The 72,089-nt window shown below is 39.3% G+C and overlaps 1 long non-coding RNA gene across 1 annotated transcript; it reads left to right on the top strand.

Moving 5' to 3' along the window:
- The first annotated feature begins 24,579 nt into the window (after positions 1–24,579).
- On the top strand, positions 24,580–65,824 carry LOC136874957 (uncharacterized). The gene is made up of 4 exons (XR_011018321.1): positions 24,580–24,611; positions 34,102–34,217; positions 37,656–37,743; positions 65,620–65,824. It is a non-coding gene; the product is annotated as an uncharacterized lncRNA (long non-coding RNA).
- Positions 65,825–72,089: the final 6,265 nt, after the last annotated feature.

Here is a 72,089-nt window from a genome sequence, read left to right as displayed (position 1 = left end):
AAAGAATTATTGTCGTTAAGATAGGCACCAAACCAATGCCCTCCACAATAGTGCAGGTCTATATGCCTACTAGCTCAGTGGATGATGAGGAAATCGAAATAGTATATGAAGAGATAGAAGATTTAGTACAATACGTAAAAGTTGACGAAAATCTAATTGTGATGGGAGACAGGAATGCAGTGGTAGGCCAAGGAAGAGAAGGTAATACAGTAGGAGAATTCGGAATGGAACAAAGGAACGGAAGAGGAAGTCGGCTGGTGGAATTCTGCACTGATCATAATTTTGTCCTTGCCAATGCTTTGTTCAAACACCAGAAACAACGGCTTTATACGTGGATGAGACCTGGAAACACTGGAAGGTATCAAATAGACTTCATTATTATCAGGCATAGATTCAGAAACCAGGCGTTGGATTGTAAAAATTTCCCAGGAGCAGACGTAGACTCTGACCACAAATGTTTGGTCATGAAATGCCATCTCAAGCAAAAGAAATTGAAGAAAGGAATGAATGCAAAAAGATGGGATCCAGACAAGTTGAAAGAAAAGAGTGTGAGGGATTGTTTCAAGGAACGAAATGAAAAGGCTGAAGGAAACACAATGGATGAAGAGTGGATAGTCATGAAAAATGAAGTCAGTGGGGCTGCTGAAGAAACGTTAGGAAGGAAGAAAAGATCAAGTAAGAATCAGTGGATAACTCAGGAGATACTAGACCTAATTAATGAACGACGAAAATACAAGAAAACTACAAAAGAATTTGACAGAAAATAATACAGGCGACTAAATAATGAAGTGGATAGAAAATGCATGGTAGCTAAGGAAGACTGGCTGAAGGAGAAGTGCAAGGATGTCGAAGGTTGTATGGTCCTGGGAAAGGTAAATGCTGCATACAGGAAGATCAAGGAAACCTTTGAAGAAAGAAAATGTAGGTGTGTGAATATTAAGAGCTCAGATGGAAAGCCACTTCTAGGGAAAGAATATAAAGCACAAATATGGCAGGAACCTATCCGACAGTTGTATCAAGGTAAGGATGTAGATAATTTGGTTCTGGATCAAGAAGAGGCTGTTGATGCTGATGAAATGGGAGACCAAATTTTGAGGTCAGAGTTTGACAGAGCTGTGAGCGGCCTAAACAGGAACAAGGCACCAAGAATTCATGGCATTCCCTCTGAATTACTGACTGCCTTAGGGTGAAACCAGCATGGCAAGGCTATTCCATTTAGTGTGAGAAGTCCAATCCGAATTTCGTCACAATGTTGTTTTACCTATTCCCGAGATAGCCGGTGTTGACGGGTGTAAAAACTACCACACCATTAGTTTAGTATCTCATGCCTGCAAAATTATAACACGTACTATTTACAGAAGAATGGAAAACAGAAGTTGAAGCTGAGTTGGGAGAAGATAAATTTGGCTTCAGAAGAATTGTTGGAACACGCGAAGCAATCCTGACTTTACGTCTGATCTTAGAGAATCGATCGAGAAGGACAAGCCCACGTAAATGGCATTCGTAGATCTAGAAAAGGCTTCCGATAATGTTGATTGGACCAAACTATTTAAGATTCTGAAGGTGATTGGGATCAGATACCGAGATCGGAGAATTATCTACGATCTGTATAAAAATCAGTCTGCAGTGATAAGAATCGACGGCTTTGAACAAGAAGCAGCAATCCAAAAAGGAGTGGAGCAAGGCTGCAGTTTGTCCCCCTCCTTTTCAGTGTTTACTTAGAACAGGCAGTAAAGGAGATCAAAGAGGAATTTGTAAAGGGAATCACAATCCAAGGAGAGGAAATCAAAACCTTGAGATTTGCCGATGGTATTGTTATTTTATCTGAGACTGCAGAAGATCTTGAGAAGCTGCTGAATGGTACGGACGAATTCTTGGGTAAGGAGTACAAGATGAAAATAAATAAGTCCAAAACAAAAGTAATGGAGTGCAGTCGAACGAAGGAGGGTGATGCAGGAAATATTGAATTAGGCCATTTAAAGGAAGTAGATGAATATTGTCACTTGGGTAGTAAAATAACTAGCGATGGCAGAAATAAGGAGGCCATAAAATGCAGATTAACACAAGCAAGGATGAGATTTCTTAAGAAAAGGAATTTGCTCACTTCAAACATTGATATAGGAATTAGGAAGATGTAATTGAAGACTTTCGTGTGGAGCGTGGCATTGTATGAGTAGTATAAGGGGATGGTTCGATCACCTCCACCTCCACCGGCCCTCCGCCGAAGAGTCCTCCGCCTCCACATCCACAGGCTCTCGGGAGAGGCCTGCCGCGCCTCCGTCATCGCAGGTCCCTCCACAGAGGCCTCCGACTCATTGACGGCCTAACCTCACATCCGCCATCTTGGAGGGGCTTATCCTAACTTTTAACCCGTAAGAGAGCTAGCCTAAAATCAAGGAGGGGACTAACCTCAGTTTTACTGCTAGATGCCCTTACTGACGCATACTAGAGTGAGCTTATCCTTATATTCGCTACCTTAGAGGGGCTTAACCTAACTTTTGACGCACAAGACAGCAAGCCTAACCTCATGAAAGGGCCTAACCTCAGTTTTACAGCCGGATAACCATCCCGACGCCAATTGCAAAAAATGGCGGCTATACACGGCTCCTTATGAGATGCCTTAAGGGCAAGATGGCGGTCGCAAGATGGCTGCTATACATAGGCACTTCGGAGACAACCTAGGGAAGCTTGCGCAAGATGACGGCCACAAGATGGCGGCTATACATGGTTCTTTATAAGACGCCTTAAGGGTGCTTGTGCAAGATGGCGTTTGCAAGATGGCTGCTTTACGTAAGCTATTATGTGCCTCGCTAGGGATGCTTGCGCAAAATGGCCTACACAAGATGGCGGCTATACATGGCTCCTTACGAGACGCCTTAAGGGTGCTTGCGCAAGATGGTGGTCGCAAGATGCCTGCTAGATATAAGCTCTCATGAGACTACCTAGGGACGCTTGCGCAAGGTGGCGGCTATCTAATTCTACAAGATAGCGACTATACACAGCTTCTTATGAGATGGCCTTGGATTGCTCGCACAAGACGGCTGCTGCTCTTATGAGACGCCCTAGGGACTCTTGCGCAATATAGCGGCTATACATGGGCTCTTATGAAGAAAGCTAGCTTAGAGGCTACTGCCCAATATGGCGGCTGCTGTTATGCATGTGGTGGAGGGCATTTTGAAATTCCACGTGCCCTTTTGACAGCGGTCATCTTTAATCAACATAGAATCGTGCTGCCACCTTTAGCTACTACCTTTAAAATGTAGTGGCGAAATCAACAGAGCATCGTGCTGCCATATTTAGCTACTACCTTTGAAATGTGACGGCGGGCAATTCGAAAAATTCTATGTGTTCTTGCTTGAAAACAAACCTACGTGGTTTTTGACAGCTGACAAGCTGACAACGGCCATCTTTAATCAAGGGAGCACCATGCTGCCATCTTTATAGCACTTGACATGTGGTGGCGGTCAATTTGAAAAATTACATATGCTCTTTTTTGGAAGCAAACCCACGTGCTTTTTGACAGCTGACAAGCAGACAGTGGCCATCTTTATTCAACAAAGCACCGTGCTGCTATATTTACGGATACTACGATAAGCACGTGGTAGCGGGCAATTTGAAAAATTCCGTTAGGTATCAACATTAAACAGTAAAACTTTAGAGCATTCGCGAACCGAACCTCTCATTTAACAACTTGAATGGGACTATCCTTAGTTTACGATAAGATGCCCTTCCCAACGCTAATTACAGCGGATAGCGTTTAGAGGCTACTACACAAGATGTCGGCGGCTGTTATTATGGCCTCCTCCTCCGTTAATGCATAGCTTTGTCGAACAAGGTTAAACATGCATCGCGAAAGCAGGAGTGTACACGTGTTGTAGCGATAACATCATTGTGCATGTCTAGACTTGCAGATCACAAAGGAAGTGATTGAAACATAACAAGACTAGAATCGAACACTGTAATCGAAGTCGATAACTTCAACCTGTGATCAGAACATTGATTGATGTGTTCAGAACACTAAATAGGTAATTTAAACATAACAGGACTAGAATAGAACACTGTACTCGATACAACATGTGTTTAGAAAATGTTCAGGGATACCTTTGTTCTAAGAAGATAAGATTACAAAACAAGTGATTGAAACATAACAACACCAGAATCGAACACTGTACTCGATGTTACTAAGTTCAACGTGTGATCAGAACATTGATTGATGTGTTCAGAACACTAAATAAGTGATTAAAACATAACAAGACTAGAATAGAACACGATACAACATGTGTTCAGAACATGTCAGGGGATACCTTTGTTCTAAGAGAAAAAATAAATAACACTAGATTTCTGAACATCTTGTCCAATATTGCAGCTGTTGTAACCTCCTTCTTCTTTACATGCTCTGTCAAGGCATAGCTTTATATCTCTATGGAACATGCAACGCGATCTTATGCATAGGGCAATGCAAATATCGCGTAGCTAACTCGCTCAGTAAACGAAAATATGAATAAAGCAAAAGTACAATTTCAATGATTTGCCTAGTGTGACAATAAAACCTAAGGAAACACACTGTGCACATATCGCGTAGCTAAATCGCTTAGTTTTTTTTGCTATGGGCTTTACGTCGCACCGACACAGAAAGGTCTTATGGCGACGATGGGATAGGAAAGGCCTAGGAGTTGGAAGGAAGCGGCCGTGGCCTTAATTAAGGTACAGCCCCAGCATTTGCCTGGTGTGAAAATGGGAAACCACGGAAAACCATTTTCAGGACTGCCGATAGTGGGATTCGAACCTACTATCTCCCGGATGCAAGCTCACAGCCGCGCGCCTCTACGCGCACGGCCAACTCGCCCGGTAAATCGCTTAGTAAACGGTAATATGAATACAGCAAAAGTACAACTTCAATGATTTGCCTAGTACGAGAATCAGAAACTCTGGAAACACGTTTTTCACACATCGCGTAGCTAACTCGCTCTGTAAACAACAATATGTATACAGCAAAAGTACAACTTTAATGATTTGCTTAGTGCGAAAATCAAAAAGTAGAAAACCATACTGTGTAGCCAACATGCTCGGTCACACAAACCGCACAGCTAACGCGCTTAGTTATTGCAAATACATCACAACATGGGTAATCGACCAGAACACCGATATACGCATACACGTCATACGACAATCCAAAACCATACTGCGTTGCCAACTCGCTCGGTCACACAGCTAACACGCTCAGTAATTGCAAATACATCACAGCACGGTTTATCGTCCAGAACACTGATATATGCATACACGTCACTCTTTCTCACAATAAACGGAACACACTGACAAGTATGTTGCGAGATACTAAACCTAAGATACTTACATGTAAAAAAGGGAGGAGGAAAAATAATAAATCATAATTTTTTAATGCATGTTGTCTCTTCCAAGTTGCAAGACCAAATGGGAGCAGTACTATGAGTTTCTGCTACCGTTCGCGAAAACGTGAACGGAAGTGACAAGTTATCTCAGCAAAAAATACACGTTACCCTGTTCCTGCATACACAAGTCAGACACATTTAGTTTGAAAAAAAACGATGGATACTGCGATTCAAATCCCGGTAGCTTAACGTCCATATACCTTTGGTGTCATGAAGGGTCACCCGACCATAAAACAGATCCTTATGTTTCTTGTAATTACATGTTGTCAAGAAGACAGACGATCGCGCAGGAAAGGGTTAGGAGCGGGAAGGAAGCGGCCAGCCGCCCCCTAGCATTTGCTATCTTCAGGGCTGGCGACAGTAGGAATTCAAATCCGCTATCTCCCGAATACTAGCCGCACTAGAATGTAACGCATAACGCTGTTGACGGTGATTCATCCGTCGGATCGGGACGTTAACGCTCTGACACGGTTCGAGTCCCGTTGATCGAAACATCAGAACGTAAACCTACAAGTTAGGGAAGGTGGTGGTATACAATTTCTAATGACTACAGTGTGTGCCAAGAGCCTGCTTTAAATTCCAAAAATTGAGGGCATGTAATGCAGTTGTTGCTGTTTTATCTGTCGGATGGGGACGTTAAGCCTTGTGCAGGCTCCTTGGCACTCTTCTACAGGCGTAGCCTATGTGTCGGCACCGAGTTTAACCTCTCCCTACAGTCGTATATTACATCCTTGGGGAGGTGGTAGTATACAATTTCGAATATCTAGATTGCATGCGAATAGCCTGCATTAAATTCCAAAAGAGTGAGAGCATATAACAGTAGTAGTGTAAGTGGACAATTCGGTGGCCGCCTCCGTCTCCGGCTCTCGGAAGAGGCCTCCAACTCCCGGGGGAAATCTGAATTTTGACGGGAGATTTTAATTTTGGCGCTAGATTTGAATTTGTAAATAAAGCCACGTGCTGTTTGACAGCTGTCATCCTCCATCTTGCATCGCAAACCTCAGCGCTGCACACTTTAGCTACTACCTTTGAAATGTGGTTGTAACAATTTGAATCCGTCAGCTGTCATCCGCCATCTTGCATCGCTTACCTCAGTGCTACTATCTTTACGGTACTAAACCTTATCGTGGTGGTGGTGGTAGGAAATTTAAAATCTACATGCATTTTTGTTAGCTGTCAACCGCCATCTTTAATCACGAGAGCACCGTGCTGCTATCTTTACGCCACTGCGTGTAATTTAAAAATATTCCTTCAGCTGTCATCCACCATCTTTAATCAACAAAGCATCGTGCTGCTATTTTTAGCTACCAAACATTTACTTTCCCTAGTCATTCCATGTCTTATTTAATTCATATATATCCCGAGCCTAGCGCTCGGTATCATGCTTTGTTCTTACTGCAATGCTCTGCCCCTTAACCAATGAGAGGTCCCGGTCTTGTTTGCTCTGTCTTCCTCATCTAGCGGGCTTGTGCCGCCATGACGTTTTTGTCATGATGACCTACATAGGAAAACCTCGAAAACAGAGGGCAGACATATCCAACAAGCAGCAAAAGGCTGCAGTACAAAGTGAATCGCTAAACGAGCCGTGTCGACCAGGGCAGCTTCAATAACGGATGATTAAAAATAGAACATCAATTAGGAACAAGCAAGTAGAAATTTGAATTTATAAACAACGGACGCAAGGCAATCACAATAAATCATAGTAATTGGAGTTTTAAACACATAATTTAAATACAACACTCAAATACCTTCGTGAAAACACGATCAAGTGGGATCGAGCCGGTTATTCCACAATCCGAGATCCTGGCGAAACTTAACGCCGAGAGCGTTCGCGCCAGGGAAGTTTTCCGAATCAATAACGCGTCCGGGCCGTCTTTCATGGTGCTGTTGCTGGTCCCCACCATCGTAGATCTTGATAGAATTTCTGTTCGCAGGTGTTTCAGTATATCGCCAGCAGCACCGGGTGGAGGCATCAAAGCCCTCCGTATCCTCTACGCTGTGAACGGTGTTTAGAGTACAACGTCCATGAAACGTCAGACTGCAAATCACCCACACCTATCTGTAGACACTCTTCACAACAACATCCTATCCCAAAATGCCCCAGCACCACACAGACACCTCATTGCAACACGTGTGTTGAATCACATCCCACTTACTCCTGTCTCTCTAAGGCCCGCCATCCTCCTCGCGACAACCGAACCGAACTCATCACCCCCGTCAGAAACGTGCATCCACCTACAAATCTCACCCACTCTCAGTGCTCTTCTCCTACCATCGATGATATAATTCGCTTCACTACTCTTACCCTCCTCAATATATTCCCATACCACCGACCCTTAGTCCTCTCTCACCTTGAAACAGCGGTCAGACAGACTTCAAACCTCCATTTTGTCATCACCCGCTCAGGCCTACATTCCCACTTTCAATTCACCCGCTTGGAAAAACTTGTTTGATGGATTATCGACTCATGCTCTGTGGTGTTCTTGAAGACTCCCCACTAACAACCATATTCATCATGTTCGAAGTACATTTCCCTCAACCACCCATCTTCATTCATTTCAATTCGTGAACGAAACTGCAAACCTATCACCCATCCCCTCAAAACTACCGTGAACAACCTCCTACAACCTTAACTTGACTCCTTCTTATCCTGGTGTGACTAGCGGGATCTCCTCATAAACCCTCAAAACCCAAATAATTCTCATCCCTCGTACCCGCCGTCGCTTCTCTGTGACCCGAGATCCCAACCTTCACCGACTCACTATCTGCGACACCCCACTTAACACTCAACACTCCCTCAAGTACCTCGGTGTAACGATGGATGGATTCCTCACTTTCCGCCCGCATCTCCTGACCCTTCAAACCAAATCCTCCCGTCGAGCCTATTTGGTTCGTCGGCTTGCCGGGACCAACTGGGGTCTCAACTCCAATCATCTCCTACTCACCTACGCTGCCTACATCCGCTCCGCCATCGTCTATGATTTCACCACCTGGCTGGCTGTGGACGACTGCGTGGTTCATATCCAAGTAACACACCTTACTCCTAATGCTCTCCGTCTTCCTCCAGTCTTTCACACCTCTGACCTCTTCAACATCTTCCCAAATCCCAAACTAGATGCTTTCTTCTCCATTCCCGCTAATCGGTTTTTCCAACGTTGCCTTGACCGTAACAATTCCATAATCTCCCTCCTTCTACAATCCCCTCTTTATCCGCACCCTACTCCATATACTCAAATCCCTTTATCAGGCCCCTCCGTCCGGGCAGCACTTGGAGACTGTGCAGGGGCAATTTCACATATTCATTACAATCACTGTAATTACCAACATCCTTGTTATCACGCCACCCATTTTTTCTTCCACATAGTAGCCACTTTGTACATATATTCACCTATATTTTTGTATCAATTTATACATGGTGTAGTGATAATTAATACAGTAGATAGTCCCTTAATTTGTCTATATACAGTATAGGTCATATGTAAGTGCTTCACCTAAATCCACTTTTCTAATATAAAGTTTCTGTAATTTTACCTGAGGTGGCATGTTGGATCATTTGTACTTCACTTGTAATTGATATTACATACTCAATATCAAGGTAATTAATTGTATGGATGTCCTAATAATCTGTTCTGATAAGAAAATACATATATACCGTGTTAATAAATTTTTGTTACTCATCTAGTTCGTAATGCACCTATCCATGTCGTCTGTAAGGATAACAGCTCGATGAATGTCAGTATGTCAACCAAATGCCCTATATTATAAATTAACATGTACAAAATGAAACAAAAAATAAAAATAACAAAGTAAACATAAAATCCCGCCCCTCCTTTGCCTGCACTATCTAATAATTGTCCTCTAGACTCAAGACCACCCAGTCCTTCAACACATCCTCAAACCAATAATCCTTTTCTTCTCCATCTTCCTCTTTCTGCAACCCCTAAAAACCCCTTCCAATCCCCTGGGAAGGAAGAGGACGACACTCTCTAGGTGGAACACCCAACCTTTAGGGTGGAGAATGAAATATGGTTAACATAAAAAGAGCGGAAAGCCTCGCCGAGGCAGTTCAGACAGGCTTGCTCTGTCCAATGACTCACTAAAAACGCAATCCGAGGACGCCGACTTATTGTCCTTCAATTAGGAGACGGACAGGTGGACTGAGTTGCAGTCGTACCGAGTTTCACTCCAAGACTTAGTGCCTTCAATCTCTGGCATTTGAAGCATTTGTAGAAGTTTTGTCCAGAGAATGTATATTGGCTTTATTCGCTGTTGGTTCAAAGCTGATGATACCGTGACAGCCGATTGTTATTCTAGACTGAAAAAAGTTATGGTAAAATTTAATTCACAGAAAAGACACGTTCTTCATCCACTGACTCTCAAAATATCCCGATTGGTGCTCTCTTGCTACTTGCTGTGTTAGTCAGGAAAAATGGGAGCAGTAAAGAATTCAATTATTATGTTACGTACATATCTGCATGTACTCTTACGTATATGTTGTTAGGGGTGTTTGGTCATGGTACGGTAAGTACTAAACGTATTTACAATGGTGGAGAGCGGGTTTCTGTATGTTAGATGAGTGAATTTCACTGGTGTTGGCAGGAGCAATTTATGGAATATGCTGGTTAGGATCGGCAACCCGCCAAACTTGTCTTTTATGACAAGACTACGTTTTTTTTTTATTACTTTCACTAGCAAATGTACCCGTGCTTCGCTACGGTATTCTATATTGTATACGGATATCTAAGTAAATTACAGTACATGCAGTGAATAAGATCTTTTTAAAATTCCATATCTCTGAGCGTTATCCGAGAAACAGCATAGGAAGGTCCACATACGTTGTTTCTAATTTAAAGAGCGAGTTGCGGAGTTGTGACGATAACGGCAGGTCCACTTTCCTACTGCAATTCGCAATCGATATGGAAATTTTCATTATAATGGCAGGCCCCATTGTCTGCTGCGTGGTCATAGAATATTTGGGGGGTTTTCGTTGCAATAAGAGGCCCCATTTCCTACCTCCAGACACATAAAAATCGAGGAATTTATATTATAATGGCAGCACCTTCCCTACAGCCAGTGAAAATTGAGTTGTGCTGTTATCAATATATTGACAGGCCCATTTTCCTAATGCCAGTCAGCTTACTGCCACTCACACTGAGTTGGTGATTTTCCATTATAATAGCAGGCCACTATGCCTAACGTCAAGCACATTTTAGATAGGTAAATGTGTTTATAATTGCGAGCACCCTTGCCTACTACTCAACATAATCGGGTAAAGGAGTTTGGAAAAATATTGCATGTTCCCTAGCCTTCTGCCAGTCAAATCGAGAAGGAAAATATTCGTTATAATGGTACACAGGATTTGGAGAAAGACCCCATTCATACCGCCAGTTAAAGTCGATGTGGGGGGGGGGGGGCACTGATTACAATAGCAGACGCCCCCCTGCTGAGAGTCACAATAGACTCGTAAAGTATTAATTACGAAGGCACGCACACCCTTTCTGGATCGCTACAAATCGACTTCAGTGAATAAATATAGATCGACATACGAAAGTATGTGCATTTTTACCTTCATTTGAAGATTAACTGCTCTAAAATGTACATGATATTGACAAATGGACAACGATAAAGTCATGTATAACGGTCTAAATGGCTGGTCCTATGATGTGTTCTCGTATCTCATCTATTTATGGGTAACATTAAATTAGAAATGTTGAATACGGTGAAATTTTGGTAAGATTTTCTCACAGTGAATTACTTTTCGGACACATACGTGATAGCTACAAACATAGAATTTGGTACACATAAAACAACTCGTGGGTTAAGGATCACGTAGAAGTTGATGATCCTATCTTTCGGATAAGTGAATCAAACAACCAATTATAAGTGTAAAAAGTGCAAAAAATACGTACAATCCAGAAATAGAACCAAACTTAACGTATGAGGGATAGAGATACGACAAACATTCATAGGACCAAATTGTAGATCACTCCAAATTGATCCGAGAATGTGCCATCCGTTTTGTAGTACGACTTAGCGTTTAGGCACCAAATACCTCAAAAGGAAGGTCTACACCGTCTTTAAAATTGCCTCCATATATCGATATTTTTGGAGGGTAAAAAATAAACATTTTTAACATCTCGGTTACAGGCTAAAAGCTATAAATGTACTCAATTTCAATTTTATAGCTCGTCTGGCAGATTATGCCGCCATCTTGATATGGGGCAGAGGACTAAAATTAGGATTTTCAGGAAACATTTAAGCCAATGAAACCTATAGGTTATCGTTTAGGATAAATATATCGGACTGCGTTCTTATGCTGAACCCAGATTTGAGACTCCCAGCGAGGCCCCTCAAGGTATTTTGAAAATTTTCTATTTTTCTAGGGATTCTGACGCCATCAGCTCCTCTGATACCAAGTTTTAAGTTTCTAGGATGCCTGGGAATGCCTCATTAATTCACGTCTATTTTAATTTTTATACCTTAACTTATATATACAGCACAGTTTACTACGTAGGCCTATATAGATCGTTCCAAACCGACTTCCATTTATTAATAAAGGTTATATTTAACCCGCTTCCCTAGGGGTTCTAGGGCGTCTTGCCCCCACAGTATATTTTCCAGATAGTAGGTAATATTTGTACGCCTCCCACCCCAAAGCGGGCCAAACTTGTACTTTAAAAATAACCTGGGTGACACTATTCATCTCAGCGAACCCGAAAAATATGGATTCGACACTATTATCGATTATTTTCATATATCACTCTCCCACTCGACCCTCACCCCGATGTAATAGGAAATAGTGTCGAATCCATCCTTTTCGTGGTCGCTGAGATTAATAGTGACACTCCGGATTTTTTAAAAAGTCCAATTTCAGATCCATTTGGTGGGCGAGGGGGGGGGTGTATATATATCAAAATGACCGAAAATATGGTCGAATCCATCCTTTTCTGGGTCGCTGAGATGAGTAGTAACTCTCCGTATTTCTTTTGACACGCCGCGTGGGGGTAAGACACCCCTGTAAACATTGGCGAAGGGGGCGGGGGCGAGTGGGTGACATATAAAATATTCGAAAATAGTGTCAAATCCATGATTTTCGTGGTCGCTGAGATGAATAGTGACAATCGGAATATTTTTAAAGTCCATGTTCAGCTCCCTTGGGGGCGGGGGCGGGGGAGTGATATATATATATAAATTAATCGAAAATAGTGTCGAATACATAGTTTTCGGGATCGCCAAGGTGAATAGTGGCACTCCGGATTTTTTGTAAAGGAGAAAACCGCGTGGGTGTAAGGCAACCTGGGAACCATTAGGGGCGGGAGACGAAGGGGTGAGATATAAATATCATCGAATCCACACTTTTCGGGGTCGCTGAGATGAATAGTGACACTCCAGAACTTTTTAATGCTCAAGTTTAGCCCCCGTCGTGCTGGGGGTTCGATGGGTGTGATATATAAAAATAATCGAAAATAGTGTCGAATCCATAGTTTTCGGGGTCGCTGAGACGAATGGTGAGACTCCAGATTTTTTATAAGTCCAAATTCAGCTCCTTTTGGGTGGGGGCGAGTGGGGATTGATACATAAATATAGTCGAAAATAATGTTAAATCCACATTTTTCGGGGTCGCTGAGTTGAAGAGCGGCACTGCGGATTTTTAGTGTAATGAGACAAACCACGTGGGGTAAGACAATCCAGCTACACTTTAGGGGCGGTGGAGCGAGGTGGGTGAGAGATAAAAATCATGGAAAGCAGTATCGAATCCATACTTTTCGGTGTCGCTGAGATGAATATTGACACTCTAGAATGTTTTAAAGTCGAAGTATATCCCCCTTTGGGGTGGGGGCGAGGGGAGACTGATATATAACAATAAACGTAAATAGTGTCGAATCTACAGTTTTTGGGGTCGCTGAGATGAATAGCGGTACGGATTTTTAGTATTATGAGACAAATCACGCGAGAGTAAGACACCCCAGTCATCCTTAGGGGTGGTGGTGGAGAGGTGGTGAGATATAACAATCATCGAAAATATTGTCGAATCCATACTTTTCGGGGTCGCTGATATGAACAGTGACACTCCAGAATATTATAAACCAAGTTAAGCCCCCTTGGGGGGGGGGTGGACGAGGGAGGAGAGCTGTACAAAAATAATCGGAAATAGTGTTGAATCCACAGTGTTCGTGGTCGCTCAGAGTAGTGGCACTCCGGTTTTTTCAGTCCTAATTCGGGCCCCTTTATTGTGGGAGGTGAGCGGGTTTGAGATATAAAAATTAATCGAAAATAGTATCGAATCCATAGTTTTCGGGGTCGCTGAAGTGAATTGTGACACTCTGGATTTTTTAAAGTCCAAGTTCAGACCCCTTCGACATGGGGAAGTGGGGAGATATATATATATATAAATGTAATCTAAAATAGTGTCGAATCGGTAGTTTTCGGGCACTGAGATAATTCGTCTAACTCCGAATATTTTATAAGTCCAAGTTCTGTCACTTTGGGGCTGGGGGGGGGGTAAGGGATGTGCGTGGGGAAGTGATAAATAAAAATAAACGAAGATAGTGTCGAATCCATAATTTCGGGGCCCCTGCGATTAATGATGACACTCCGGATATTTTATAAATCCCATTTCACCCCCCCCCCTTGGCATATCGGGAGAATGGGTAAAACAGAAAATGTCAAAAATAACCGAAATAATGGATGTACCGTAGCCTATGTACGTTACAGCGTAGCTTTCAACCAAAATTGATACAACTCTGACTTACTATCTGGAGAAACTACTGTTTACGATAAGACACCCCTGGAACCTTTAGAGGAGGGGTGATTTATATACGTAACTAAAAGCGAACAATAATACTTTTCCGGACACTGGAGCGATTCAAACAAAACCTGGTACACTTATGAATTACTATCAGGAGATAATCTGCGTGGGGTTATGGCAAATTATCACCCTTAGGGGTAGGTGTTGGAAAGGATGAGATATAAAAATGATCGAAAATAGGGTCACATCAAAATTGTTTTCGGAGTCGCTGAAATGAATAGTGACACTCCGGTTGTCGTTTAAGTCCAAGTTGATCCCCAATTGGCAGGCGGATGAGAAGAAGTGAAGAAAAGAAAATATCAAAATGACCGGGATTAAGGAGGTTTGTGTGTACGTTCCAATATAATTGTCAGCTGAACTTGGTACAAATATTACCTACTATCTAGAAAAAAAATACTGTAGGATAAATACACTCCTAGAAGCCTTAGACAAGGTGACGAAATATAGCAGTATTAGTGTTGAATCCATATTTTTCGGGACTACGGGAGCGATTTCAAACAAACTTAATCACTTATGACTTATTATCAGGAGACAAAGTGCGTAGAGGTATGACAACGCTAGCACACCCACGAGGAGTGGAGATGTAGGAATAATCGAAAATAGTGTCGAATCCACTCTTTTCGGGGTCACTGAGATGAATAGTAACGCTCAGAATTCTTTTAGAAGTCCAATTTCTGCCTCCTTTCGCAAGGCGGGGAGAAGAAGTGAAAAACAAAATTTCCAAAATGACCGAGATGATGGATGTATATGTGTATGTTCCAGCATAACTCTCAACCAAAATTGGACCTACTGTCTGGAAAAAATAACTTTGGGGTAAGAGACCCCATGCTTCCAAAGTAGAGCTGATATGTAAACATTAACCGAAAACGACCGATATCTGTGTCTAATCCATAGTTTACAGGATCGCTGAGATGAACTGTGACACTCTGGATGCCGTTTAAGGTTAAGTTCAGTCCTAATCGGTAGGCGGGTTAGAACTGGTAAAGAAAAGAAAATATCTAAAGGGACAGAGTTTAAAGAAGTATGTGTGTATTTCTAGCATACCTCTCAACCAAACTTGGTATGCACATGACTTACTATATAGAAAGCATTACTGTGGGGGTCAGATACACCTAGCACCCTAGGGGCGAGGGTGAATTGTAACAAACACTGAAAGACGGGTGAAATATAAAAAATAATAGATAATCACAAATATTCATGTACAGTCCATAGTTTTCGAGGTCACTCAGGTGAATAATGACACTCCGGTTGTCATTGTTCACCCCCTATCGGCATTGATATTAGAAGGGGTGGAAAGGAAAATGTTCAAAATGAACGAAAATACGGATGTATGTGTTTTTCATTCAGCATAGCTCTCATATAAAATTGGTACACGTATGATTTAATATCTGAAAAAATTACTGTTGTTATAAAACACCCCTAGCAATCCTAGGAGAGACGGTGATGTATAAAAATAAACGAATTTTACTGATATTAATGTCGAATACATTCTTTACTAAGAAATAGGCCTACTTCAGCCGCAATCAGTATGGAGGTTGAGAGGGGGTGCAAATGAATGTAAATATAACGGATATTTTGGATGTACTGTATGTGGTTATGTTCCAGAATTTCTCTCAACGAAACTTGGTACACATACGACTTACCATCTTAGAAAAAATACTATGGAGATGAAAAATCACAGCCTCCGCTGATGGTGGGGAATGACAGGGGTTGACTTGCAAGAATGATGGAATAGAACCGATATTAATATCGAAATCAATTGTTTATGTGTCTCTGATATGAACTGTGACGCTCTTGATACCGTTTAAGTCCACGTTCAGTCTCCATTGAGACAGGATCTGAGAAGGGCTTAAAAGTATATAGTATAAAATGACCGAGATTAGTGTTGAATACACTGCTTTTGGGATCAGTAGGCTGATTGTGACAGTCTCAATGACAGCCGAAATCGTGTACATCATTATGTATAATGTGACTGGTAACTACATATAATTTTTACCTTTTTTTGGAAAGAATCATGTACTTCCCTGTCCATTCTAACTTCCACAAGGACAAGGTATTACTCGAAAATTAAATAATCTAAAACTTGAAATCAAATACATCTAAATAACTCTAAAACTATATAATAGGTCGCAATATCAACATCTCAAAAAGAATTCAATAAGCACGCACTTCACACTTAACTAACTGGTAGTACAAATACTAAAGGTAAACGTTCAAAAACTATCCGGGCAACGCTGGGTACTACAGCTAGTCTATTTTTATATATAGTACTCGCCTTAGCTCGTTGGGGGCTCCGCCCCCAAACCCCCAATTCCTCTACATTACAAGTGGTCACATGGAAATTTACTGTGACGAACTGAGCCGTATCCTGCCGGCCCATAAGAGATACTCCGATTATTATTTGACATAATATATAAATTTTATTCCTATAAATTTCAGTCACATATGGTGCTAGAATCAAGCATTTAGTTCACATGTGACCCACGAGCGTAGCAATGAGCCTGCCAAATTTCATGTTTCTATCGGTCTTATAAGTGTGTAAAACAGTAAAATTAATTACGGAAAATGTAAAAAAATTGACGTTAAATCTGAAAAATGCAGCTCTATCCAAGGCGTAAGGGATCAAGATACGACTAAAATTCCCGGGACCGAAGTTGTAGATCTCTTCATGATGGGATTCGAACGTCTTATCCATTTGGCGGCACGACTTACAGTTTAGCCACCAAAATCCTCGCACTATATTACTGTCTTAGGAATTTTCTCGTATCTTGTCTATTCATATCAAAGAAAAAGGTGAACGTTTCGTTCCATGTCAAATTTCGTCCGCTTTAAACAAGTTGAGAAAATGAATTTGCCAACTTAGCAGACAGATACAGTCTTGAAACTTGGCACGCTGGATGACAATGCAACGACCTACAATTTTGGTTATTTGAGGTTTTGCTGTAACTCCATGGTCCTCACCATAAATTGATTAAGAAACATACATTGTGCTGAAATTACGTTAGTAATTCTACATATTCCTTCAGTATCCCATACATTCAAGGCAGTAGAATAATTTTAATAATTTCGTGCAGCCCTTGTAAGGCAGACCCTCCGACGAGGATGGGCGGTATCTGCCATATGTAGGTAACTGCGTGTTATTGCGGTAGAGGATAGTATTAAGTGTGGTGAGTGAGTTGCAGAGATGTTGGGGACAGCACAAACACCTAGCCCCAGAGCCATTGGAATTAACCAATGATGGTTAAAATCTCCGACCCGGCCGGGAATCACACCCGGGTCCCTCTGAACCGAAGGCCAGTACGCTGACCATTCAGCCAGCGAGTCGGACAGTAGAATAATGAAAGTCGGTGTACATATGGCCAATTGTCGTGCCAGGGAGCGTGCTCAATTTAGTGCATCTATCTGTCTCATGAGTGTGTTAATCAGTAAAAAAAATACATGGAAATTTAACAAAATTGATCGAAACCTGGAAAATGAAGCTCAATCTAAGGTAGAAGGGTTAACGATACAACAAAAAGTCATAGCACCAAAGTTGAAGGACTCTTCATTTTAAGCAAGAAAATTCAATCCGTTCATTGATAGCAATTTCCATTCAGCCATAAGATTGCTCGAAACGAAAGTCTGCAACGTCATTAAATTTGGCATCATATTTCGATTTTTCAGTGGGTTAAATATTGAAAATTTGAACTTGTTGCAATTTCTTCGTCGGTTACAGGCTTGGATCTAGAGCATTGCCAAATATTAATTTTGTAGGGCACTGCATCATGGCGTCCGCCATTTTGTATTGGGGAGGGGGGCAAAAACATTGAAATTTTTGGAACTTTTACGTAGCTTATACACTAATAGCTATAACTTTGCCAAATTTAACTTTTCCACCTCATCTGGCAGTGGTCAATCATTTATGTCAGTCAGTGAGTCAGCCGTAGAGATAGAGCCAGGCAATGTGGACGCTAAATAGTGCAGACTTTCATTTGGAAATTTACTGCGGCCAAACAGTGAGTCGTATCGAGATACAGATTGCGCCATCAGACGTCCCTTTTAGTCGCCTACAGTACTGTCTGAGGCATTTTCTCGTATGTCTCCTATTTATGCCATAGAACGGGGTGAACGTTTCGAACCACATCTCATTTCGTCCGCTTAAAACCAGTTAAAAATAATTTTGCCGACTTAGCAGACAGCTACAGTCTTGAACCTTGGCAAGAAGGTCGACGATGAACCGGCCTAGAATTTTGGTTATTTGAAGCTTTGCCGTATCTCCATGGGATTCACCATAAATTGCTTAGGAACCTTAAATTAGGCTGAAATTTGATTAGTGTTTCCATACATTCCTTCCATTTTCCTGTACATTAAATGCAGATAGAATAATGAAAGTCAGTCTGCATATGTCCAATGACCATGCCAAGGAGCGTACTGAATTTCGTGCATCTATCTGTCTTATGAGTGTGAGAATCAGTAAGATAATTTATGGAAATTTAACAAAATTTTCCAAAACCGGGAAAATGAAGCTCAATCTGAGGGGGAAGGGGTCGAGATACGACAAAAAGTCATAGGACCAAAGTTGTAGAACTCTTAATTTTAGGATGCGAAAGTGCAATCCGTTCGTTGATAGCAATTAGCCTACCGTTCAACCACAAGAGAGCTCGAAACGAAAGTCTGCACCGTCATTACGTTAGGCTTAATATTTCGAATTTTTTCATGGGTAAAATTTAAATATTTCAACTTCTTACAATTTCTACGTCTGTTACAGAGTAGGAGCTAGATTTTTACCAAATTTTAATACTATATTGTACTGCATCATGGCGTCCGCCATTTTTTTGGTGCTACGGGGACAGAGGATTTTGATTGGGTGGTGCAGGGGTAAGTATGAGAAATTGGAATGTTTTGGAATTTTTCCTTGGCTTACAGCCCAATTTCTATCAGATTGCCTAATTTCAACTTCCTAGTTCATCTGGAAGGGCCTAACATGAAATTTGAGTCCGATATTTTGATTGGGCGAGGAGGGGACTAAATATGAAAAAATTCAACCTTTTTGGAATTTTTCCTTGGGTTCTAGAATAAGAGCTAAGTTTCTATCTCATCTGGATGGAAGGGTCTAACCCGAAATTTGAGTCCGATATTTTAATTCGGTGGGGGCTAAATATAAAAAATTGAAACTTTTTGGAATTTTCCCTTAGGTTACAGCCTAATAGGTATCAGATTGCCGAATTTCAAGTTCCTAGCTCATCAGGAAGGGTCTAAACGAAATTTCAGTCCGATACTTTGATTGGGCGCAAGGTGGGCTAAATATGAATGCATCTATCTGTCTTATGAGTCCGTGAATCAGTAAAAGGATTTATGGAAATTTAAAAAAATGTCCAAAATCAGGAAAATGAAGCTCAGTCTGAGGTAGAAGGGGTCGAGGAACGACAAAAAATCATAGGACCAAAGTTGTAGATCTCTTAATTCTAGGATACGAAAGTGCAATCTGTTAATTGATAGCAATTACCGTTCAGCCACAAAATAGCTCGAAACGATAGTCTGCACCGTCATTAAATTTGGCTTAATATTTCGAATTTTTAATGGGTAAAATGTTAAATATATGAACTCCTTGCAATTTCTGTTTCAGTTAAGGATAGGAGCTATGGGTTTGCCGAATTTTAATTTTGTATGGCACTGCATCATGGCGTCGGCAATTTTGTTTGTGTTGAGGGGGGCAGAGGATTTTTATTGGCTGGTGCAGGGATAATAATGAGAAATCGGCAAGTTTTGGAATTTCTCCGTAGCTTACAGACCAGTTTCTATCAGAATGCCTAATTTCAACTTCATAGTTCATTTGGAAGGGCCTAACACGAAATTTGAGCCCGATATATTGATTCGGCAGGGGGAGGGACTAAATATGAAAAAAATTATGTTTTAGAATTTTTCCTTTGGTTCTACCCTAATAGCTACCAGATTTCCGAATTTCAAGTTCCTACCTCATCTGGAAGCGCCCAATCTGAAATTTGATTGATTCGTTGGGGGGGGGGTGCTAAATACGAACAATTTTACCTTTTTGGAATTTTTCCTTGGGTTTCGGCCTATAGGTATCATATTGCAAATTGCCGGCCGGAATGGGCTAACACGAAATTTGAGCCAGATAATTAGATTGGGCGAGGGGGAATGTGCTAAACACTAAAAATTTGAACTTTTTGGAATTTTTTCTTGGGTTACAGCCTAATACGTATCAGTTGCCTGCAGGATTTGTCTAACACGAAATTTGAGTCCGATAATTTGACCGGGCGTGCGGATGTAACACGAAATTTGAGTCCGATATCTTTATTCGGTGGGGGCTAAAAATGAAAATTTTTGAGCGTTTTGGAATTTTCCCTTGGTTACAGCCTAATATCTATCAGATTGCCGAATTTCAAGTTCCTAGCTCATCAGGAGGGGTCTACACGAAATTTTAGTCCGATAATTTGATGGACCGGAAGGTTGGCTAAATATGAAAAATTTCAACATTTTGGAATTTTTCCTTGGGTTGCACCCTAATATCTATCAGACCGCCGAATTACAAGTTTCTAGCTGATCTGGAACGGAAGGGTGTAACCCGATATTTGAGTCCGATATTTTGATTCCGTGAGGTGGGGCTAAATATGAAGAATTTGACCTTTGTGGAATTATTCCTAGGGTTTCAGTCTAATAGGTATCAGATTGCCGGCTGGAAGGGTCTAACACGAAAGTTGAGTCCGATAATTTGATTGAGTGGCTGGGGAGGGGGGCTAAATAAGAAAAAAATACTTTCCGGAATTTTTCCTCGGGTTACAGCCTAATAGGATCAGATTGCCGGCTGGAATGGTCGACGAAATTTGAGTCCGATAATTTGATTGGGCAGAAGGATGCAACACGCAATTTAAGTCCGATATTTTGATTCGGGGGAGGGGGCAGCTAAATATGAAAAAATTTAACTCTTTGGAATTTTTCCTTGGGCTATAGAATAATAGCTATCAGATTGCCGAATTCCAAGTTTCTAGCTCATCGGTAACGGATGGGTCTAACCCGAAATTTGAGTGCGAAATCTTGATTCGGCTGGGGGGCTAAATATGAACAATTTGATCGTTTTATAATTTTATCTTGGGTTACAGCCTAATAGCTATCAGATTGCCGAATTTCAAGTTCCTAGCTCACCTGGAAGGGTCTAACACGAAATTTCAGTCCGATATGTTGATTGGGCGGAAGGGGGGCTAAATATGAAAAATATAAACTTTTTGGAATTTTTCCTTGAGTTGCAGCCTAATAGCTATCAGACTGCCGAATTTCAAGTTCCTAGCTCAGCTAGAAGTGGGTAAACATTAATGTCAGTGAGTGAGTGAGTCAGTCAGTCAGTTAGCCTTGTGGCTTTATATATCTTCTATATATATGAAGCAAGATGACGTGACTGACTGACTGACTGACTGATAATCAACGCACACCAAAACCTACTGGAGATAACTGCATGAAAATTTGAGGACATGTTCCTGCCGTAGCTTAGACGCGCACTAAGAAAATATTTTAAAAATAGTCCTGTTTTAAAGGGGTGAAAAGGGGGTGAAATGTGATTTTAATTTTTGGTGAATTTCTCCATTTCTGTGAAAAATGTTGTACTTATATTCATTCAGATATTTATTTTCATATATCATAAATAGTATTTTAGGAGGAATTTAAAAATTCAAATTTTAAAGAGGTGAAAAGGGGTGATATGTGATTTTACATTTGTGTTCATTATCTCCGTTTTTTGAACACTATTGTACATATATATTCATTTAGTCTTCCAAATCGTCTCAATAGTACAGCAAAAATCTTGCATTTCTTGAAAAGTCAACGGAAATATATTTATTTTCAAGATTTTTCAGAAGAAATACTTCCCTTGCGCGCATGAATCTTTGGCTTTTGCCAATTAAAAATGGCCGCGGCACTTTCCAACATATAAGTGTGCGCGACAATTCACTCCGCTTCCGTGTATTTTAACACGGTAATAAACCAAATCCTTGAAGAAAAGGAAATAGAATTAACAGTATGTAGGCCTACATATACGAATGTTTGTGAGTGAATTCATGAGAAGCTCTCTAACGCTGCGCTGATAGCGCAACGGTTAAGTCAACGGACTACAGACTGCAAGAATGCAGGTTCGAATCTGCCTATTGGCGGCGTTCTTTTCACACAGGAATATTGTTTTATCAATGAGATTTATTACAGTTTTATATTTTGTTAGTGATTTATGCAGCCGCTTACAGTTTAAATGAGTTGTTTCATCCGTACAACTGGTAAAACCACGGGTAAAACAGGCTAGGCGAAAGAAGTACCAGTTCGGCGCGCGCATGCGTCATTAGCAAAGCTGTCTATGGTTCGAAGATATGTCACTCATATTGATGAAGGAGAGACCGGAGGCAACTTACATAATATTGTCGACCAGTAATGAAGTGAGTGTGATAGAACTCTTGAGCAATAAGCGTTTGAACCTTGGCAATCCTGGCTAATAACTATTCCTCCTCAGAAGAGTACCAACATTTCATACCAGAAGATCCAACGTACTGGTGTGTGATATTTCAAGGAGACAGTCTAAACATTAATGGTGAAGTGTTGCCACATAACATTGTTTCTATTGTAGGTGACGGTGCGTGTCTATTTAGATCTCTTTCTTACATTTTATATTCTACTCAGTTACGGCATAATGAAGTTCGTAAAGCTATAGTTTCGTAAGTGTCTCCGTTTTGTCCGAAAATCACCTTGGTAATAAATAATCCTCTTCAAATTGCGCCGTCTTTTCGAGTCAGAAGATTCAACTTATGGTGGAACATGTGAGTTGACGGCTGCAGGCAAAATATTTCCATTCCGCTTTGAAGTTTATCGTGATCAAAAGTTATACTGGACATTTAGTGATGAAGCTAATCCCGTAGAAATATCACGATTTACTGGTAATCTCTCTGACGGACATTTTGAAGTACTGTATATGAATGTCTGTGCGAAGAAACAAGTGCTTCATTCGTTGTTACAAAAGTTTCTGAAAATCGTCGTACTCAATACTCAAATGCTACGAGAAAAATAATTTTAAAAAGCAGCGGCCACATTTTTGCAGAATAATCCTTCCGCACGTACAATTGCTGGAAGTAAATACCAAAAGAAACATCCCGTAGTCCATAGAGCAGCAGCGGACACTTACCAGAAGAATAACCCCAAGGTTCATAGAGCAGCGGCACCGACATACCAGAAAAATAATCCCGAGTTTCATTGAGCAGCGGTAGCTACACACCAGTAAAATAATCGCGAATATCAGAGGATAATTCAAACGCGATATGAGCAACAACACCCTGGGGTCCAAAAAGAAAGACGATTGCGTCCATGTAAAATTAAGTTTCCTTCCGGGATGTCTTACGATCCTGAAATTAATTAGGAAGATAACAGCTTGATAACCACTGGTACAATGATCCATAAATGCCAATTCTTCAGTGCTCTCAAGGGAAAAGATGAAACACCAGGCATGTGTTGCGATTCTGGCAAGGTTCAGCTGCCACCACTCTAATCCCCACCTGGACCATTGTACAGTTACTAATGGGTGCCCATCCAGATGATGGTCATTTTTAAAAATTTAATTCTCAAACCACCTAATTTGCGCAATGGCACTAGATTACGTGTGACGGGGTTCTACTATTATTACAGGATAATTTCAAATGACATCTTTTGGTGCTAAGCAAGTCATCCAACCCAGATTTATGCCAACTTTCAGAGTACAAGGTCAAATTTAGCATTCCATAGGCAGTCTAATGCCAAATGCTCATCAAGATCCTGGATTTTTTGTAGATTTACCTTAATGAGACGGCTAATGAATTAAATGAAGCATTCCTTACATACTTTGATGCAAAAGAAATAGAGTATAAATCGGTCGACACGGTATTACAAACGGACGATGCTGTCAATTATCCAGTAGAATTCTTAAATACTCTTAATCCTCCAGGATTCCCATCTCACTAACTTCGTTTGAAAGCAGGAGCACCTGTAATGTTGTTACGTATTCTCAAACCACCTAATTTGTGCAATGGCACTAGATTACGTGTGACGGGGTTCCACTATTATTACAGGATAATTTCATTTAACAGCGAACTCGGAATACTCGTGAAACTTTTCAATTCTGGCCGAAACCGGGACGGGAAAACACAACATTTACGTTCATGTCTTACATTTCTTATGAAAGTCGAAGAACGCATAAGGTTGGTTCGGTGGACTTCAAAAATAAATGGGAAATAAAATAATACAATGGGACATAACTCAACTATGACGCGAGCGAAGCCGCGCGCAAAGCGCTAGTATAGGATAAGATAAGATAGAGCCGGGCAATGTGCACGCTAAATAGTGCAGACTTTCATTTGGAAATTCATTGCGGCCAAACGGTAAGTCATATCGAGGTAAGGATTTCACCATCAGACGTCCCATTTAGTCACCTACAGTACTGTCTGAGGCATTTTCTCATAGCCTTATTTATACCATAGAAGGGGGTGAACGTTTCGATCCATATCAAATTTCGTCCGCTTAGCACCAGTTGAAAAATAATGTTGCCAACTTAGCAGACAGCTACAGTCTTGAAACGTTGCAGGCAGGTTGACGATGAAACGGCCTATAATTTTGGTCATTTGAGGTCTTGCCGTATCTCAACGGGCTTCACCATAAATTGCTTAAGGATCATAATTTAGGCTGAAATGTCAGTAGTGTTTCCACATATACCCTCCGTTCTCCCATACTTGCAAGGCAGCTAGAATAACGAAAGTTGGTCTACGTACGGCCAATGACGTTGCCAAGGAACGTGCTGAATATCGTTCGTCGCTCTATCTTATGAGTGTGTGAATAGTAAAATAATATATGGAAATTTAACAAAAATGAGCAAAACCGGGAAAATGAAGCTCAATCTAATGTGGAAGGAGTCGAGATACGACAAAAGTCATAGGACCAAAGTTGTAGATCACCTAATTTTAGTGTCCTAAAGTGCAGTCCCTTTCTTGATAACAATTACTGTTTAGCCACAAGAGAGCTCGAAAGGAAAGCCTGCACCGTCATTAAATTTGGCTTAACATTTCGAAATTGTTAGTGGCTAAAATATCAAATATTTTAATTTATTGCAATTGCTACGTCGATTGCAGGCTAGGAGCTAGAACTCTGCCAAATTTTAATTTTGTAGGGCACTGCATCACGGTGTCCGCCATTTTGTTTGAGGGAGGGGGGAAAGTTAAAAATTTAAAATTTTGGGAATTTTTCCGTAGGTTACACGCTAATAGCTATCACATTGCCAAATTTCAAGTTTCTAGCTCATGCCGAAGTGGGTAAACACTTATGTCAGTCAGTTAGCCTTGTGGCTTTATATATATACTAGCAAATGTACCCGTGCTTCGCTACAGTATTCTACATTGTATACGGATATCGACGTAAATACTGTGCGTTCAACAAATGAGATTGTTTTAAAAGTGCATGTCTCTTAGCCTTATCCGAGAAATAGCATGGGGAGGTCCACATACGTTGTTTCCAATGTAAAGTGAGGGTTGCGGAGTTGTGATGATAGTGGCAGGCTCACTTGCCTACTGCCATTCACAATCGAGTTGGCAATTTTACATTATAATTGCAGGCCCCAATGCCTACTGCGCAGTCACAATCGTTTTGGGGAGTTTTAGTTACAATGGCAGACCCATTTCCTATTTTCAGACAGGTTACAGTTGAGGAGTTTTTATTATAATACCAGGCAACTTCCCTACCACCAGTCAAAATTGAGTTGTGCAGTTATCATTATAATGACAGTCCCTTTTTACTGCTGCTAGCCAGCTTACTGCCAGTCACACAGAATTAGTGAGTTTCCATGAAAATAGCAGGCCACTATGCCTAATGCTAGTCAAATTTTAGATTGGAACATTTGTTTATAATGGCGGACACCCTGGCCTAGAGCCAAACACAATAGAGTAGGGGACTTTCGAACAAAACTGCATGATCCCTTGCCTTCTGCAAGACAAATCGAAAAGTGAATTATTCATTAAAATGGTAGGCCCTCCTTACTAATGCCAGTTACACAGGAGTTGGAGAAGGACCCCATTCCTACTGCCAGCAGTCAAAGTCGTTGTAGGGAGTACTGATTAAAATAGCAGACACATCCTTTCTCGATCGCTACAAATCGACATCAATGAATATATACAGATGGACATCCGAAAGTATATGAATGTTTACAATATTGCAGACCTTCATTTACAGATTAACTGCTGCTAAACGGTACGTCATATCGACAAAGGATCGTACCGTAAGGCGCAGTATTTAGCGATCTAAATGGCTGGTCCTATGATATTTTCTCGCATCTAATCTATTCATGGGTCAGATTGAATCAGGAACGTTGAATAGGTTGAAATTTGTGTAAGAATATCTTACATTGCATTACTTTTCGGATAATTATGTGACATAGCATTTGGCTCACATATGGGTACTGGGCGGGCCAATGTTCGTGTAGAGTTTGATCATACTAACTTTCCTGTAAGTGATTGAAATGATGCACATGAGAAGAAAAGGTTTAGAAATTAATTTCCAGTAAGGCAGGTAGATTTCCATTAAGTTTGGTTGTGTGTATTTTGAGGGAGTGCAAAATCACGGTTTCGGTTTCGTATAAAGCCCCAATTAGTTCAGGGATTTAGAAACAATATTTGCCCTAAAACTTCCCCAAAGGCCAGGTGGATTCTAAATATGAAGTTTGGTGGAAATATATCCAGTAGTTTTCAAGTTAGAGAAAGACAAACAGACCAACAAACAAACAAACAAACTAACTAACTAACAGACACCAAGGAAACCTACCCTCGGACAGATGGATGCTATATATAAAGTTTGGTTCAAATATCTTGTTAGTTTTCAAGTTGTAAGAAGTACGCTTTAAACGCACCCGCTCTTGCGGTAAGTCCGCTGGGATTTGTACCGAAAAACGGTCCGTTAATGATATCTCCCTTACTAAATCCTGTTATCGAAATGATGCACATGAGAAAAAAAGGTTTAGAAATTAATTTTCATTAAGGCAGGTTGATTTCCATTAAGTTCGGTTGTGTATACTTTGAGGGAATGCAAAATCACGGTTTCCGTTTCGTAAAAATCCCCACTCAGTTCAGAGATTTAGAAACGATATTTGCGCTAAAACCTACCCAAGGACAGGTGGATACTAAATATGAAGTTTGGTGGAAATATATATTTAGTAGTTTTCAAGTTATAGAAGGACAGACAAACAGACAAACAGACAAAAAGACAAACAAACAGACATACTCCAAAGCTAAAAATGATGCAGATGGTCATTATTACACCTGAAACGGATAACTGTACGGAAATTTCGCCAAAATAATCAATGTACAGACACACGGTCGTTACGATTTTATTTTTTTGCGCTAAAACCTACCCAAGGACAGGTGGATTCTAAATATGAAGTTTGGTGGAAATATATCCAGTAGTTTTCAAGTTATAGAAGGACAGACGAACAGACAGACAAACAAACAAACAGACACAGACACCAAAGCTAAAAATGATGCAGATGGTCATTATTACACCTGAAGCGGATAACTGTACGGAAATTTCGCCAAAATAATCAATGTACAGACACACGGTCGTTACGATTTTATTTATATATATGACGGATAAGCATGAGCACGTTGAAAAGTGCAGACTTCCACTTCGAGATCCATATCCCCTAAACGGTTTATGATATTAAGAAACGGTTTGCGCCATCAGACGCCTCATTTATCGCTAAACATGTTTGTTTCTAAACCACATCCTCGTATCTCCCATATTAAGGGGGTAAATCGAGTTCAAGTTTAGAACAGGGTGAAATTTGGGTGCATTTTTAACATTTTACATTACATTTTGCCTACTTATGTATAAGCTAGAATCATGAAATTTGGTACACATATGTCCCTTAGTCGTGCCAATGTGCGCACCTAACGCGATGATCCTATCATTCTTATAAGTGTGTCAAACAATGAAATATACTTGTAAAAATCACCAAATTTACGAACAATCCAGAAATACGGCCAAATTTAACGTATAAGGGAGAGAGATACGACAAAATGTCACAAGACCAAAGTTGTAGATCACTCCGAATTGAAGCGACACTGTGCCATCCGTCTCGTGATACGACTTACCGTTTAGCCAAAAAATAGCTCAAAAGGAATGTCTGCACAGTCATTAAAATTGCCTCCATATTTCGATATCTTTGGGGGTAAAAAGTGAAAAATTTGAACATATTGGAATTTTCCCGTCGGTTAGGGACCAAAAGCTATAATTTCACCAAATTTCAATTGTCTACCTCGTCTGGCAGGTTGTGCCGCCATCTTGATTTGGGGGGATAGGGGATAAAAATGAGGAAATTCCCGAAAACTTTTAAGCCCACGAAACCTATAGGTTATCGTTTTGGATATACTATACGACTGTGTTCTTATGCTGAGCCCAAAATTTGAGCCCCCCAGCGTGCCCCCTTCAGGGAATTTTGAGAATTTCCGATTTTTCTAGGGATCCTGGGGTCATCAGTTTCCCTCGTACCAAGTTTCAAATTTCTGAGATTTCTGGAAGTGCCTCATTAATTCACGTCTTTTTTTCATTTTTAAATACTTATATATACATCGCTCCAGCCCGACTTGCTTTTATATATATAGATGACGGATAAGCATGAGCACGTAGAAAAGTGCAGACTTCCACTTCGAGATTCATATCTCCTAAACGGTTTATGATATTAAGAAACGGTTTGCGCCATCAGACGCCTCATTTATCACTTTAAATGTTTGTTTCGAAACCGTATCCTCGTATCTCCCATATTAAGGGGGTAAATTGATTTCAAATTTTGAATAAGGTGAAATTTGGGTGCATTTTTAACATTTTACATTACATTTTGCCTACTTATGTATAAGCTAGGATCATGAAATTTAGTACACATATGTCCCTTAGTCGTGCCAATGTGCGCACCTAACGCGATGATCCTATCATTCTTATAAGTGTGTCAAACAATGAAATATACTTGTAAAAATCACCAAATTTACGAACAATCCAGAAATAAGGCCAAATTTAACGTATAAGGGAGAGATATACGACAAAATGTCACAGGACCAAAGTTGTAGATCACTCCGAATTGAAGCGACACTGTGCCATCCGTCTCGTGATACGACTTACCGTTTAGCCAAAAAATAGCTCAAAAGGAATGTCTGCACAGTCATTAAAATTGCCTCCATATTTCGATATCTTTGGGGGTAAAAAGTGAAAAATTTGAACATATTGGAATTTTCCCGTCGGTTAGGGACCAAAAGCTATAATTTCACCAAATTTCAATTGTCTACCTCGTCTGGCAGGTTGTGCCGCCATCTTGATTTGGGGGGATAGGGGATAAAAATGAGGAAATTCCCGAAAATTTTTAAGCCCACGAAACCTATAGGTTATCGTTTTGGATATACTATACGACTGTGTTCTTATGCTGAGCCCAAAATTTGAGCCCCCCCAGCGTGCCCCCTTCAGGGAATTTTGAGAATTTCCGATTTTTCTAGGGATCCTGGGGTCATCAGTTTCCCTCGTACCAAGTTTCAAATTTCTGAGATTTCTGGAAGTGCCTCATTAATTCACGTCTTTTTTTCATTTTTAAATATTTATATATACATCGCTCCAGCCCGACTTGCTTTTATATATATAGATATAAGGCTCGCTTTCGCTCCTTGGGGGCTCCACCCCGAAAACCCCAATTCCTCTACATTGCAAGTGGTCATATGGACAATTACTGTGACGAATCGGTACTGCGTTACGAAAAACGGATTTTGCCACCAGACGGACCATATATTGGCGTACATATTTGGTCGCATAATATTTTTTGTACCGTATATTCACGATTTTTAGCAAGTATAGCGTTAAACGTTCGATATGATGCAAGTTACGTACGATTCTGATAAGATAATAAATTATTTTCCTAACGGAACGGGGAGCTATAGTCTAGAAACTTGGTAGGTTTATCGTGGTTGAAACTCTCTATATTTCCGTTTCTTGATTTTTAGTCGTATCTGCGTCGAGTTCACCCTAGATTGGTTTAGAATCTTGGATTAGGAGTACAGTTTTTAAGTATTACTTTCGCTTTTCAATTTTTACAGGGTGCTAGAATCATGCATTTTGCTCACATATGACCCACAAACGTTCCAATGAGCCTGCCAAATATCATGATTTTATCGGTCATATAAGCGTGTAAAACAGTAACATTTATTACGGAAAAAATAAAAAAAATGACATTAAATTTGAAAAATGCAGCTCTATCCAAGGCATAATTCATCAAGATACGACTAAAATTCCCGGGACCGAAGTTGTAGATCTCTTCATTATGGGATCCGAACGTCTTGTCCATTTGGCGGTACGACTTACAGTTAGCCACCAAATACCTCGAAACGATGGCAAGCACCATAATGAAAATTGCTTCCACATTTCGATAATTTCTGGAGGTAAAAACGTTAAACAATGTAACTCTTTCGAATTTCTCCGTCGGTTGCAAGCCAAGAGTTGTAACTGTGCGAAATGTTAATTGTCTTGCGTACTACAACATATCGTCCACAATTTACATTAAGGTAAGGGAAGTAAGAAAAACAAAAAATCAACATTTGGAACTTTCCCACAATACAGCCTAATAGCTATCATATTGCCAACTTTCAAGTTTCTAGTTCGTGCCGAAGTCGCTAAACATTTAAATCATCCAGTGATCCAAACGGTTTTATATATCTAATCTAGAGCCAGGCAATGTGCACGCTAAATAGGGGAGACTTTCATTTGGAAATCAATTGCGACCAAACGGTATGTCGTATCGAGGTACGGATTGCGCCGTCAGAAGACTCATTTATATAAGATAAGATAGAGCCAGGCAATGTGCATGCTAAATAGTGCAGACTTTCATTTGGAAATTTATTGCGGGCAAACGGTGCGTGGTATCGAGGTACGGATTGCGGCGTCTGGCGGACCGTTTAGTCTTCTATATTACTATCTTAGGCGCTTTCTCGTATCCCGAATATTTATACCATAGAAAGAGGTGAATATTTCGATCCATGTAAAATTTCGTCCACTTTCACAAGTTGATAAATTATTTTGCCAACGCAACAGACAGCTACACTCTTGAAACTTGGCAGGCAGGTTGACGATGAAACGATCTATAATTTTAGTTGTTTGAGGTTTTACCGTATCTCAACGGTCTACACCATAAATTGCTTAAGAATCATAAATTAGGCTGAAATTTCAACAGTGCTTCCACATATACCTTCCATTTTCCCATTCTTGTAAGGCAGCGAGAATAACGAAAGTCAGTCTACATATGACCAATGATGTTGCCAAGGAGCGTGCTAAATTTCGTTCATCTATCTGTCTTATGAGTGTGTGAATCAGGAAATTAATTATGGAAATTTGACAAAATTGACCAAAACGGGGAAAATGAAGCTCAATCTAAGGTAGAATACGACAAAAAGTCACAGGACCAAAGTTGTAGATCTCTTCATTTTAGGGTACGAAAGTACAATCCGTTTATTGATAGTGATTACCGTTGAGTCGCAAGATAGCTCGAAACGAAAGTCTGCACCGTCATTAAATTTTGCTTAATATTTCGAATTTTTGAGTGGGTAAAAGGTTAAATATTTGTACTTCTTGCAATTTATACGTCTGTTACGGGTTAGGAGCTAGATTTTTTCCCAATTTTAATATTGTAGGGTACTGCATCACGGCGTCCGCCACTTTGTTTGGGCTAGGGGGGCAGAGGATTTTGATTGGGTGGTGCAGGGGTGAATATGAGAAATTGGAATGTTCTGGAATTTTTCCTTGGCTTACAGCCCAATTTCTATCAGATTGCCTAACTTTAACATCCTAGTTCATCTGGAAGGGCCTAACACGAAATCTGAGTCAGTTATTTTGATTGGACGAGGAGGATGCTAAATATGAAAAATTTGAACTTTTTGGGATTTTTCCTTGGGCTGCAGCCTAATAGCTATCATACTGCTGAATCTCAAGTTCCTAGCTCATCTGGAAGGGTCTAACCCGAAATTATTGAAATTGATCTTTTCGAATAAATTTTATTTGAATATTTTACCAGTTCTTTCTTTCAAATATTATTTATGATGATATCTCTAACGGGATATGAAAATAACTTTTCTGTCCTTTAGAAGGAATTACCTCAAAAATTAATCAAAATCAATGCATTTATTAAAGAAATTGTTCCCTTAATTTACGATTCAGTGAATATTTTGTGAGTGGAATATCACTCTCTGAATGATCTAAGACTTCGACAACCTGTCAGATATTTAAACAGCTTGTTACTATGCTGGCAAGGAATTTCAAGGCATTTTGATGTTTATAATGTGTACAGTACATTCATTCACGGTACTAGTTCATATTTTCTAGATTATTTTCCTCATAACTTTTTGGAAATCATAAGGTCTCCACTTGGTGTCGTGAATCTGACCATTATACCAGGTGGGTTTACAGCCCCGTACTTTCTACTTGTAACTGTCCCGCATGCACTAATGATGAATGGGATGCCTGATTGCTGGTTTACAAAGGAGCTGTACTACGTGCTATATTTCGAATGTGAAACAAATGACAGTCATTTTACTACACACGTTCTGTAACTGGGTGCGTTTATAAACAGGCCAAGGATGCAGAAAATGTTTAATAATTCATTAATTAATACACGTACAGATTCCAATCTACCAAAATACTGCTTGTATGTCCCTCAACGATCCATTAGCTCTTAATTAGAACAGTGTTCGGCGAAACACGAGTATAGAAGGGAGATGGCTGTTTGGAAACTCCTGTGTAAGCCGTCTGCGAGGTTCGGCTGCATTCCGACCATATTCTCGATAGGTTAAAATTATATCTGTGAATTCGTCGTTGCTGAACATACCAGCCAGTGTTGATGTGTTGACGGCAGCTGCTGTACCAAATACCAGTCTACTATTGAGCGTTCGGAAACGCAAGGGGCCGCTTACGACGGGTAGCGCAGAAGAACATGCAGCAAACCGCCCGTCTGGTTGTTATCTCTTCCTATTCTGGCATAGATAACCTGTATGCAGTAATACCCCTGTGAAAATCAGTTGTTAGATTTCCCTTTCTTTACTAATGCAAGCGGGACACTTATAAGTAGAAAGTACGGCGCAGGCAAGCCACCTGGTGTGTTTCATATTAGAAATCGTATTCAACCTGTTGACAAACCTGAATCCACTTTTGTTGTACCCCGACACACCCGAAGCAGTTACGGTGAGGTTTCTTGTACCTTGGATTCGAACGTGGCTCAGTTTCGTTACCCCTGTGTTAGGGTACATGAAAAAGTGAAAGCTTTAATTGCCCAATCACATTGGCTGTCGTTAAATTATCTGTGGGTTTAAAATTATGATAAGGAACGACGCAGAATATTTTATTTAAAAATTTTTTACGTTGTTGAGGTAAGGTCATTTCTAACTGCAATAACATTAAACGGATTATTATCAAAGGAGCCGGTGTATAAAATTATTGCACGTATGTATAATTCCTCTCGCATTTGTCCACAACTCATCGATATCAATACGACAAAGTAAGAAATACTATTCAGTGCCTATGAAGTAACACATAAATTTTGAACAGGCCAGGGAAGTTTTCAGGTCTACATAGAATTATGTATTCCTATTGCATTTCAAATCTCGATGTATGGATTTTGTCTTCTTTCACGGTAAAGTATACTTCATGTTCTGATAATCTCAGTGTAGGAGAAAACAACCATGATAATATTTATTCGGAAATAGTTATCCGTTACTTTTGAATAGTGATAGTGATGGTTATTGTTATTTCAAGAGCAAGTGCAACTGAGCAAACATTCTCACTTATTTCTAATCAAAGGAATAATGGAACAATTTTCTATGTTTCTAGGAATAAAACTCTCGGTGCTAGAAAGCAAAGGTCCACGAAGGGTGTAAAAACGAAAGACTACCTACGCCTTGCAAACTTAACACCTTGGAGGAAGGAGAGAAGAAGGATTGACCAAGGTAAGTCGGATAAGGATGATTGAAATGATTATTCAGTCACAAGTAAGTGGAGGGAATAGAATACTTAGATTACGGCCCCATGATAACTAACCCGCATGTACAACCTGAGAGCTCCTGCAGTACCCCTTTCAGTCGCCTCCTACGACGGACGGGAGTTACACACGATGTATTTTGTCGCTCTTACTTACAGGGAGATACTGTTGAATATGTTGCGTTCTAGGAATTTGATCTGCATGGAGAACAAAAAATTGTTGCAGTCACATTGTGATTTTTTAGCGACAGCGAGGATTTTGCATCTACCACTTGACTTTCTCGATTTACTTTTAATTCAGACCCTTGTTAGCTCTGACTGCCTGACAACCTCACATTTATAAAAGAATTATCTGTAAGTTATGTCAGGTTACTTATTATATCCGGTTCTAATGACATATCTCGCGGACATCAACAATTTTTGGCAGTTTATCTTTTGACACTGTAATATTCATGTTACTCAGTTTATAACGCTTAATTTTGTCGAAATGTTATGTACCTTTCTTTTAATTAAGAAATATATTAATCTAAGGGTCAAGGTGCAATAATTTAGAGCGGTATATCACAGAAATATATTAACACCAGCAAGTACAGAATGCCTTATGCATTTCTGAGCATTCGAAAGCATTGTCAAGCAAATGTCCGCCCAAAGGTATAGGGGAGCGTGTCTGCCTCTCACCCGCAGGTCCCGGGTTCTATTTCAGACCAGGTCAGGGATTTTTACCTGGATCGCTGTTTACGATTGAGGAGCCATATGACTGTGAGATCGCGGCCTCGGTCTAGAACATCTAGAATAATGGCTGACCACACGTAACCTCGTAATCTGCAGAATTTCCAGCTGAGCAGCGCTTGATCCAAAGCCCTTCGGAACTGTTGCATTCTGTGTAGGAGGGGGAAATTATCATGCGATACCTTACTATAAGACCACAGGTATACACGATCCCACTAATTTGTTCCCTTAATTCTGAAAAGTACAAAAAGTAATGCTTTCTGACGTATGGCTACGTCCACTGTTCGATGGGTCCACTGAATGATCAGGACAACTGGTTTACGGGAAACACTCCTCAAGTTCTTGAACACTGAACAGTAAAGTGCGGTGAGTTATGTATTGTAATAGCACCTCGATTAGCACTATAAAAACAAATAAGAATAGCAAATGTTCAGATTCTTCTTAATCTGTTCACCCTCCTCGGACTCAGCGAGGGATCCCACTTCTACCGCCGCAAGGGCAGTGTCCTGGAGATGGAGACTCTGGGTCTGGGGATACAACTGGGGAGGATGGCCATTACCTTGCCCAGGCGGCCTCACCTGCTATGCTGAACAGGGGCCTTGTCGGGGGATGGGGAGATTGGAAGGGATAGACAAGGAAGAGGGAAGGAAGCGGCCGTGGCCTTAAGTTAGGTACCATCCCGGCATTTGGCTGGAGGAGAAGTGGGAACATAATTGAAAATGGCCGATATCAGTGTTGAATCCATACTTTTCGGGGCCACTGAGACGAACTGTGACATTCTGGATGCCTTTTATGATATATACTAAGTGTGTCCCAGTCGAAATGGAGGTTGAGAAGTGTTGAGTTTTTTTTCCAAAATGCCCGAGTTTATGGATTTGATAAGTTCCAGCATAGCCCTCACCTAAACTTAGTGCACAGATGACTGACTATGTGAAGAAAAATACTATAGGGGTGAGACATCAATAGCAGTCTTGGTGACGAGGTGTGGTCAGGTTTGAAATATAAAAGTAATAGACAACCATCAATATTGGTGCATAGTCCATACTGTTCAGGGTCGCTGAGATGGAATAGTGACACTCTGGATGTCGTTTAAGTCGAAGTTCATCCACCGTCAGCATGGGGGTTGAGAAGGGGTTGGCAAGAATATGTCCAAAATCACCGATGTTTGTGCTGCCTCCACAGCGTGACTGGTGACCGTTGTAATCGTGTAGATCATATTTATTGTGCGAGGTGTAAATGCATATGGTTGTACATACTTATTTTTATTATTTGTTTGAAAGGATAAGCTACTTTTCTAACAGTATGGATGCCACAAGGAAATAGTTTAAGGTGAAATTATAATTTGTACTAAAACATAATATGAAACACAACACAATAACTCTAAATTTACAAAAAATAGTTCGTAAAATTAGATTGAACGTCACAATAAAATTTCTACAAAAGAAATCACCTGACTGTTAGTACAAAAATGAAACATTAAATGAAAGTGTCCGAGCAGAGCCGGGTAGTACAGCTAGTTGATTAATAAACTCAAGTTTAAGTCGTACCTTAGCGGACCTCTGTCATTAATTTTAAATAAATATAATTCAATTTTAATATTCAATATCCTTCTCCAGAAACTTAAAGGCCCCACAAGCAGACTTTCATATGTTCAAAAGTCTCACAGGTACGCAATATAATTTATTTTGTATAGCTTTATTTATTAAACCCAATTCTAAAGTCATCAGTGCCACACAACTCTTCTCCACTGACTGTAATATACCTGTTTATCGAAACAGATTTCAACCTATTAGGTCGTGTTACGTACATTTAGTACGTGTTGAAGAGATGTTAAGTAAAGAACAAAAATGACCAACCAGGCACCAGTGGGATCCGAACCCACAACCTCCCGATTTCGCGTCGGTTGCTCTACCAATTGAGCAGTGGTGGCCTAGACCATCTGTGTTCTGCTGGAAAGGATCTAAGCTACAGGTCTGGCACAACTGCCATCACACTGTAGAGTGCGCTTAAGTAGCCCGTTGAGGGCCAAGTCAATGAATATTGAATTTTCAGGTTTCACTATCTAATAGGTTGAAAGTCTGTTTCGATTACAATGCGGTCATGAAAATTCAATATTCATTGACTTGGCCCTCAACGGGCAACTTACACGCACTCTACAGTGTGATGGCAGTTGTGCCAGACCTGTAACTTAGATCCTTTCCAACAGAACAAAGATGGCCTAGGCCACCATAGCTCAATTGGTAGAGCAACCGTCGCGAAATCGCGAGGTTGTGGCTTCGGATCCCACTGGTGTCTGGTTGGCCATTTTTGTTCTGTACTTAACATCTCCTCAACACGTACTAAATGTACGTAATACGACCTAATAGGTTGAAAGTCTGTGTTGATTACAACGCGGTCATGAAAATTCAATATTCATACCTGTTTACATTAAAAGACCTGTTGGCCAAAAGATGAGATAATTTAGTTTTGCAGGTCTTCTTTAAGTTCATGTCCTTTTTCTAAATATTTCACTCGTCTAATTACCAAATTCGCCCGCCGAGTAAGCTGAAACCTTTTGTCTAGTTCCAAATGCATCACTGGTAAAGAATAATACTCATTCACGTAGATACTTCATCGCTATGTAATAAATTCAGTAAGTCACACACAGGTAATTCATTGTCAAACTATTTCATTGTCAGATGGTGCTGACAAGATCACTACTCCTCCTGCTTGTCATCGGGCTTGCAGTCTTTTTACCAGGAACAGTTCTTGGACAACATGCTCCACGTAAGTACACATATTACGTTTCTCTCATGAGACCATAAAATATTACATTATCATTAAGTACAGTATAGTTTCTCAAGGAGGGATATGGTGCACTTTAGTACATTTTGAAATACCAGTTACATAGATTTGAGTCTACAAAATTATATTAATGTATCTGTTCCTTTTTGACAGGGTGTTACTGACCCCAACATAATGAATAGTTCAGAACTGCATATTCATTGTGATTTTGATCGTGATTTTTTCTCTCCGTTTTGCATGCGTCATTAATTATTTCAATGTTGCTAATTAAGGTTAAGAAATAACTCATCTACATACTGAAAGCTGCACATTAAAGGGGTACAATGAGGACTACGTAGAATTGGAATGGTGTTCGCTAACTTCTTTGACCTTTCACATTGAGTAAGATGCTTGCGCCAGGAATTTCGAAAAGAGTAACGTAAACTTATAGTCTAACGTTGGTGGGAGTTCAGAAAATATTTTAATTCTGACTATGGTGAATTTACTTATTTTAAATTAAATTGTATATAATAAACTGGAACGTAAGCCTGACTTCGACAGTCTAAATTACTACCTATAAAGTTATTGGAGTTCTAAATGGACTATAAATATATTGTGACCTTTCACGTACATCTCAATTCAGGGTTCTTAATGTTGGGTCGCGCCTCGGCTGGTAATCATGCGGAGATACATGAAATTCCACTCACGGGACGTGCAAGTTCGACGAGTTGGGTCACAGATCTTACGGTGGATTAATATTGGCAAGGTTGGTGTGAAGAGATGATTACCATTTACTGTCCTAAATTAGACTAATTATCCTAACATTCCTTATACTACAACAAATGAGAACGCTGAAAATATTTCCTTTATGGAAGGATTTTCCGTTTAATGACTAAGAAAATATCTTTAAATGACAACTACATAACTTAATGAACAAATTGAAAGCAACACAAACGGACATAAGTAAAAAATTGAATATTACGTTAATTAGGAAATAAAATGCCTAACTTTCAACTCTTGATAACAGTTGTTAGTAATATCACCAATTAAAATCGAAAAATAAAGAAACAAGTGTCTCATTGCTGAAGGCTTAAAGTGGATAAAATTTATCGTCCATCACACATACTCTTAAACAGGTAACTGGGAATTGCTAAATCACCCGCATCGTAGAACTATCCTTACTTAAATACGTTTCAACATTCCGTTATTTCTTACTCAAATCATTGCGTTAAATTTTGAGAAAATCGATTTGACAACTTGAAAACACCGGTAAGTTATGTTCATGATCATCGCGCAAGCAAGAAAATGTTCGAATGACATGAGATTGCACCATAATACATCATTCATCAACATTATATAAGTGAAAAGTAGCTCGGTCCCTCTTGGACATTCACCAACATCTGCACCTAAATAATGGAAATCAAAGAAATATTGCAACATCTACTATGATTTTCTAACTACGTTGATTCTGCATCTCTGGAGTCCACTGCGAAGTTCAGCCTGGAAAACTATGTCAGCTCTAGGCAACAAGTCAAATGATCTACAAAAAATATACGACTAGCAAAAGAATTGACTTACTCACCCTCGAAGATATCGTGATCCGATATTGTACAACATTATTTACTTCGTGAAGATCCCAAATGTTTCCATTAATACTGTGCGCGCTTGTCTGTATTGTATTTAATTGGAATAATCTGACGATCATACTAACAGTGTTCTCGAAACGAAACCCTAAGAATATCATTCCAACATACGGCCTCATGCCCAAATAATTATCAATCATTATGACAATATTAAAATTCACAGGCATGACCAACTCAATTTTTATCATAATAACTTTCATCAGGACCTTCATATCATATCATCCTAAGGATGCATAATCCTAATGACACCTCTATAACAATTCATATTATATTAACCATTTACATATTTTCAACAACCCTATAATATTAAACACTTCATCACATCACTCAAACGTCATGCACAGCGAATTCACATTACTTTAAAGAAAATCTATTCAGGCATTTCACGTTGAAGACTACTAATATTATCGCCGTATTAGCACAATATTACCGTGACGACATCGCGATTGCTTTTCCCGAACACTGTATCTAGTACAAGAACATGATTTCTGATGACTCAAAATTGCGCACATCATGATTACTGAATTCCTCCGAAGTATTTCGAACCACAAATTAAATTAACAATCTTCACGATGACACTATTTCGGCACGAGCACCATCGATGCCTAAATCATCCCGTGTAACCTTGCAAGAGATCGTTAAGAATTCACACGACTCATCGTATATTATACCACGACACAGATTGAATTATCACACAGACGCAACGATCTAGCTCAACGCGAAACAATGATAAATAAATGAAACGGTAGCCTTCAAGTTGTAAGAGTACATGTCATAAATCGACATAAAGAATACGCTACTCTACATTTAAAAAAAGCAACTACATAACGGAATGGTGAATCATTATTTAAGTACTCATCCTTGGTTGAGCTCCGTGACGATGTCACCTCTCGTCTTCTAGTTTTATCTTTAGCCATTGGAATGCATCATATTTCTCATCAGATCCTTTGAGGTCCCTCTATTGCTTAACTGCTCATGTTGGGATTTGCTGTTATTTCATAATCACATCCGATATTCATTAGCTCCATATCACCTGAAACTTAAAATACCTATTAGAACAGGGTTACATGCATTAGTATAGTCACAAAGTTCGAGTACCACACTTGCCTGAATGTTCTGACAGAACAAAATATATATTTTGTTTTACAATAGGTTATTACTGAATAATATGCTAATATTGCGCTATGTTTAGCTTTACAATCTCTCTCTGCGTATTTAATAGTTCTAATCCTTCCAAGACGTAACAAGATTACGATCCACCTTCATCAGAAAAACAAATTCCATACTACTATATAATAATGACAGACTTTTTTTTTTTAGGATTTATTCTTGCTTCTAGCTCCCATATGCTTTTGACAATTAAAACACATGACACATACTGCGTAGTGATCCCGTACGAATCATTTATATCAGCAAAGGAACTCGTTTAACAATTTACTGCATCGTATTTTAGGTTATTAATCGACAATTTCGTCATCAATATCGATCATCGAATCGTAGCAGACTAGATGAGCAAGGTATGGCCACCACATATAAACTCAGCTTATTCCGATTAATTTAACCGCGCCATGGCCTTCGGTACCTTTCTTCCATAGATGTTTTCCGCCATTTATACACATTTTAACGGCCTTTACTTGAAGAAAGTGTAATATTCGTTTAATTCTGCATTATGCACCACAACGTCTTATTATTTATCGAAATTTTGCGAGGCACCACGGGATTTTGAGCTTATCATCATTCCGCCGACGCCTTCAATCCGTCGCCTGTCGTTCACATAATTAGACGGTCACCTAAGTTCAGACACTCCTGGACGTATGATGATCGGACATATGATTTCAATGACGTTATTTTCATCATAAACTTCCAATGTATTTACCAACTTCATCCTGACATACATTGGAAGGTTATAATATCTTATGAATACAAGGTAGTTAGGGGCTGAGTACCTCACAGGGTTGAGGCTCTGGGATTTTGTCTCCAACGTGGCAGATTCGATCACCCGGTGGTATGTGAAGGTACTCTAATACGTCAGCATCATGTCGGTAGATTTACTGGCAGTATAAGAACTCCTGCGGGACTAAATTCCGGCACCTCGCCGTCTCTGAAAACCGTAAAAGTAGTTAGTGGAACGTAAAGCAAATAACATTATTATTACGAATACAAGTTACACATCCCAGGTTTTGTACGGCGTTGGAATAGAATCAAAAAATGTATTGGAGAATTTCCTTACAAACCGTACTGAATGCAGCTGTAGCTTGGAGCTGTACTTCGACGTCAATGGATCTGCGTACTCTTGAGTAACCTACATGATATAACAGTCCAAAACACTGGAGTGGGGAGATTTATCCCACTTTGAATGTTTATGCTGGTGATTTCTTCATTATGACAGAGAAGGGTAAATTCAGAGGAAATTAACTGTGAACAACGAATGGTATACCAGGATTCACAGGTGAATCTGTACTTGAAAAAAAAAAAAAAAAAAAAAAAAAAAAAAAAAAAAAAAAAAAAAAAAAACACCCACTTTCTTTCTGAAGCTGAGTCGGTCCAAATTTCTGCTGGAACGATATTTTCGTCTAGCTTCCATACATTCATCTCGTCCCATTGCACAAACGAGCTTTATTAACTTCATGAACACCATCGAACACTATGGAGTCAATGTTAGTATGCGTTATTTGGTCACCTTTAAAACTATTGAGAAATTATTGGTTTATGATGTTAACTTGTTCATTCTTTGCTATATCTTAGACCTCTTCTATGTCTGAACTTCCATGATACTTTTGTAACCTTACTGTCGACGCTTAGAAATTCCGACTGGGGATCTTTTGCTGAAAATAAGCATGATGTTTCTTACCTTTATTGTGATAAATGCTCTAAAGTCTTCTGAATGTGAGCGGCACGTTCTAGGTGGAAAGTTGCTCGGTGGATGCAAAGGGTGTCTCGGCCCAACTGGTACCTGGTCCGACAGCTCTGCACTCCGACCGGCCAACCGAGCAGAGGCTTTACGCCTCAGTATTCGGGAGACAGAGAGGATCTGGTCCCCGCCGTTAGCTTTCCTCATAGTGGTTTTCTATTCTTCTGCGTTAAGGCGAATGCCGCGATAGTTCTTTGTATACGCCACGGCCACCAACCCCCTCAAATTCTTCGCACATCTCTTCCGGTACAAATCTCCTGACCTGAGAGACGGCGTCATCGTCTAGGAGGCCCGCCTCCCCCTTCAGGGCAGGAATGAAGACATTTAGTAATAGTGGAAAGTTCGTAAGTTATAATTAGGTTCATTTCCTCTCATAATGGGGAGACGTCTTCCCTTCCCATCTATGTGGTGTTGGTGGTGATTATGGTTTTTATTAATATAATTTGCTTTTCGTCGCACCGATTAGTGGCCTGTCGCAGCAATAGATGCTAACAAAGACTAAAAGTGAAATTGAAGTAAACGTAAAAAAAGTAACGGAAAATATACTGAAGGTCCTCTGGCAACGGTGGGATAGGAAAGAGCTTGGGCTGCAAAGGAAGCGGACGTGGCCTTAATTAAGGTACATCCCCAGCATGTGCCTGGTGTGAACTTTGGAAACAACGGAAAACTACCTTCAGTGCTGCCGAAAGTGAGGTTCGAACCCACTATCTCCAGCATGGAAGCTCACAGCTGCACGGCTATCTCGGCCGGTGATTATTGTTTTCGGAGGAAGTACAAATAGACAACCGTTATTTATATAACACCAATCAGAGAGACAAATGGAAGGGATTCGACACGTCAAAAATATGAAGGTGTCTGCCAAAGAAAGATACGGACCACGAATGGCCTGAAAATGAAAGACTTCCTAGCCCTCGGAACCTAACAGCGTCGTGGTCGGAAATGAACAAGAGTTGACCAAGGAATAACGGATAAGATACATGAAAGTAATGAGCCTGGCACAAGTAAGTGGAAGTAATGCCAGGACTCAGTTAGAGTTCCCTGTGGTCGCCAACTCACGCTCCCAAGTTGAGGGCTCCCGGGTCACCTTTAAGTAGCCTCTTACGACAGGTGCGGGATACCGTGGATATATTCCACTACCCATATCGCACAGGGGGATCGTCTTTGCGGGTGTCTTGACCAATACGATAACCTAATATGTTTCCTTTTGGCATTTCGTAATGTGATTTATTTAAGTCACTTCTCCATTTTCCCTTTTCGTTGTGCAGCCAACTGATTCCGAGCGGCAATATTGTTGTGATTCTTTATTCGTTTTCTCTTTCAGTTTTTGTGTTTAGGATGCAAATAACGCGAGATACTTTGGTTATATTTGTTTGGGAGTCTGTTCCCTATGTTTCGTTAAGACATTTCTGGGGACCTTTTATTCTGTACGCACGGAGGTGTTCCGCCCTAAATCCGTCGCCAAATTCTGACAGCCTAATAATGTATTATGAACCCTGATTGTGTTCATTTTTCATTTACATGCCGCAGAAATGTACATATTTGCAATGAAAGGTAAGTGATGTGATTAAATCGTCGTATTGAATGCTATAAGGAGCTATGTACAATGGTGTTTTAGGGATATGCGGGCGATTTGTATACCGCGTCCGAGAGCTTCCCGGTCTCCCCACGTTTGTACACCCCCTCCAGCTATCGTTTCATATCTTGAGCGATTGAGCTTTGTACGATTGTGTGATTATCTCGCTTTGTTTGGTACTTTCCTCTAGAAGTTTATATTAATTCGGCTTCTTGTGTACTTGTCTATTATTTTCTTTCATTCTTTCTTAATCTGTTTACCTACCAAGGTCGGCTTTTCCATCGGACTCAGCGAGAGATCCCACCTCTACCTTCTCAAAGGCAGTGTCGTGGAGCGCGAGACATAGGGTCGAGGTATACAACTAAGGAAGAGGACCAGTGCATCGCCCAGGCTGCCTCACCTGCTATGCTCAACAGGGGCCTTGTGGAGGGATGGGAAGATTGGAAGGGATAGGCAAGGAAGAGGGAAGGAGGCGGCCGTGGCCTTAATTTAGACACCCCCTCCGCATTCGCCTGAGGAGAAGTGGGAAACCACGGAAAACCATTTCGAGGATGGCTGAGGTGGGAATAGAACCCATCTCCACTTCAGTTGATCTCCGGAGGCTGAGTGGACCCCGTTGACGCCCCATACCACTTTTCCGATTTTCGTGCCAGAGCCGGGAATCCAACCCGGGCCTCCGGGGTTGCAGATAATGACGCTAACCACTACATCACAGAGACAGACATTATTTTCATTTTTCATATTGTGTGAGGACATTTTGAAATCGTGACGTTAACCACCCAAGGTAGATGGAGGCATTCTTTATCCCATTCATTGCCCTTTTCCTATTTCCTACGTCGACCCCGCCCCACCTACACTTTACAACTGATAATTGCCATGACGACCAGGAGAGAAAACAACGTTTCGACAAAGAAAAGCCATGGAGAAAAATCTTTTGGTATTGACTCCGTTTTAACGCCGTGATCAAAGGGTGATTTCGAGAAGGAGAGATTAATAAACTGAAATGTCGCGACCTTAGAATGACATAGTTCTATCTGACAAAATTTGTGAAAGTCATATTTTTACACTACAGAGTTCTATTTGACGTGTTCTATTCGAAAACAAGCACTATGATGCCATCTGTGAGAAAATGTGGAAACTACGAGTGTGGCAAAGTTCTATCTGCAGACCGTATAATCACACTTAAACAAGACAAGGTTCTATCTGCGAGTGTGGAGCAGATAGAACCTTGTTTTGTTCCACCTTTTTCCCGGCTAGCAGATACACCCTTGTCAATTTTACTTCCTTGTTGCATGTGAGCTTAAAGCAGTGATTGGCTGCTCGTTAGCCAGCGATCCAATAGAAACACAGTTTATAATATTTTCATCCAATCACATCTGCAAAATCACCATCCCCGCAATCTACGAAGCAAAGCTTGTATAGGCGTATCTTAGTTAAGGAGTACAATCTATGGCCAAGTGCACGAGTTACATGACCATACTGGCATGTCACCTGAAACCCAAGGTAATGTACCTAGTATCTCAGGTACAGCAAGTAATATTCATAATTATAAGTTTTGAAGGAAATATTACCATGTATTTCAATACTGTATAATAGTCATAGGCTGATTCAGGAAGTAATGTCACAATTGTATTTGTCACTGGCTTGGTCATCCAAAGTAAACCCAGTGACACACACATGAGCGGAAAGATTCTTGTTGATGACTCGCTGTTAGTCAGAGCAACTGAGTGTATTGTAATCTCGGGGTACGCCCTGAACTTTGCTCACTATTTCATTATAAAAGAGCCTGTGTCCCAGGCTCATCAGCTTCACTTAATCATCAACTCGCTGTTAGGTAGGACTGTGCTAGTCCGTCACCAAGAATCGAACTCTGCATTTAACATCAGCATTGAGAGTAGATTATCAGCAACTGTTTACCTTATTCAATCTTAAATAAAAGTCAAGTTATTATAAACCTGCTACAAACAAGTCTAGTTATTTCTCAACGAGTAGCCTACAGCCAGCGGTAACGAATTCGAGACCTTAGTGGTTTAACATTAACGCTATTAGAAGGTTCTACGTTCGAGATATAAACCGCTAAAACATAACTGGGGGCTCGTCCGGGATCGAGCAGAGTCATCCTAGCCAGATAGACCAAGAAGGAACTGCTGGAGGAAACGACAACCCTGAAGGAGTCTTCTGGGTGCAGCTCTACCGACAACATTTAGGGGACTGCACAATTTCCAAGGGCCTTTTCCACCGCCATCAGTACCAGACTGCCGATCCCCACAACTGCTGAGCAACTCGAGAAGGACTGGACCACAAGCAGACCGCCAACAAGACCAGGAGGATGCAAACGACTTGGATCATCTTTTCCTATCTGTAAGTGCAACATTAATAACTACCGAGTGATAAATGTATAGAGGAGAGATCTGAGAATAGGATTTTTCGCCTTTTTTGCTTGTCATTTGGAACGTACTTTTAAAAGTGAAGTCAAGATTGAGAGTTAAACAAAGTAGACTAGGAAATTAGAAATTAAAATCAGAACTAAAAGAAACTCATTATATACCAGGCACTAGAGTACCTGACTATAATAATAATAATAATAATAATAATAATAATAATAATAATAATAATAATAATAATAATAATAATAATAATAATAATAATAATACAATTATTTCCACTTCAATTATTTTGAATAAGTGAGATTGAATAGATTCGTCGCTGTTCACCATACATTGAATTAAACCAATTAAACTAATAATTTATTAGCTTGTAAATTTAATTATTTTATTGATTTCCGTAATTATAAATTCAGAATGTCTGATAACGAGCTCTTAACAAAATTTGAGTATGCCCACATTCAGTTACTGCCAGAATTTAACGGAAGTCCTTCATGCAGTTTAGATTACTTCATTGCAAGGTGTGATGCCTTCTTAAACAATTTTAGGAGAGCACCCACAGCTCCAAACGCTGCTGTAATCAATGAATTTCTCTTTAATGTAGTAAAGTCGAAGTTGAAAGGAGATGCATGTAGTGTCCTAGACTTAGATGCGAACTCAAGCTACGACAGATTAAAGGAGAAACTAATTCGTAAATACGGAGACGTTCGCGATGAACGCCTTCTAGTTCAACAAATTTCTAATTGCTTTCAGAAAATAAATGAACAGTATCCAAATTACCACGATAGACTAGAATCATTAAAACTTCAATGCATAAGTCTATACAAGATCAATTACCAGGGAGCGATATTAGAATTAAAACTCAGAGAACTTGAGGAATTAAGCTTACATACATTTAAAGCAGGAATTATGGAACCGTATCGTTCATACTTACGATACGCACAAGTAAATGACCTCGGTCAAGCAATTCGAATCTGCAGGTCATATGACAATGATCGCGCACATGAGAATTACATGGACCAACTGAGGAACGGACAGAGAACACAACAGAATAGAATGATACCTAACACTAGTCACAATCCATTCACCGCACATAAACTTGCTCCATTCGGAAAAACAGAACACAACTATACACCACCACTGAGACCTCAGTATACATCACAAACGGGAACACAAGATCAATTTGCACCCCGTCCCTTTTCGAACATGCAACCAAGACCGAACTGGATTCCCAGTGTAACACCTAACACAAGACCATTCGTCCAATCGAACCCACAGCCAACAAGAACTACACCTATGAACCGACCTTACCCTACACCTAATAATATTGGTAGACGTTTCAATCAATCTCAACCAAACCGTAACTATCCGAGACCAATGTCAGGCATTTCCACAGTAAGAGGAAACGTGAATTCACATGCAGAATTCCCTACTGACATTCAGACAGAAAACCCCATGCATAAAGTAGAGTTTCAAACAGAAATTGAAAATGAGGCTCGAACTAACGTCCCTTATTTTACTGAAGAATGTGACACCACTTGTATTTCAGATCACTATGACACACAGGTTGACCCATCTTGCTTTCCTAATGAGCAAATGAGTGAGGAATACCTTCAGGATTTTCACTTGGCCCAGCAATCACAATCGAAAACCTAAACAACATTCGCGACGCACCTAAGTTGCCATTCATTAATGTATATGGACTCAAGATTTTGATTGATAGTGGGGCTTGTAATTCTATAATGAACCCTGACATAGCGCTTAGTTACTTTTCTGAATTTTTGTTTAAAGGCCCGTTTTGTATACAGTCAGTACATACAGAAACTATTGGCGATGACAATGTAAGTTACCCAATATTTCTTGAGCACAACATTGACACACCTATAAATTTTAGAGTGATGAAATGGCACGGCTATTTTGATGCCCTAATCGGCTCTGCCGACTTCACCAGATTAGGAGCAAAAATAGACTACGGCACTAATCAAGTCACATTAGCCGGTAAAACCATACCTTTTTATTTTTATTCATCAAACAAACAGAAGACATTCAAACCCACCGGTATCCATAGAACAAGGAGACGTATATGTCCCTCCATTCAGTTTCGAAGGAGTGTATTTTCAAGATGCTATTTTGCATGCTGAGAATTATCAAATACATTATCCGATCGACACCAGTTTCAAGAAAGAGTTTAGAAGACCCGTTCTGGTTGAACCTTTGGAAAATATCGAAGTCCAGCCATTAGAGATAAATCCCATAACCGATCAGAATGTGAATGAGTATCTCAGAATCCCGAATATGAGACAGCTTTTAAAACTCTGAAAACAGTCTTAATCAATGCGCCAGTGCTAGCTTACCCAGATTTCGATGAGCAATTCACACTAACCACAGATAGTTCGGATTTCGCTCTAGGAAGCGTTCTATCACAGAGAAATCACCCGATAGCATATTTCTCTCGAACCCTGAACCCTGCAGAGAGAAAATACTCCACTATAGAGAAAGAACTCCTTTCTATAGTAGAAAGCTGTAAACGTTTCAAACCATATTTATGGGGCAAACACTTCCAAGTAGAATGTGACCATCGACCGCTTCAGTGGTTGTTCACATTGAAAGATCCCAGTTCTAGGCTTTATAGATGGAAAATAAAGCTCGGAGAATTCGACTTCGACATCAAGTATGTCAAAGGGAAACTGAATTATGTAGCTGATGCCCTCTCGCGAATAGAAGTAAACTCCAGCGAAGAGACAGCTTCTAATATGCCAAACGTAGGAGATGAAGGTTATCAAAAAGGACTTGATAATCAGACGATCCATTCCAATCAGCAAGACCCTATATTCACCCTTAAGATGTCCGAAAGAAAATTAAACCAGAACCGAAACCAGATAATTGTCAAATATGGTAGCTCACCGAAGATTCTCGAACAGAGGATATTCAAGAAGCACACCAGGCATATTATGATTGTCACACGAGAAAACCTGAATCAAGATTTGAATAATCATTTACTGAAAATAATTATTCCTTCCAACAAATACGCCGTTCATTTTAATGACGTAACCCTTGAAATCCCATTCATCCAAACATGTCAAAGATTGTTCACATCAGAATTAATAATAATTAGATGCATGCAACTCTTAGAAGACGTTGAATCCCTTGATTCACAAAAACAGATAATTTTACAGTACCATGCTTTGAATCATAATGGCATAAATGAAACAGTCGAGCACCTACAAACGAAATACTATTGGCCACATTTGAGAGATCAGGTTCGTACCCTGATCAATCAGTGTAACTCATGTCAAAGAAACAAGTATGAGAGAAACCCCAACCAGGTCCAGAACCAAGGACCTATCACCGCAGAACACCCCTTTTCTACAATCCATATTGATACTTTTCATTTCGAGCAAGACAGAATACTAACTATAATAGACGTATTCTCGAAATACGGTCAAGCATATGTGCTGTCAAATGGTACAGCCCTGGCCGTATTAAATGAATTACAGACATACTTCGCACATCACGGGTATCCTAGGAAAATTACCCATGATCAGGGCGGAGAATTTGAGAATAATTTAATTAAAGACTTTTGTAAATCAGTAAACATTGAATACCATGCCACAACCCCTTTGAATTCATCGTCTAATTCACCAGTTGAGAGATTTAACTCAACTCTTCTCGAGAAATTGAGCATTTCAAGAGATAATGATAAGTTCACGCTATTACGAGAGCTGTTACCTAGTGTAATTATTAATTACAATTCAGCTATTCATTCCACGACAAAGCAACCACCATTTAATGTATTATATGGTCCATATTATAAGTCCCTGGATCATATCTTCTCGCCTTCGCCCAAGATCAATGAATACGTTGAAAGGCAAGGTAGACACCTACTCACAGTACAGAACAACATCGAACCCAGTACTACCAATTTCAAACACACTTACAAAGTAGGAGAAACTGTCTTTGTATTAGACCCACAAACTAGAAACAGAAAATCGAAGAATCTCTACAATGAAGGTATAATTACCCAAATTGAAAAGAACAAAGTTTACTGTAAAATAAAAAATGGAAAGACCCATGTAAGGAATTTTAGGAATATAAAACCTAAAAGGAAAACTGATCTCGTTTCAGATTCACATGCGGACATGGATTCCTCAAGTCAGAACCCATAGAAACTCGAGGATTTTACGCTGATCCGCTAGGTTCCGCCGTAATAATAGAAGACTACCACAAATTTCTATTTCACTTTAACCTCACTACGTTAAAGGAATCTTATGATAACCTACAGGACACTGTATTGAAATTTCAAATACATACTAACGACACTGTTCCATACTTAGTAAATGAACTAAATGAAACTTTGGAAAATACTAGAAAAGACTTAAATAAATTGCTACCTGTTACCAATAGAAGTAAACGAGGCCTAATTAATGGTCTAGGTTCAGTAATTAAATTTATATCTGGTAATCTGGATCAAAATGATTTTGATAATTTACAAACCCAATTAAATGCCTTAAGAAAGAGCCGTACTAATGAAATACAAAATGTAAACAAATTATTATCTTTTAGCAATTCCATAGTTCAAAAGTTCTATAATGAAATTAATAGAATAGACTCTAATACTAAACTCATTAAAGGTATGTTCCAAAGGCAAAACTTCGAAATCAATGTATTCGAAAATTACCAACACATAGTGTCGTGTGTAAACAAGTTCAACAAAGTAGTGAGTGATCTAGAAGAAACTATCAGTCTCTCATTCAACGACATAACCAACATCAAGATATTCTCCGCAAAAGACTTGAAGAATATTATTAAACACCTACAGACTGTTTATTCAGAAAAGGCTATAATATATACTGATTCTTACCATGTGTATGGAAATCTTAAATTTACAAAAACACAAGTGGCAATGTCAAAATCTGAATTGATTGTAATTCTATCAGTACCAAATATTGAAGAACAAAATTACCAACTGTACGCCATATCCCCTGTCCCTAGTATAGATAACACTATCCTAATTCCTTCCGAGAGATATTACCTCCAAGGATCCATTCAAAAATGGACAAGAATGCCATGTATAAAAGGTACTAAAGGATATGTATGTAATAAGTTTAATATTAGAATAACTCCTTGTAATCTTACCGATGTATCAGGATGTGAATTTGCAGAAATTAACAATGATGTGCAAATATTTATATCTTTAAATAATGAACACTTACTGTTCTTTAACAAATATCCGCAAACGATATTACAGACCTGCATTAAGCAGCAAAATGTTATAAAGGTATCAGGTCCAAATATTGTATATACTAATGAGTCCTGTCCTATATCTGCAATGGGAATAACATTGGAACCCAAACCAACAAACTATGTGCATAAATTCGCTATCACGAGCGCTGGTTACCTAATCCCTTCCAAAAATAAAATAAACTTCCACTTGTCCCACCTGGATGTAAATAAAATGAAATTAGATTTAATCCCTGTCACTCCAAATTACCTTACTTCAAGGAAATATGACTATTCAATTGTAATTATAACATTTATTGTGCTATGTATATTATTGTTAATATTTAGACAAAAAACTATGTAATCTGTATCAAAAATGTAAAGTATGTAAGGTACAAGTCAATGAGGACATAGACTTGTCAGTTAGGGGGGAGGAGTTACATGACCATACTGGCATGTCACCTGAAACCCAAGGTAATGTACCTAGTATCTCAGGTACAGCAAGTAATATTCATAATTATAAGTTTTGAAGGAAATATTACCATGTATTTCAATACTGTATAATAGTCATAGGCTGATTCAGGAAGTAATGTCACAATTGTATTTGTCACTGGCTTGGTCATCCAAAGTAAACCCAGTGACACACACATGAGCGGAAAGATTCTTGTTGATGACTCGCTGTTAGTCAGAGCAACTGAGTGTATTGTAATCTCGGGGTACGCCCTGAACTTTGCTCACTATTTCATTATAAAAGAGCCTGTGTCCCAGGCTCATCAGCTTCACTTAATCATCAACTCGCTGTTAGGTAGGACTGTGCTAGTCCGTCACCAAGAATCGAACTCTGCATTTAACATCAGCATTGAGAGTAGATTATCAGCAACTGTTTACCTTATTCAATCTTAAATAAAAGTCAAGTTATTATAAACCTGCTACAAACAAGTCTAGTTATTTCTCAACGAGTAGCCTACAGCCAGCGGTAACGAATTCGAGACCTTAGTGGTTTAACATTAACGCTATTAGAAGGTTCTACGTTCGAGATATAAACCGCTAAAACATAACTCACGAACCCCGTTTAGCGTAATCAGCGTTTAAGGTTCTTCTTAAACCTTGTTTAAATGAAACTGTGGAGCATCATTCCTGATTAATACTTTAATCCCTGATTATTGTCGGTTAAAGTTAACCAGTCAAGTTCGAGCGGTTACCAAACATAAACAGTGATTAGCAGTGAAGACAAAATGGCTGCCAGATTTGGAGATGATATTGAAGATGAACTTTTATATTTGGAATATCTGGAGCAGAATGGAAATGAGCGCGAAGGTATAATAGTGGAGAGAGGTGATCCTTTTGAAGAATTTAGTGATAGGAAATTTTTGGAAAGGTTTCGCTTATCTAAACAGTTTCATTTCTTCTGGAAACAATGCAAAATAACCTACAGTTTCCAACGCAGAGAAATAATCCTGTTTCTGCTATCAACAGACTGCTCACTGCATTGAGGTATTATGCTACTGGTTCCTTTAACATAATTGTAGGTGATACTACTAATATACACAGAACAACAGCAGCTCGGATTATACACGACGTGAGTAATATTATAGCTTCCTTCAGTCAACGCTATATTTATTTCCCAACATCGCAAGCAGAAAAGAGGGAGGTAATGGAAAGCTTTTTTAATATTGCTAGATTCCCTGGTGTAAATGGAACCATCGACTGCACCCACGTTCGCATCAGATCTCCAGGTGGAGAAAATGCCGAGATATTTCGGAATAGAAAAGGTTATTTTTCCATAAATTGTCAGACAATAAGTGACAGTAATTTACTCATGAGAGATATTGTAGCTAGGTGGCCTGGTTCTGTCCACGACAGTACAATATTTCAGAACTGCAGTAAGAGGGCACAATTCGAGAGAGGTGAAATACAACATGGTTATTTATTGGGAGATAGTGGATATCCGTGCAAGCCATTTCTCTTAACACCTCTGCTGAACCCGCAAACCAGAGAAGAGCACATGTACAATAGGGCACATATTAAGACAAGAAATACCGTAGAAAGACAGTATGGTGTATGGAAGCGGAGGTTTCCTGCTCTTTCTGTTGGTTTGAGGTGTGAAGTCCATAAAGCTCTAAATATAATTGTTGCTACAGCAGTATTGAACAATATTGCAATTTCAACAAGAGAAGAAAACCCTCCGGATGATTTAATGGTTCAGCACATTATCGAAGAGCTCCAGCAAGCTCGAGGTCCTGATATCGAAAATGGCGAACAATTAAATCCAGTACACCAAATGTACAGAAATGATGACAATGCTGGCACAGCAGTGCGCCAGGCTTTAATAAATGGTCATTTCAGGTGAGTGAAATTTATTAACTTTTAGAAAAACCATACACTTTAGCAAATTAGTATTCTATCGACCGGTCACACTCCTCATCGTCCTAACCTACTAGCACAAATGAACTTGACTTTTATAGAAAATGAAAATAAAAGTACGCTAATCTTAACACTTGCTGCTTTACAAAACTTCTTAGTTTGGCCTATCTTCGTTCTTGTTCATATTTTGCCAGTATTTTAGTTTTTCTTTCATAACGTTTAGTTTTAACTCTTATATTTTCATTTATTTCGCATGTTCCTTTCTCATTCCTTCTAACTGATAATCCAACACTGAAATTCTTCTTTCACAGGCATCTGTAATTTTGTCTCTGGGTGTTGACAGTCTACGCCGACGAGATTTAGCTCTGTTTGATAATACAGTATCAGCTGATGTTGAAGGTTGTACTGCTGTATGTGAAGACGGTAGGCATGGTTGAGTCAATGAATTCATGGGAGGTTTGATTAAGGGATTCAGTGCTTCCGCTTGACCTTGACTTTGAGTACAAGTTTCTGCCGCGTCAGCAGATGGTGCTACTACAGCTGGCAGTGTTCCTGTTTCGTGTGCTTCAGTTTCGTTACATCTTTCTTCCAGTTCCACGTCATCAAACGGAAGGACTAAAACTGAAAAAAGAAGAAAAAGTGTAATTAATATGTTCAGTTGGAAGTTAACTGTTAAATGCCTGATACAAATTGCATTAGTGTACTCTGTGTCCATACACTTACCTTCATTCACATGTCCTTGGTATAAAGTATCTGAATCATGAGCGTTCATAAGTGGTGTGATAGTCGGTTGTATTAGGGCCATAACCTTTTCAGTAGTTTTAGACAATGTGGGCTTAAAGTTACCACCACCAGTTGCGTTCATCATCACTTTATTGTCTGCACATATTTTTCTTGTTTTCCTTTTCAAGTTCTCATAACAGGTCTTCAAATTTCTTGCACTCCTGCAAGAGACACCTGAAAAAAAAAAAAAAAAAAACAGAACTATAACATGCTGGAGTGACAACACTATTTTGCTTTCACTATTTATGAAATTAAAGAGCATCTACTTTTAATTGTAGTTTTGAAGTATTGCTTTTGAAAATAATCTGAATTTAGAAGGCTTTAAATCGCAATAGCACAGATAAATAGAATTATAATATTCGGGTGTATTAATATTGTTTTTCGTACAATTTTACGGGAATAAATAAACCCAAGTACTTTTAGTTGTAGTTTTGTAGTACCGGTACTCGTATTGTACAGGAAATAATCTGCCATACTATATATTCTGTTGACCGATTTTCATAACCTAACTCGAAATTCTGTATTAATTCACAATAGTACAGAGAAATATAATGCTTACCTGCAATAGAATTGAATTCTTCTGCGATTTTCTCCCATGTTTCATGTTTCTGCTTTACTGTAACTCCATCTGTCTTTTTATTTTCTATGACATCTTTGTGTCTGATCACTAATTCAGCCACAATATCGGTTTCAAAATTCGAAAAATTGGACGACTTTTTCCCCTTTTGTTCATCCATGTTTCTAATAAGTACTTCCAGCTTCCAGCAAAGAATAAATTAATATTCCTCCTTCTTCTTCTCCTTCCTGAGAGGTGTGGTTCTAACAAAAGAAACACGAAATCGACGAAGCGCGTTCACTATTCTTCGCTACCAAGTTAAACATCAGGGTAGTGTTTAATTCTACTGCCAGCTAAACATGCTTAACTAAACATTGATTAAGAATGGTGCTCCACACTTCCCTCTAACCAGTCCTTAAATTTAAACCATGTTTACGTACACACTGGTTAGCTGAATCTTAAACGAGGTTGGTGCACTTAGCCACTAGACTTTCACAAGCCGAAGAGTGATCACTGTGATGTGTGTGAAGCTTATAAGGTTTCGGAGGATCAGCATATAACAACCGAGGAGCAGAAAACAGAATACGAAGAGCATTTCCTGAATAGAACTCTGTCTCGAGCTGAAAGAGATAGAGACAGAAAAAACAAGGATATACTTGTATTAATTTTGATCTGCAGAATGTGATTGCTTGTCCTAAGGCAGAAATAAATTCTTTCTTTTATAGAAGAAAATTGAACACGTATAATTTGACCGTTATTTTGTCAACAACAAGACAAGTTTACTGCGCTCTCTGGACTGAGGTACAATCAGGAAGAACAGGAAATGATATCGCCAGTGCATTCAGGGTACTACTGGATAGAGTAATTTTAGAGAACAATATTGATGAATTGATAGCATGGAGCGACTCGTGTGTTCCGCAGAATAGGAATGCGAATATTTCGTTTGTTGTGTTAGATTTTTTGAGAGACAACAATGATGTGAAGCGCATCACAATGAAATATTCCACTCCAGGTCACTCGTGTATTCAGGAAGTGGACAACGTACATAGTTGCACTGAAAAAGCCATGCGGGTTAATGAATTTTTCTCTCCCTTAGGACTAATCAGAATTTTGAAAGGCATCAATAGAACAAGACCTTACAAGAATGTGCAAATGAAGGACACTAATTTTAAAGACTTTGGTGCCCCTGCGAAGCTTCTGAACTACAAATTGATTCCCTTCACGGAAGTGAGTTCTATAATATTTAGTCAGGTACTACATGAAGTTCAGTTTGTGCTCAGCCACTCTCCTGATTCTCAGCCACGGGTTGTCTACCTGAAGATGCTGGAGAAACCAGTGCGCCGAACAACACAGAAAGTGATGAATGCCCAGTCTACTTCTCCAGTCTACTTCTCCAATCTTGGAACTAAAACCAGAAGTCACCAAGCAAACATCTCAGGTTACAGAAGAAAAGAAGAAAGTTATAAAGGCCATGTTGCAATTCACGCCTTTACAAGACAAAGCATACTACAACACAGTCCTGTATTTATAATTGTAAAACTTGTAAGTTCCAATCATGTTAGTTCAAGGTAACTTGTTGTCATTGAACATGATATGGGTATTCTCCAGAAAGCCCGTGCTGAAAAATGTAAAAATTATTGCACCATTAGTTTAGAATCTCATGCCTGCAAAATTTTCACACATATTATTTACAGAAGAATGGAAAGACAAGTTGAAGCTGAGTTGGGAGAAGATCAATTTGGCTACAGAAGAAACGTAGGAACACGAAGCAATCCTGACTTTACGTCTGATCCTAGAGGATCGAATTAAGGAGGACAACCCACGTACATGCCATTCGTAGATCTAGAAACGGCATTAGATAATGTTGATTGGACCAAACTATTTGAGATTCTGAAGGTGATTGGGATCAGATACCGAGAACAAATAATTATCTACAATCTGTACAAAACTCAGTCTGCAGTCATAAGAATCGAGGGCTTTGAAAAAGAAGCAGCAATCCAGAAAGGAGTGATGCAAGGCTGTAGTTTGTCCCCCCTCCTTTTCAATGTTTACATACAACAGGCAGTAAAGGAAATCAAAGAGGAATTTGGAAAGGGAATCACAATCCAAGGAGAGGAAATAAAAACCTTGAGATTTGCCGATAATATTGTTATTTTATCTGAGACTGCAGAAGATCTCGAGAAGCTGCTGAATGGTACGGACGAATTCTTGAGTAAGGAGTACAAGATGAAAATAAATAAGTCCAAAACAGAAGTAATGGAGTGCAGTCGAACGAATCCAGGTAATGCAGGACATATTAGATTAGGAAATGAAGTCTTAAAGGAAGTGATTATTGTTACTTGGGTAGTAAAATAACTAATGATGGCAGAAGTAACTGGGACATACAATGCAGACTAGCACAAGCAAGGAAGAGCTTTCTAAAGAAAAGAAATTTGCTTATTTCAAACACTGATTTAGGAATGAGAAAAATATTTCTGAAGACTTTCTTCTGGAGTGTGGCATTGTATGGAAGTGAAACATGGACGATAACTAGCTCGGAAAGAAAGAGAACAGAAGCTTTTTAAATGTGGTGTCACAGAAGAATGCTGAAGGCGAGATGGATAGATCGAATCACGAATGAAGAGATACTGAAGTGAATTGGTGAGAGGAGATCGATTTGGCTAAATTTGACGAGAAGAAGGGATACAATGGTAGGACACATCTTAATTAAGACACCCAGGACTTGTTCAGTTGGTTTTTGAAGGAAGTGTAGGCGGTAAGAACGTTAGGGGTAGACCAAGGTATGAATATGACAAGCATATTAGAGCAGATGTAGGATGCAATAGTTACGCCGAAATGAAAAGGTTAGCACAGGATAGGGTGGCATGGAAGGCTGCATCAAACCAGTCTGTGGACTGATGACTAAAACAACAACAACAACAACATGGGTATATTGTATAATTTTTGTAATAAATATAATAAGTTGAAATTTCTGACATTAATTAACCGGTTTTCTCGTTTTAGTTACTCCATCCCAATGAATAATTGAAATATTTAACGTATAAAATGTAATAACAGGTGAAGATGCAAATTTTATCTGAAATATTCCATTGTATACGATAGCAAACAAGGCATTATAAAGTATTAATCCTGTGAAATGTAACAAGACAAGGTTCTAAGAGCACGTAGAACCTTGTCAACTTACGATTTAACGTTATCTTGAGCAGACAAGGTTTTAACTGCATTTTTACGCTTTCAATTTATGCTAAAACTAGCAAATGTACCCGTGCTTCGCTACGGTATTCTACATTGTATACGGATATCGACGTAAATACTGTGCGTGCAGCAAATGAGATTGTTTTAAAATTGCATGTCTCTTAGCCTTATCCGAGAAATAGCATGGGGAGGTCCACATACGTTGTTTCCAATGTAAAGTGAGGGTTGCGGAGTTGTGATGATAACGCCAGGCTCACTTGCCTACTGCCATTCACAATCGAGTTGGCAAGTTTACATTATAATTGCAGGCCCCAATGCCTACTACCCGGTCACAATCGATTTGGGGAGTTTTAGTTACAATGGCAGACCCATTTCCTACTTTCAGACAGGTTACAGTTGAGGAGTTCTTATTATAATAGCAGGCAACTTCCCTACCACCAGTCAAAATTGAGTTGTGCAGTTATCATTATAATGACAGTCCCTTTTTACTGCAGCTAGCCAGCTTACTGCCAGTCACACAGAATTAGTGAGTTTCCATGAAAATAGCAGGCCACTATGCCTAATGCTAGTCAAATTTTAGATTGGAACATTTGTTTATAATGGCGGGCACCCTGGCCTAGAGCCAAACACAATAGAGTAGGGGACTTTCCAACAAAACTGCATGATCCCTTGCCTTCTGCAAGACAAATCGAAAAGTGATTTATTCATTAAAATGGTAGGCCCTCCTTACTAATGCCAGTTACACAGGAGTTGGAGAAGGACCCCATTCCTACTGCCAGCAGTCAAAGTCGGTGTAGGGAGTACTGATTACAATAGCAGACACATCCTTTCTCGATCGCTACAAATCGACATCAATGAATATATACAGATGGACATACGAAAGTATATGAATGTTTACAATATTGCAGACCTTCATTTACAGATTAACTGCTGCTAAACGGTACGTCATATCGACAAATGATTGTACCGTAAGGCGCAGTATTTAGCGATCTGAATGACTGGTCCTATGATATTTTCTCGCATCTAATCTATTCATGGGTCAGATTGAATCAGACCGGGCGAGTTGGCCGTGCGCGTAGAGGCGCGCGGCTGTGAGCTTGCATCCGGGAGATAGTAGGTTCGAATCCCACTATCGGCAGCCCTGAAGATGGTTTTCCGTGGTTTCCCATTTTCACACCAGGCAAATGCTGGGGCTGTACCTTAATTAAGGCCACGGCCGCTTCCTTCCAACTCCTAGGTCTTTCCTATCCCATCGTCGCCATAAGACCTATCTGTGTCGGTGCGACGTAAAGCCCCTAGCAAAAAAAGATTGAATCAGAAACGTTGAATAGGTTGAAATTTGTGTAAGAATATCTTACATTGCATTACTTTTCGGATAATTATGTGACATAGCATTTGGCTCACATATGGGTACTGGGTGGGCCAATGTTCGTGTAGAGTTTGATCATACTATCTTTCCTGTAAGTGACTGAAATGATGCACATGAGAAGAAAAGGTTTAGAAATTAATTTCCATTAAGGCAGGTAGATTTCCATTAAGTTTGGTTGTGTGTATTTTAAGGGAGTGCAAAATCACTGTTTCGGTTTCGTAAAAAAAAACCCAATTAGTTCAGGGATTTAGAAACTATATTTGCCCTAAAACCTCCCCAAAGGATAGGTGGATTCTAAATATGAAGTTTGGTGGAAATATATCCAGTAGTTTTCAAGTTAGAGAAAGACAAACAGACCAAACAAACAAACAAAGAAACAAACAAACAAACTAACTAACTAACAGACACCAAGGAAACCTACCCTTGGACAGATGGATGCTATATATAAAGTTTGGTTCAAATATCTTGTTAGTTTTCAAGTTGTAAGAAGTACGCTTTACACGCACCCGCTCTTGCGTTAAGTCCGCCGGGATTTGTATCGAAAAACGGTCCGTTAATGATATCTCCCTTACTAAATCCTGTTATCGAAATGATGCACATGAGAAAAAAAGGTTTAGAAATTAATTTTCATTAAGGCAGGTTGATTTCCATTAAGTTCGGTTGTGTATACTTTGAGGGAGTGCAAAATCACGGTTTCGGTTTCGTAAAAATCCCCACTCAGTTCAGGGATTTAGAAACGATATTTGCGCTAAAACCTACCCAAGGAGAGGTGGATTCTAAATATGAAGTTTGGTGGAAATATATATTTAGTAGTTTTCAAGTTATAGAAGGACAGACAAACAGACAAACAGACAAAGAGACTAACAGACAAACAAACAGACAAACAGACACCAAAGCTAAAAAAGATGCAGATTGTCATTATTACACCTGAAACGGATAACTGTACGGAAATTTCGCCAAAATAATCAATGTACAGACACACAGTCGTTACGATTTAATTTTTTGCGCTAAAACCTACCCAAGGACAGGTGGATTCTAAATATGAAGTTTGGTGGAAATATATCCAGTAGTTTTCAAGTTATAGAAGGACAGACAAACAGACAAACAGACAAAAAACAGACAGACACCGAAGCTAAAAATGATGCAGATGGTCATTATTACACCTGAAACGGATAACTATACGGAAATTTCGCCAAAATAATCAATGTACAGACACACGCCTCATTTATCGCTCTACATGTTTGTTTCAAAACCATTTCCTCGTATCTCCCATATTAAGGGGGTAAATTGAGTTCAAATTTTGAATAGGGTGAAATTTGGGTGCATTTTTAACATTTTACATTACATTTTGCCTACTTAAGTATAAGCTAGAATCATGAAATTTGGTACACATATGTCCCTTAATCGTGCCAATGTGCGCACACAACGTGATGATCCTATCATTGTTATAAGTGTGTCAAACAATAAAATATACTTGTAAAAATCACCAAATTTACGAACAATCCAGAAATACGGCCGAATTTAACGTATAAGGGAGAGAGATACGACAAAATGTCACAGGGCAAAAGTTGTAGATCACTCCGAACTGAAGGGACATTGTGCCATCTGTTTTGTGATACGACTTACCGTTTAGCCAAAAAATAGCTCAAAAGGAATGTCTGCACAGTTATTAAAATTGCCTCCATATTTCGATATCTTTGGGGGTAAAAAGTGAAAAATTTGAACATCTTGGAATTTTCCCGTCGGTTAGGGACCAAAAGCTATAATTTCACCAAATTTCAATTGTCTACCTCGTCTCGCAGGTTGTGCCGCCATCTTGATTTGGGGGGATGGGGGATAAAAATGAGGAAATTCCCGAGAATTTTTAAGCCCACGAAACCTATAGGTTATCGTTTTGGATATACTATACGACTGTGTTCTTATACTGAGCCCAAAATTTGAGCCCCCCCAGCGTGCCCCCTTGAGGGAATTTTGAGATTTTCCGATTTTTCTAGGGATCCTGGGGTCATCAGTTTCCCTCGTACCAAGTTTCAAATTTCTGAGATTTCTGGAAGTGCCTCATTAATTCACGTCTTTTTTCATTTTTAAATATTTATATATACATCGCGACAGCCCGACTTGCTTTTATATATATAGATGACGGATAAGCATGAGCACGTTGAAAAGTGCAGACTTCCACTTCGAGATTCATATCTCCTAAACGGTTTATGATATTAAGAAACGGTTTGCGCCATCAGACGCCTCATTTATCGCTCTACATGTTTGTTTCTAAACCATTTCCTCGTATCTCCCATATTAAGGGGGTAAATTGAGTTCAAATTTTGAATAGGGTGAAATTTGGGTGCATTTTTAACATTTTACATTACATTTTGCCTACTTATGTATAAGCTAGAATCATGAAATTTGGTACACATATGTCCCTAATCGTGCCAATGTGCGCACACAACGTGATGATCCTATCATTGTTATAAGTGTGTCAAACAATAAAATATACTTGTAAAAATCACCAAATATACGAACAATCCAGAAATACGGCCGAATTTAAAGTATAAGGCAGAGAGAAACGACCAAATGTCACAGGACCAAAGTTGTAGATCACTCCGAATTGAAGCGACATTGTGCCATCCGCTTTGTGATACGACTTACCGTTTAGCCAAAAAATAGCTCAAAAGGAATGTCTGCACAGTCATTAAAATTGCCTCAATATTTCGATATCTTTGGGGGGTTAAAAGTGAAAAATTTGAACATCCTGTAATTTTTCCGTCGGTTAGGGACCAAAAGCTATAATTTCACCAAATTTCAATTGTCTACCTCGTCTGGCAGGTTGTGCCGCCATCTTGATTTGGGGGGATGGGGGATAAAAATGAGGAAATTCCCGAAAATTTTTAAGCCCACGAAACCTATGGGTTATCGTTTTGGATATACTATACGACTGTGTTCTTATACTGAGCCCAAAATTTGAGCCCCCCCAGCGTGCCCCCTTGAGGGAATTTTGAGATTTTCCGATTTTTCTAGGGATCCTGGGGTCATCAGTTTCCCTCGTACCAAGTTTCAAATTTCTGAGATTTCTGGAAGTGCCTCATTAATTCACGTCTTTTTTCATTTTTAAATATTTATATATACATCGCGACTGCCCGACTTGCTTTTATATATATAGATGACGGATAAGCATGAGCACGTTGAAAAGTGCAGACTTCCACTTCCAGAATCATATCTCCTAAACGGTTTATGATATTAAGAAACGGTTTGCGCCATCAGACGCCTCATTTATCGCTCTACATGTTTGTTTCTAAACCATTTCCTCGTATCTCCCATATTAAGGGGGTAAATTGAGTTCAAATTTTGAATAGGGTGAAATTTGGGTGCATTTTTAACATTTTACATTACATTTTGCCTACTTAAGTATAAGCTAGAATCATGAAATTTGGTACACATATGTCCCTTAATCGTGCCAATGTGCGCACACAACGTGATGATCCTATCATTCTTATAAGTGTGTCAAACAATAAAATATACTTGTAAAAATCACCAAATTTACGAACAATCCAGAAATACGGCCGAATTTAACGTATAAGGGAGAGAGATACGACAAAATGTCACAGGGCAAAAGTTGTAGATCACTCCGAATTGAAGGGACATTGTGCCATCTGTTTTGTGATATGACTTACCGTTTAGCCAAAAAATAGCTCAAAAGGAATGTCTGCACAGTTATTAAAATTGCCTCCATATTTCGATATCTTTGGGGGTAAAAAGTGAAAAATTTGAACATCTTGGAATTTTCCCGTCGGTTAGGGACCAAAAGCTATAATTTCACCAAATTTCAATTGTCTACCTCGTCTCGCAGGTTGTGCCGCCATCTTGATTTGGGGGGATGGGGGATAAAAATGAGGAAATTCCCGAGAATTTTTAAGCCCACGAAACCTATAGGTTATCGTTTTGGATATACTATACGACTGTGTTCTTATACTGAGCCCAAAATTTGAGCCCCCCCAGCGTGCCCCCTTGAGGGAATTTTGAGATTTTCCGATTTTTCTAGGGATCCTGGGGTCATCAGTTTCCCTCGTACCAAGTTTCAAATTTCTGAGATTTTTGGAAGTGCCTCATTAATTCACGTCTTTTTTCATTTTTAAATATTTATATATACATCGCTCCAGCCCGACTTGCTTTTATATATATAGATTGAAACGATATTGATTTTCTGACACAATGCATTTATGTCTATTGTGTGTATCAGGTAATTCAGAAAATTTGAAGTGTTTTTGTTAAAACTGAACAAAATTATGATGGTTTGAATTTTCAACTGCAAGTTTCTCCAAATAATAGAAATGGTAGATAGAACCTTGTCATTCCAAGGTCACGATGTTCTCTGATAAATCAGGAAGCTCTACCGAATAGAATTCTGTGAGCTTGCACCATTAACCTATGTACCTTTTTATCTGTTACTATATCACCCAGTGCTGTTTAGTGCGTGCAGCTGTGAACTTTCGTTCGGGAGATAGTGGGTTTGAACCCCACTGTCGGCAGCCCTGGTTTCCGCGGTTTCCCATTGTCACACCAAGCAAATACTGGGACTGTACCTTAACCAACGCCACAGCCACTTTCTTCCCACTCCTAGCCTTTTCCTATCCTATCGTCACCATGAGATGTATTTTTGTCCGTGCGACGTAAAGCTGATGATGATAATGCTTGTTGATTTAAGGGGCCTAACATCGAAGGTCATCGGCCCCCCCGCGACGTAAAGCAATTTGTCCTTGTTACCATATCCATAATCCTGTCCCTGCGGGTGTAATTAGCACGTATTTACGGTTTATGCACCGTATCTGTTTTTTAAACTCCCTGTACTGACTTACGGTTGTGAAACTTGGACATTGAGCGAGTTTGTTAAGCAAAAACTTAGAACAACCCACAGAGCTATGGAACGGTTTACGCTAGGCTTTACGAAGAAAGCCAGGAAGAGAGCAGATTACATCAGGTCAGTCGCAAAGGTCAGTGACATTTTAGAAAGGGTGTGTATCCGAAAATGGCAGTGGCCAGGCCATGTTGCTCGGAAAACTGATGGTAGGTGGACAAAGCTTGTGCTTGAGTGGAGTCCGAATGGTCATCTGAGACCTAAGGGAAGACCACCGGACAGATGGGATAAAGACATGCGGAAGATTACTGGGATCAATTGGCAGAACATCGCTCAAGACCCGTCCCAGATGGAGAGACCTCATGAAAACCTACCACGCTTCGGACTTAAAGAGGCCACATCGTAAAAACTATTGAATATGGCTGATAGTGATGTTAATCTCTGAATTTCTTGGCACTCTTTTCTTCACTTAATCTGAAATGTATCTATTGCTTTTCCTTTCTCCAATAAATCTACGTGGCCCTAACTTATCGTTTTTCATGAGTTTATTTTAATATCTATTTTGAATATGTCTTTGTATCTGGTCTATTTTAACATATTTTTTCAAGGTTTCTTACTGTTAACTAAAGGTGATCCAATATAAGTATCGAAACATGTTCTAACATTGCAAACCTGTTTATTGTAACAAAATCATTTGACAATTGTACAGAATAGGTGGGCCTCATGAAAACGATTATTTCGAGAATTTTTTTCATAAAACTGTAAGTAGATATGGAACAAAAATTAAATTAATTGATTGTATTACTGTACTACCTTACTCAAACGCCTTGTGTTTTAAAATGCACTACCACAGCACCTAGATTATGTCCGAAAAACAAAAGTGGTTTCCAGGTATGACTTGCAAATATCAATTTCTGCTATCTCGTATGGCCACGGTACTACATTCCCTTTGTCTGTGTACATTTTGACTACTGTAAAGTAATATTATGTATTTCACTTTTCTTAAAATGTGACAATTTTCATATATTACAGGTCCGTGTAAAGTGAACAGTGACTGCGCTCCTGAAGAGACCTGTAAGCATGGGTTTTATGCAGGTAACATCGGATTTGATGGAGATAAAGTATGTGTGTGATTGAAATACGTTCTAAAAACATGTGATACCTAAATAAACTACTATTTTTCACTGTTCATTACTGTAAATGATACCTTGAATAAAGCAAGTTAAAGAGGAAATAATACTTCTACTACTTAATCAACCTTAATCCTTATGCAGTACGAAGCACAATAATATTTGAAACATTCAAAAAATATTACACGCAAATCTTGGTTCTCTGGTGCAGCGGTGGTGGAAGTTTAGGTTCGTTCGATGTATGTATATGACAGCTATGAAGTCGTTGTATTCTACAATGTTGATCAGGGCTTCCTTTCAACACCACCACAATGTATCCAGCAACATTTATCTCAAGAACTTGTGGAATTACACAGCGTGGCGTGGCGTATCCTTCGCTACTCATTTTCCCTAAGATCATTGTATTTCGATGGCTTTCTTTAAAACCTCGTAAGTCTCAATGCTCCTCCTACCCATTATATTTCCTAAGACTGGTCACGCTTGCAAGGGCACAGTCCGTCGGAATAATTTTCGTTGTGTTTATTTTCCTATGTTAATGTGTAAAGGAAAAAGGACCTTACAATACCGTATTGGATATGATTATAATTAATCATTGGTTGAAATCTGTGTCAGGTATTTCTTAATACTTCTGTCCTAAGCTTGTTATTATCTCATTAGTGTTATTTGTTATGAAGTTCGTATCATTTCAAAGGTATTTCACCTTGGAGTATTTGCAAAGGTTTATACTATACGCGCACTTTTTCTTGAGCCCGGAGCTCTCTAGTGCTGAATCGGTAGACCTCGGTTATCTTCGACATCCATATCGGCAACCTTTGAAACACAAACTATGAATCACTTATTCATCGCTGTGCGACATCTGGCGTACACTTTGCAAACTAGTACTCTTGTTGTTTACACAGCAAAGCCAAACTATATAATTCATGCTAGTAACAAGATTTGCATTGAGAAATGTTATATAATGTTAAATAATGTATGTGTGACACAATTGTTGACGTAAGATAATAAATGTTTAGAAAATTCATATCGATCGATCATATTATCGATTCATTTCAGATTTCATTTCCATCCAGCTGGCAGTATAACCGGAACTGGCAGCACTCCCTCCTTGCTCTTCACCCCGTAAAAATCGAGCTCAAGAAAAAGTGCGCGTATAGTATTTGCCCCACTATGCTATAGTTGAGGTCTGTACGCTGCTGCTATCTGGCGACTGAATAGGCAACTGACAAGAATCACGAGATCGGCAAATGTTTACGTTATTGTTATGTGCTGATTGTCATTTGTCAATTGACCGTTGAAGAAGCAACATGCTGATGCATCTTGCTAACAATTTGATCCCTTTAAAATAAATAAGTTATTTCATGATTCTTCTGCGAATTTTAATCCCGGCTAAATGGGATTTCTACAATGAACAAATTTCCCTTACGCAGCTCCTACTCTTGAGGAGTGAAGCTGTTTAAATGTTTTTTTCTTTTTCTCCTAGTGAGCGACAATCGCGTCTCGGCAAGTATGGTATAAAAATCTCATCTATAACTAACTCAAGTATGTTTTCCTTGCTATTAAACTCTAATGAATATTCTCAGTGACCGTGGATTCTTCGAGATGTGAATAACCTGCCTAAAAATGGTGACAAAGATATCTGGCAACATGTAGGTTAAAATACATAGGCATTGCTGTAAATGTAGCTCCGTGAAACATCACGAGATTATTAGCTTATGTTTTACTGTCTTTCAAATAGTAAAATCCATTATCGGGCTTCATTTAAGTATTTACTTCAACGAGCATTTATTTACTCCTATGATATGTTTATTTACGATTTCATTTGAATTTTGCAGTGTGCCTTGTGTGGCGTAATAACTTCTTATTTGGGTTAATGTAATAATCTTCTTATGGTTGTTTTACCATTTGTGTAACGCCTACTTAAAATTTCAATTTTCTGACAGGCGGAAATATTGTTAGTTGCCCTAATAAAATTATCCAGAATCTCTTAGATCAATTTAATCTTAAACAAGAAACATGGTATTTCTAGTATAACTTGGTACGTCAATCACTTCTGAATACTCACCTATGAGGGTAATTAGGCAAAGGTTGTATTTTTAGATGGCTACCTCTACTTGGTAGTGATTTATCCGTCGGATGGCCTTAAATAGACTTCCTGATAAGTTACGCCCTGTAGTTACAGTACTTGTGAAGTATTTAAACATTTCATTTGGAATTTTAAGATAGTTAAATATCTAGTAACTGCATTATTATAATGTCTAATATGTTGACATGTAACTCGTCTAAGGTGTTCTGTCCGATATTTAGCTAATTTGATACTTAATGTAGTTTTTGACATTTGTGAATTTTATGAGTTACTTATTTTTATATCCCCCCTCTTTTTGTTATAATCATTTTCACTGTTTCTATTCTGGACGATTTATTGTTTGAGTATTACGAATATCGTGGATTAATATTCATTTAATGCGTTGTTCTGTTCTTTAAATTAAAATTAATTTCCATTTATTCCTCCATGAATGAGATGAGATAATTATATTTTATGTTTTATACATTTCCTATCATGATCTGTTACTTTAATTGTGTATCGATAACTTAAGGATGTTCATTGAAATTATTCGTGGAACTTGCGACGTCCTTCATTCTCTTAATTATTTAGGGTCCGACGCCATCTATTTACTATTGCCTCTCTTATTTTTTTTGTGTACGGTGCCAATTCCTTCTGCCTTTTTAGTGTGGGTGGGAGTGTTTTGTGGTTTTCTGAGCAACTGTTGGGTTGGGTTGTTGGTTGAGACTGGTGTGGATATTACAGGCCTCGTCGAATAGTTAGTTTATTCATTCATTGGTATTTTTAGGAGCTGAGACTGTTATTATGTGTTATTTAACTTACAGTATAATGATATTAACTCTTCGTGATAGTTACTTAATACTTCTTAAGTGACTTTTTTGTATTTGGGGAAAATATTGGAACTTAGCCTTCGCTGGGACTATGTTGACTTATTGTAATCCTACAGTTCTAATCGTGTCTTGTAATGTAAGTCATTGTTCAATAGTTACGATTTAAACTCTTACGTCATTTTTATACTCACTCACTCACTCACTCACTCACTCACTCACTCACTCACTTACTTACTTACTTACTTACTTACTTACTTACTTACTGTCACCAATGAACCCAGGAACCCCGAGAACTGTGTAATCAACACTGATCTTGGTCAATTTGGACATTTCCTTTTCCACTGAATCACTGTACCGATGGGTTTTGAACTTGGACTTCAAGGAACCTGGAGTGCCACTATTCATCTAAGTGACCGCGAAAACTATAGATTCGACACTTATATCGGCCTTTTTCGATTATTTTTAATGCCATCCTCTCCGCTAGTAGTACTGAGGGTGACTTATCCAACTTATTTTTTTCGAGATAGTAAGTCATGTGTTCACCTACTTTAACAATATCAAATTGGCTGAGGTATGAGTAACGCCAATAACTGTAACGGTTCAAATCCCGTTACAAGATGATACCTGTATTTTTATTATTGTATGATTTTATCTGTATTTTATTATTATTATTATTATTATTATTATTATTATTATTATTATTATTATTATGTCAGTATTATTATTATTATTATTATTATTATTATGTTATCTGTGATATTGTTACTATTATTGTAATTATCAGTCTTATTTAATTCAATTTTGCAATTGCCTGTTGCTTGCAAGATTGTACTTAGATGTATGCATATATACGTATGTGTAGAATCACACTCAATACCTGTACAGTGAGAATTGTTGTATATATCAGAGATTGGAAGTGACGTTGTTATATTGCTATACCACTGGCGATTCTGCCAAGTCATCGCCAAGCCATGGCTACGTCATCGTATTTAGTTAGGACTGAGCTCACTGTCTTTGAGAAACCCAACGAGCCAGCGGCGGTTTCACAACTGTATGTAATATTTGCCGCGTTGTGGGAGTATGTCATTGTTATTTCTGGAGATTACGTAGCTGTGTCAACCAACGTCTATAAAAGGTGGGTGCATATTGTAGCGTCAGTCATTAGTTATACGGATGCAGTACAGTGAAGAAGTCTACTAGATCAAGAGGCCTTAGTTAGTCAGTCAACGAGTGTGAACGAGAGATGGTGAAGACTCAGTGAGCCACTAATTATTGGTCATTGAGAGAGTGAGACCAAAAGGTTGGTCCGTCACTTAGTGGAAGACACGGACGCAAGGGCTTACCATGAAGTCAGAGAGGGCAACCCTGGACCTGCCAAGAGGTAATACCATATTGACTTACAAAGAAGTCAGATGATATGGAGAAGAAGCAGTCACAAGGATGTATCACCAAGTTAGGCGTGACACATCTACAGTAAACACCAGATCAAAGGAATACGTCGTAATTACACTAAAAGTGTTGAAGGTACAGTCAAGTGAATCAGTGAGGGAAATATTTCGTATAAATTGTTAAATGTCCGGTCAACAAGAATTCAAATTCATGCCTAGTTTCTTTCAGTTGCAATGTCATAATTTCATATTCTCATCTGTTTTATCGCAACAAGACTCACTATTTTTTGATATATTATTTAAAGAATATATATTGTTCTATCAAACGAATTCATAGTTTTATTTCAATGAAAGTAAAATATCTTAACCTCAAAAGTGATGGGGAAACCGAACGCCAATCTCCTTTTCCCAGAACTTATATGGTATGTTGTCAAAAGTAAGTTTATTACCCCACACCCTGTTAGTTAGTTTAGTATAAAATAATCAAAATTTGGCCCCGCAACGTGGTGCTCGAATAAATTCAGAATCTGTTCTGAATGACAGCATATCATAGGTTCATTTTGGGAAAAGTATGCACATTTAAGCCAACGGAATTGTTACCGGTAAATGTTAGGAGTGTAACTTTGTGATATATATTTGTATTTTGGGGATATGTCAAGGGATTTGAAGAGGGAAATTAATTTGAAATCGCGTACTATCACTAGTGAACCAATGATGGACAAGGAAGACAATAACAAGTCATGTGACGACGAGGTCATTGCTTCTGCGGACATCCAAGGTGAAATTCAGAGTAGGGAACAGGTGAATACGATGGAAGCTTCTGAGTTAATTCAGGAAAGTGCAGAAATTGAAAAGCACACTGAAACTCAAAAGGAAATCGCGGGGGGGGGGGCATGAACCAAGATTTTTTAAATTTGTTCATGGCCAGAATGACCGAGCTCAGTGAAAATAGTCAGAAAAGAATGGAGGAAAAGATTGATACTAGTGGTGAAAATAATATGAAAGAGATGGAAGAAATTAGTAGTAGTTGTAACGAACGTTTTAATGCGATTAATGATAAATTAGATAGGTTAAGTGAATCACTAAATTCTAAAATAGATACTAAGATAGTAGAGGTAACTAGTCAAATATGTAAGTTAGAAAATAAGTTTAATAAAGAGTGTGTTGACCTCAGAGGAGAAATAGAGTTGAATCATACTCAAATTGAGCATGTCAAAGAAACATTTACAGAGAATATCGTAGAATTAAGTGATAAAAGTTCTAGTAATCGGGAAGAAATTCATGACGTAGTCGAGAAAAGATTGGACAAGAGTTACAATGTAGTTGGGGAAGAGACGAGGGAACAGATTAGTAGTAATGAACAAACTGAAAGCAAACTTGTGGAGGTCACTGAACTACGGAACGAACGGGAAACGCTATCACAGCAGATGAGAGAGAGAGAGAGGAAGAATTGCAGGAAGACGTGAGAATAGTGGAAGAGAATGCTGAAAGAGCAGCGGAAGAAGAAGAAGAAGAAGAAGAAGAAGAAGTTGTGAACTGCCAGGGAGTGATACGGCAGAAAGGTAGAGGTAAGACAGCGGTAGAGGTGATAATAGCGAGTGGTTTATTCAGTAGGGATCGTGATTTAACCAAGTTTTCTGGAAAACAGTTTAATTCTATAGAATTTGTAAAAGTAGTTGAGAAAAGATTTGCTAGTAAGTTGAGGAATAATAATGTTATTGAATGGGAATACGTGGTGGAAATCTTGTCTAATGTTTTTATCGGTGAAAGTAGAATATGGTTTCGAGTGTACTGGAATAATGTGTCTAATTTAGGAGAGATTAAAGGCAAATTCATTGATAGGCTTTGGAAAGAATGTGTGCAAGGGCGCGCGAGAGAGAGCGCATGATGTCTAGGGAAAGTAATATTGTGGAGAGAAGGGGGAAAATGTTAGCCGTGTATCAGAGGAGAGGGGGTGATCATGATCCGCAGGGGATTAATAGTTGTGTCGATGGTGAGAGGGGTCGGAGGAGTAACCAGAGAGAATTGGAAGATGGGAGGTGTATGTATTTGAGTTATGAGAGAGAAGGTCAGAAGAGTAATCGGAGAGTAT

This window comes from Anabrus simplex, chromosome 5 (assembly GCF_040414725.1).
Source record: "Anabrus simplex isolate iqAnaSimp1 chromosome 5, ASM4041472v1, whole genome shotgun sequence".
Classification (NCBI taxonomy): domain Eukaryota; kingdom Metazoa; phylum Arthropoda; class Insecta; order Orthoptera; family Tettigoniidae; genus Anabrus; species Anabrus simplex.
The sequence above is the reverse complement of the archived record's forward strand: the minus strand, read 5'-3'. Positions and strand labels throughout refer to the sequence as shown.